Source organism: Pongo abelii, chromosome 13 (assembly GCF_028885655.2).
Source record: "Pongo abelii isolate AG06213 chromosome 13, NHGRI_mPonAbe1-v2.0_pri, whole genome shotgun sequence".
In the NCBI taxonomy this organism is placed as follows: domain Eukaryota; kingdom Metazoa; phylum Chordata; class Mammalia; order Primates; family Hominidae; genus Pongo; species Pongo abelii.
This window is the reverse complement of record NC_071998.2, coordinates 50,220,801-50,292,889: the sequence shown is the minus strand read 5'-3', so window position 1 is coordinate 50,292,889 and position 72,089 is coordinate 50,220,801.

Below are 72,089 nucleotides of genomic sequence, written 5' to 3'. Positions count from 1 at the left end.
AAGTGTTAATGCTTCAGAAAATCAGCCATCTGTCCTTGGAATGAGAATGCCAGGGAGATTCAGAAGGGAAATCAAGAAAGAAGAGAAGAAAGGCCCTGCTGGGGCTCTGGGGAGAAGGGCACAGGCTGAGGGAGAAGGGATTCTAATGTAATTCCAGATCTGAGATGAAGGGGAGGCAAGCACTGCTGAGTAGAAAGGCTGGGGGTGGGAGGAGCACTCTCAGAGCCGGCTTTATGGCTAAGCTGCTTATGGAGGATGTTAGTGAGGATTTGGACTCTGGGAAGGAACCTCTGCAGGGCAGCTTGAGCTTCACAAGTGCCTTCCCTTGCTACCTGAGAACTGGAGGGATTAAAATAAAAGTCTAAATGAAATGTTTATATTTTTCAACTTAATTGTGAAATGAATGCTTGTTAGAGAAAATGCGAGAAATGCAGAAAATTAGAAAGACGCAAACACTAGTCTCACCATGTAACCCTCCTTCATCCTACCTCCTAAACATGGCCACTACCAACGATAAGGTGCATGTCTTCTATTGCTTTTCTATGCCAGGGTTTGCATTACAAAATGGTGATGATGCTCTTTGTATATTGCAATTCTATAGCTTTAACCTAATGTTATTTTGTAAGATTTTCCTCCATTATTTCATGTTGTGATTTGTATTACTAAAATTATGAATATTACATCAAATATATACAATTCCTAACACATCTATTTACCTATAGTTTTGCTGTTTCCAGTGTTTCACTATTATAAATAATGGTACTGTGAACATCTAAATGTAAAGCTTATTGGGTGTTTCAGATTAGGACGGATTCATACTAGTAGATTGATGGAGTAAATACACATGCATACTTTAGTCTATTGACACATTAAATAGATATTTAATCCTGAAAAACTTCTACATGCCATTAGAAATAAAATACTTTGTTCATTTTCATTAAAGAATACATCACCCCTCTTCCACCCTTTTCTTCCTGGCATAGTGTAGAATAACATCACTTAGGTTTACAAAGTTCTAGGTATCTTTGGCCCTGAAAAGCGAAATAGGGATATAGCTTGTAGTCTGTATCACTTGATTATGTTCCTAAAACCAGTAGGTTTGCATAGTGAAAAATGACATTTCTGCCCCCAGCAGCAACAAATTATTCAATAGAAATGCAGTTCATTGTTGGGGGACTGAAGGGTTGATGTCAAATGCACAACAAGAAAGCATGTAATAGGTCAACAATAACACCAGTGCTACACCTGCAGTTAGCAGTCACTAGGTGAACAGAACGCTTTGCAGGTACCTGTGAAAAAGCATCATATAGATAACAGAGAAGCAGAATAAATAGACCATATCAGTGCATTATAACTTTCAAAACTTTCTTAACCACCTGAAGATTTCTTTTTGCTTCTAAGTATAACAGTAATTTCACAAGTCAAACCACAATAAGCAACATTTTTTAAAACAAATGTAAACAGACTTCTTCTACCTTTTACTAAATCTCAATTCCTTCACATCACTTCCCACTAGTAAGTAGTTTAATCATATCCTTCAACATCAATAGCCTGTAATGATTTGGCTTGTATGTTATTAAAAAACATGAAAATTTCCTCTTTTCTCTCTCCCATTTTTGTAATTTTTAAATTCTGAGGTTCTGGCTCCTTTGAATTGTGTTATAGAGCTGCTGAGTTTTCATATCAACAAGGCTTAATCTCTCCTTTTACATACAGGGAGATATGGCCTAGCTAAAGGAAGGAACTTAATGAATCCGGGATTAGAAATTAAAAATTTGCCTTTGATTTCCCAACCCACTCTCTTCTGCTTCCCTATCCATAAAGAAACGTATTACTGATATCAACTACATTTCTTGCTCCTTACTCCATTTTTTGCCTGTTGAATGCTGATATGGTTTGGCTGTGTCCTCACCCAAATCTCATCTCAAATTGTAGCTCCCATAATTCCCATGTGTTGTGGAAGGGACCTGGTGGAAGATAATAGAATCATGAGGGTGACTTCCCCCATACTATTCTTGTGACAGTGAATAAGTTTCACAAGATCTGATGGTTTTATAAGGGAAGACACCTTTCGCTTGGCTCTCATTCTCTCTCATGCCTGCTGCCATGTCAGATGTGCCTTTCGCCTTCCGCCACGTTCATGAGGTCTCCCTAGCCACGTGGAACTGTAAGTCCGTTAAACCTCTTCTTCTTTGTAATTTACCCAGTCTCAGGTATGTCTTTATCAGCAGTGTGAAAATGGACTAATATAAACACTTATGAAAAAAACATCATATTTTTCATAAGGAAGTTATGAAAGTTAATAAGTTTGACTTTTTTCATGTCAAACATGAAAAAAATCATATTTTTTTCATAAGGAAATTACTAATCCCAGAAAGACTACCCCAAATAACTCATGTTCCTGACATTTATAATGAAATAGTTCTAATTTATTGCCACTGATAAAATATATAGGCAGAAAAGGATCACCATAAGTCTATTAATCTTAAATTGAATGTAGCTCTAAATTGTTGGTCGTGAGTCTTACTGAGACCAGCATTATACATATATAAGAAACCAAAATTTGCTTGACATAAAACAATCATTTTAATCAATAAATACATTAATGATGAGATATTTTCAATCACCACAAAAATTGTAGAATAGGCCAACTCTTTCTTTAACAATAAAATAATTTTAGTTTCTGCACTGCATTTCTCTGAACAATTTCATGTGAGGAGGAGAATATCTTTGCAAAGTCTCTTATTAACCCAGTTTTAACAAGAAGTACAAAATGGAAGGCAATCAGCCTTTGTACATAGCATTATGATGATGGTAATCGAAACCATGCAATCACATGGATATTTTGCTCTCTATAACTAGCTCTGAATAATCAGTGATTTTCAATGGAAGAAAAGGGGCTATTCCAAATTGCAACACTAGCAAAGCATTGTGATGTTTACATTTAACCCAGATGTATTCTCTCTTGATGGTATTTATAAAGAACAAAATTCAATGGGAGAGAAGAGAACTAACAGTTGTTTTTAATATTTCAGATTAGTCGAGTACATGATTCAGAATTGTAAAAACACAGCACTACTTGCATGGTTTTGCCAAATTACTTTTTAAAGTGCTACCTTAAGAATAAGCTAAACCTCAGACATTGACTTAATTCTTTCATGTTCTCCAATATGGCTGGAAATGTTGATTGCCACACACAGAATGGAAGTAGCACAAGATTTTCAATCCTTTTCAATGTAAGGTGATATAGTCTGGCCTCAGTGCAGCATTTCAGGAGTACAACATACTGATGGTATTCACATTTCTTTATAACACAATTTACATGATACTTCCCTCCCTTATTAACCATTGTTCACTTAAGCGACCAGAGAACAAACCTCGAGGGTCTAAGAGAACCAACATTTGACATGGATGGAGAGAACAGTAGTTTTATGGAGAAAGGTTTGATAATATTCACCAAATTCTCAAAGTCATATAAAAATTTGAACTGTCCAACTTTGCTAGACTTTGCTAAGGTTTTTCTTCAGGCAAATTTCTTCTAGCTCTCTGAGTTCCACATCCAAGACTTTGGAAGTTGTGTCTCCTACCTGGGCTATTTCAAAGTCCCGTGATATATCAAAACAGGTAATAATGTTATTCCTAAAGACTATCAACTTTCTAAAGATTAAAGAAACCTTTAGTCTTTTTTACTAGAAAATTACTGAATGATCCCAGATTGCATAAAGTCCATTTCTAAAATTCCCACTACCACCATCAAATTTTTTGAACTCCATTAGCTTTTGAAAAGAGGGAAAACATAGTCCATTAATATGAGAAGACGTGCTTTAGAGGGTTTCAAATAGAATATGGAGAAGAAAGTGATAACAACTTGGAAACTCTGAGTGATCTCAATTAAATAAGCCACAAAAAGAACAGCAATAAGAAAAGCTTCTGAAAATATATGAAGAAAAATAATTGAAAAGAAGATCAGGAAATGTTCTCACTTTTTGTGCATTAGATATCTGTCTATACACCAGTGCAATAAAAAAGGGACCTAGAAATTGTGAAGCAGAAGACTGTTCTGGAGAATTCTCAACCCAAACTGGAGATACAGATATCCAAGGAGCCAGCAAAACAGATCATACGGGGACGTTGAAGTTCGAATCAACAACAGAGGGATGGAGAATATTACTACTTGTAGGGCCAGAAACAGGGATGTAGAGGTGGAACAAGAAACCTGGGGCCAGAAAGATGACAATGAGATCAAGTTCAAGCAGAGATTCTAAAGGATCAAGCAGATCCTAAAGACATCTAGAAGTTCTGAGATTTTTTTTTAAATCTGTTTTATTTTATTTAACTTGGTGTTTCATAAACATATTTAAGAAGAAGATTTAAATGCATTTTTAAAGTAACACTAGTTAATATTCCATAAAACTAGCATTTTGTAGAATACACTTGGAGGAATTAGCATCTTTGACCTATGATCTAGCTGAAGCAATTTAATGATTAAGAAAGCAAGCTGTAGAATCAGAATGCCTGAATACGAGCCTGTTTTCACACTTAATTTTGATATGATCTTGATCTTCTATACTTCAGTTTTCTCTTTTATAAAACAAGGCTTATGACAGCATTTATCTCATAATGACACTTTAAGTATTAAATGACATAAAACCTATAAAGTACATAGCAGGTAAATGTGGTAAACTCTTGATAAATGTTAGTTATTGTTATCATCATCATCATCACTATTAGTGAACCCACTCAGCTTAAAGAACTAGGAGAAGAGTAGAATATTTGTCAGGATAGGCCACAATTTTCCTATGGTAAAAACTTCCCAATTTGTGGTTTAGGCATGCATGCTGCAGCAGAGAAAGTCTTCTCACCCTAGTTGCTCAGGGGCGCAGGCTGATGGAGCCCCATTTTTTTCATGTGCTTCCATAATTGCTGAGCCAGAAAAAGAGGACACAGAGAATTACACTTGATACTTAAAGTTTCTAACCAAAAGTGACATAAATTCCTTCTGTTCACATTTCATTGGTCAAAGCAAATCACATTTTTATATTGAACTTCAATCGTATCCAGACACATTACCCCTCTTTGCCTTCTTTGTACTTGTTGACAAGTTAGTGCCTTAATGGCTCTTCCCTTGGCTGCCCACCATGTTTATATCGTACACCACTTTTGACCAGCTTTTCTGAAATGGTAAGCTTTGATGAATACTGTCCCTCTGACTCTAAAATTAAGACCATATAATCTTTAAAGGCTTTCCAGCCCTAAAATAGTGCAATTCTAAATCTTTTCCATTGTATGTTTTAGGCCATTAGGTAGCCCCTTGTTTATCTACAGAATGACCACTGGGGTCCACTCTTATTTTTTAATAGTGACGAGTAAGGAAGAAAGAATATTGAAAAAACAATCCTGGAGTATAAAGGTAAAGAGTTTTAAAAATCAAAACATAAAATGTTTTCTTATTGGAACAAACAACTAGGCCAGAACAACATGAATAATGCAAAAAACAAACAAGTTTCTCGTCCCTCATCAAATAGATAAAATCATGGATTTAGAGTATTTTTTATCTTTCCACAGTATATAGCAATCTTTCTAGAAGGGTGATCCACACGGGGATGCTTGCTGAAAATGCAGATTTCTAGTCTCTACATCAGATCTGTTGAACTGGTTCCTACGCAGAGTTAGTAAAGTGTCTGGAACATATTAGGTGCTCAATAAATAGCAGTTATTTCTATTATTAACAAGTAGAATGATCAAACTATTTTGTATTTTTTTATTAAAAAAAGAAGAATGCAAAGGAAACAAAGGCAAGATTTTCCTTAGTTGCCAAAGGCAATATCAAGGCCACTTTAGCAGAAACCCAGGTGTAAAGGCTCAGATGAGAATGATGATGATAGTAATGAAGAACAAAAGGGCTGGGCGTGGTGGCTCACCCCTGTAATCCCAGCACTTTGGGAGGCTGAGGTGGGTAGATCACTTGAGGTCAGGAATTCAAGACCAGCCTGGCCAACATGGTGAAACCTCGACTCTACTAAAAAGGCAAAAATTAGCCAGACCTGGTGGTGGGTGCCTGTAATCCCAGCTACTTGGGAGGTCTGAGGTGGGAGAATTGCTTGAACTTGGGAGGTGGAGGCTCCAGTGAGCAGAGACTGTGCCACTGCATTCCAGCCTGGGCAACAGGGCGAGACTCTATCTAAAACAAAACAAAACAAAACAAAAACACAAAAAGGTAGGTTGAGGCAGGAGAATGGCATGAACTCACGAGGTGGAGCTTGCGGTGAGCTGAGATCATGCCACTGCACTCCATCCCGGGCGACAGAGCGAGACTCCATCTCAAAAAAAAGAAAAAAAAAAAAAAGAACAACAACAACAAAAAGAAGGGCTTTGGTAATTTAAGTCAAAAGAAAGAAGAGCAAAGGAGTAATCCAAAGACAACCCCAAGTTCCCAGCCTGTATCAACAATAAGCAGGAGGTAACTAAATTTTCAAAAGAATAGTGAAGGCAACAAATGTGAAAAGAATATATCAAAGAATTAGCAGAGCCATGTGGCTGACCTAGAGCATTTGGGCCGGCCTTAGGAAAGGGACATATGGGACCCGTGTTTCATAGAAAAAACGGATGGTAATTTGTGACAGACATGATATGGGAAGGGGTGACTGAGAGTGAGGGTAAGCTAAAGGTAACTTTGAGATTTCAAGGCAGCGTGTGTGACAAAGATGAATGGTGTTTAATGTGCAGGCAAAAAAAAAAAAAAAAAAGCAAGAGTTGGCTAAGCTTTGTTTTTCTAGTGGTAGAACTCCACTTTAAACTCTGGTATCTCTGGTTTATTCTGTTCTAAAGGGGCAATACAGTTTATTAGTCAAAGCCAAAGGTTTGGTATTGCACAGAAGTCTGGACACACCGCCTAGCTCAAAGTTCCGTGACGCTTCTTTTTCATCCTTCTCTGCCTCTTTGACTTAATATGCACCTCCACTCCATGATTCACTTGGGTTTTGCAACAAATCCTTCCTGACAAGCCCACAAATCCTCCCAGACTTAGTGCAAAGTCATGGAGCTGAACTAACTTCCCCAATTCTTGTTTTGACGTTTGGGTTGTTATTTCAGGTGTGCAGAAAGAAGGCATCCTAACAACAGGATTAAAAATCTTAGAGAAAGACTCCTGGAAGGCTGGAAGGGTAGTTGGCCCTGCCACAGGACCCAGAGAGCTGTTCACACCCACGTGAATGACAACTGCAGGTTTCTGAGAGTTCCTGGAGGGAACCGCACAGCAGAAAGCTTGCAGCTTGATCTGTAGATGCCAATTTGAGCTTGCAGCCTGGTATGTGTTTTGATTTCAGGACTCAGCAAATTGGATGAGAAAGCCATAAGTGGGTGATGAATATGAAACACAAATATCCTGTTTGTAATAAACTATCACCTATCTTTTGAGAGACACATGTTTTGAGAGGTGAAATGTGGCTGAAGTTGGAAGTTTGAAATTTGCAAAAGTTTGAAAGTAATGCTATGGGGACATAACTGTTTGGGAAAAAAAAATAGTCCTAAGGATGGAGGGATTCTACATCCATCTTATTCTGACTTTGATTCTTTTCTTGAGGAAACTGCTATGGAAACGAAAACCTCACCTCTAGACAAGATTTGGGGTCATGTCAAGCAGCCAGGTGTATCCTCAAGGAAAAAAGGAACAGACAGCTGGAGCACTCTGCTTCAGAAATTCCCAGCAGCGTTAATGAGGAGGTCAGCCTCACACCTGCTGTAAGAAGGCAGGCTTCCTCCCATCAGGTGCATTGTCCATGCCGACTAGAGAAATGTCTTTGATAGAATTCAAAAAGCCTTAAGATTTATAATAAAAAAAGCCGAGCCCCAGTTGAAAAATTTTCATGAGCCTAAGCCCTGCCGTGGGAGCTTATTAAAGAAACATACTCTCAGCCCCTGAGATTTTTATTCAGCTGATTTGGGAATCTGAATTTTCAATGAGCACCCAGGTGATTCTGAAAGCATGTGCTCCAAGAATTATACTTAGAGAACCAGTGAATTAGCAAAAGATATAAAAAACGGGGGGAAGAACTGACCTACCTTCCTTCCTCCCACAGATATTTTCTTTTAATTTTTATTTCAATCAAAAACAGGTGGTTTTTGGTTACATGGAAAAGTCACTTCCACAGCTATTTATTGAACTGTTGCTATGCCCAAATACTTTGCTACATAACAGGGATACAATGGTATATTAGTTTCCTGGGGCTGGTGTAACAAATTATCACAAACTGAATGGCTAGAAACAACTGAAATTCATTCTTTCAGAGTTTGGGAGGCCAGAGGTCCAAAATCAAGGTGTTGGCAGGGTTGGTTCTTTGTGGAGGCTCTAACGGAGAAACTGTTTCATGCCTCCCCCCATTGCTTCTAGTGGTCGCTAGGAATCCATTGTGTTCTTTGGCTTATAGATGTACACTACCAGGTTCTGCCTCCATCTTTACTTCACCTTCTCTGTGTCTCTGTATGTCCTTTTCTGTATCTTAAAAAGATACTCACATTGGATTTAGTGCCAACTCTTACCCAGTATGATCTCATATTAATTCTTACTTTAAATACATCTGCAAAGACTCTATTTCCAAATAAGATCACATTCTGAGGTTCCAGGTGGAGATGAATTTGGATGGTGGCAGGGAGATGACACTATTCAACCCACAACAAATAATGAACCTAAACTGAGCTGGTCCCTGCCCTCATGGAGCTTATAGTCCAGTTGGGGAGATAGATATTAACCAAGTAATCACACAAGAAATATAAAAGTTCAACTGGGAAAGTGCTATAAAGCAAAGGTGCATCATGCTGAGAGCAACCATGTGTAATCCATCAATCAAGTGCTATTTAATTTGCCCTTACTCCTCATTTTTCTATTATTTGTTACTAAGGGTGCCAAAGAAAAAAGAAGTATAAGGTCTAATCTCCTGACTTCAGGAGGCTGACAATACATTTAGGGTGACGGGGCAACTGTAATACATATTAACCAAATATAAAATAATAGCCTATATTACCCAATGAAGCACCAGACTGCATGGTAATATAAGTGCAGTAAGTGTTCAAGAAGGAGCAGGTACAGGAAGAGGGGTAGATCGTTTTTATTTGGGCAGAACAGAGAAGATTTCGGTAAAGGTAAACATTTCACCTTCTCCCTGTTGTAATTCATTATCAGCCTCATGGTTTCTATGAGAGTCATCAAGACACAACAAATGCAGTAAACCACACAAGGGTTAGGTGCTAGAGCAGTCATTCTAAAAGCTTGGATGGCTGGCTTTTCTGCCACCAAATTCATGGCTTTCTAGGGCAATAATTTCCATGCCCTGCAGCTGTGCTCTTAGTAATATTCCACTTAAGTCAATTAGGGGACTTTAAATATTTGATCTAATTCAATACTAGCCCTCCTTGGTCTGTGGGTAGGTCTAAGATCATGCCTCACACATAGAGTGTAATAATAAATGCTTGCTGTATTATTTAAGTAAAACAAGTCTACTTCAGCAAAACTTCTGTGTGTGTGTCTCTCTCAATAAAAAAGATAAGAAAGGGCAGGAAAAATTTGGAGAACAGGAAAAGTTCTGCTTTCAATATTCTCTAAGTATATTTATGTTTTATATTCTTTTGTTCACTAATTTAAATCTACCTATCATTTATAGATGATTTAACATGCCCTAAACACTTTGCTAGAGCTTTACATCCACTATCATACAAACATCCTGCTAAGAGATGTTATTATCCCCATTTTACAGAGAGATCATTCTGAAATTGTAAGCCAAGGCCTCCTGATCCTAAAATTTATGCTAAGCTCTCTAGGTGTCTGTATCTGGGGAGGGGGACAACTTTCAACATATTTAATGTTAGTAACTATGTCAAATTTGGGCGCAGTAGTTGTGCCCGAAGATGTCTTACAAACCTACCCACTATTACAGCTCCACTGTGAGAACCCTATTGTTATAATGAAACAGATTCCTTTTACATTTCTTAACTTTGACTTCTGGCTTATTTTTCCTTCCTTTTAGGCCTGTCTTCTAAGATTTTTAACTATACACTTTCCTCATTTAGAAGCCTCTTTCAGTTCAGGTTTGTCAGTCTTAGGATAACCCTGGCTCAATTCCCTTCTATCTTGAAACGGGAATTTGTAATCCCCATATTCCTATATCCCTTGGAGATGAATAGTGGGCGGGTCTGAATCCCAAGCACTGAGAACCTTTAAGGAATTGTTTCTTAAGGAGATTTAGGGGCACAAGAACAGACCACATATGTTGAGAGCACTAAATAACCCGAAGACAACAAAGGTCCCATTTTGAGCACTGCTTTTAGAAATAACAGCGTCTTGGTTACCCATGAATTGCTTTTCAGTGAGCCAGACTGACCAATGTTTTGCCTGAATGTCCCTCAGTAAGTCTGCCTATGGAGAGTTTCTACAGAGAAATCTGCCTCTGAAACTAAACTGACAGTTTCTTTCCTGGGCAGTTTAATGCAGCCTGTTATTGCTATGCTAATGTAGCCTCTGTTACTACTGAGGGAACTTTGTAGAATACTAAGATGTGTGGGAGCTGCATTCTATAAACCAATTAATAATATTTGCTGGAGTGCAAAAACCATCAATCTACTTGGCAACTAACCCAACCTTAAGCGCACAGTGGACTAAGAAAAGATGAATAGTGTGGGAGGTAGACTTCGGGGAAAGGGGGATGGCAGCATTTGAGCATCAAGAGTTACCCACCAATCTTGTAAGGAAATAAACTCCTCTTCAAGAAAATTATACAATCAGCGTGTCTCCTTAACTATCCAAAGAAGAGGGATTCTTAACCAGCTGATTCCAGAATTCTTTTTCACTCAGCAGCAGGAATATTCCAATATGGAGGATGGGTGCAAGGGCATTTTTAGACTTCATAGATCATACACCGTCATCATTTCAAACATATCCACATTCTCATTAAATATGTACTCTGAAGGTAAATATTTTTTAAAATAAATTTATTTATAATTTTGCTTTCAAAAATATGTGGCCACAGGTCACTCATTTAATTTATCATTGATTATAATGTCTCAGAAATCATCCTACATTCTCTGGAAGACTTGAAAATTATTTCCAACCATAACAAAATATAATAATGAGTAAGGTTGTCATAATGTTTCATTTTGTAAACATGTAAATGTACATGTAAGAATTTTGATTTTGCAATTTTGTTTTTGTATTTGGAAACATTTTCTTTTTAGGATTTAATCATCTTTGTAAGACCTTGAGAAGGTTCTAGCCCCAGGCATTCTATATGCTGGATGCAATAGACAGAATAGCCCTGGATGGGTGCCCTCCTTTCTCTTCGGTTGATGACTGTAGCCATTATGATTTTCTACTAAATGATCTTGCTCCTATTTAATGTTTTCCAAACAACCCCCTGGTTGTAACTTGACCATTCAAAATCTTTCCTACATGAATGGAATGTGCTGAGCAATTAAATGTGGTACTGTGTATAATAAATGTGTGTGCATATAAGCATTACTATCTATAAAGTTTATTGAATGGTAACTATGTCAGGCACGACTTTATTATCTCCCTCTATATGTCATTGTGCTTTATAAAAACAACTGACTAAAGGGAAAAAAAAAAAAAGAAAGAGCAGAGGTAAAGATTAGAGAATGAGAAAAATAGAGATGGTGGAGTATAATGGCTTAGCATTACATTTCTAGAGAAAGATTCCAAGGTTCCACTACCAGATCCTTCTCTATTAAATTGCAGTACAACCTGGGGCAACTTATTAAACACCACTGAACTTTGGTTTCATTATTTATAAAATAGAACTAAAAATAGAATCTAGTTCAGATAATTTTTATGAGAAATAAAGGATCCAGTATACTAAAAACAGGGCCTGACAATAATGAATACTTAATAAATATTAATCACTATTATGAAATCAGCTTGAAAAATTAACCTGAAATTGGATCTCCTTGAGCCTTAATACTAAGCAACATTTTTGGGGCCAGATCTGAATAACGCAAAAACTTTGTCTAGGATGTTATCATACAGTATACACAATGAAGAGGAAAATGTTGACAAGTTTAGCATTTGGGCAGTCTTTGAATTTTCCATGACTCCAATACTTCATTTTGTTTCTGTTGCTTTGAAGTTAAAACATTTTAAGGCATTTTTCTTCCCTTACTCTTTTGAAAATGCAAAACATTAAACAAAGGAAGAAAAATACCCTCCAAGGCTTAGACATTCTAGAGGTCACAGAATATTCAAAGTTTCTCAATTGTGGGCCAGCTGCTCTTCCATCTCCCAATACAGAACAGATTTTCAGCCCAGAATTCACAATGTTCCTTTCATGTCCTTCATTAAAGGATTTTTGCATGATAGCAACTCCAGCTTCATTTCTCTTTTTTCTCTTTTGGCCAGTATCTTATCTGGCAGCTTTATCAGTTAAATATTCATTGGTCAAATTAGAATTCAGCCAAATGCCTTCCTATTTAAAATGGCTGGGTGAATATAGTGATCATTTGTCAATGTCCCCTTCTGAATTGTTAGTGAGATAGACCTGAACACATTATTTGAGACAGAAAATGAATAGTTTTTGCTGCTATGGTTACAGCTAGGGTATTGGTAGTTGTTTACAAGTTATCTTTGTTTTCAGACCCTATACTTGCACACACATGCTTGTGTATTGAAGTCCTAGATATTCTAGTAAAGTATCCATTTCAAAGCTTCTATCCCAATGTCTCTATTAATCCTCGTATCATTGTTAGATTATTTAACATAATTTTCTCTTTAGCAGTTATAATTTCATATAACTCTCAAATGAGATATCATAGATATCATATGGCCACCATCCTCAAGTGGTCTGAGAATTAACAGATTTTTGCTTATGTTGAAAACTCATTTCTCAATATCATAGTTTATTTCCTTTTTCTTAAATAGTATCTGCTTAAACAAAAATAATGTAAGGAGAATAGTTCAGCAGTTTATCAGTTTCCTAGATGAGCTAGACTCAGTTTCAGTTACTGTTGCTTGCAAGTAAGAACTCCAGAGCTACAGAAACCAAGTCTGGCAGATTAAGTGAAAAAAAAGCTGATATTAAAATATGTACAGCTCTTCTCCCCGACCCCCAGAGTCATTGGGAGGGCCAGAAAATTTACCTTAGTCCTGTTTCCAGGAATAACCTCCTAAATCACTCTACAAAAGCAGTCTGATAAAAACAAAACAAAACAAAAAACCTGCCTCCATCAAGCTCTAGATGCTACAATTTGTGTCTCTGCTTCTTGAACACCAGGAACTCAACTTTACTGCAACCACATTGTCTGCCACTCCAATGCCAAAGTTCTATACAGGGCATCAGTCTGATAAGCAAGGAAGTCACAGGTGATGCTATCTTTGCCAGGAAATGAGTTCTACCCAATATGCTAGTCACTTCTAATTTTTATTATTTATTTATTTTTTTTTTTTTGAGACAGAATCTTGCTCTGTTGGCCAGGGTGAAGTGCAGTGGCATGATCTCGGTTCACTGCAATGTCTGCCTCCCGGGCTCAAGCAATTCTCCTGCCTCAGCTTCTCGACTAGCTGGGATTACAGGTGTGTGTCACCACACCCGGCTAATTTTTGTATTTTTAGTAGAGACGTCACTTCTAATTTTAAGTCTCATGGATGTGTGTCTGATTGGAGGAACCAAGTTACCTAACCACACCCCAGCTGGGAGAGGAGGCTGGGAAATGAGTTGTCTGGCTTTTACAAGGAGGCAACACTCAAAAAAAAAAAAAAAAAAACCACTTCCAAAAAAACATAGTAAATAACCATTATAAATGCAATCTGACGTGTATATAATCGTCTTTTAAAACAGTCTTTTAGTTAAAATAATTAGTTAAATCAACCAGTTAATCAATTCAAGCAAGGAACAAGTTTTCTTGCTTCTATCTAAGGCCAATTCTTCTTGTTGTCTACGATATCCAGCTTCTCTCAGTTTCTTAAAAGTTTTGCTCCAAAAGCACATCAGAAACTTTACTCATTTTACCAGATTATTTTCAACAGCATACAGATATGCTGCTATTTCTCTCATCTTAAAAATACACAGTCCAATACTTTCACATCTTGCCGCCACTTCTCCCTCCAGGTAGTGCCCTCTCGCTACTGCCCCACTCTGTTACTCTTTGCAGCAAACTCCCAGATAGAAGTGTCCATATTTGCTGTTGTCCATTCATTTCTTTCATTCTATCTGTAATATACTTTTATTGCACGTTGGCCTCCACTACTCTATGGAAATTGTTCTTGTCAAGTTCATGACTGACTTTCCATAGCTAACTCCAATTGATGGTCAATTTCTAATTTTTATTATAGTTGGACTATCAGAAACGTTCACCCTCCTCCTTGAATAACATATTAATTTGGCTTTCATCTCATCATATTTTTCCATTTTGTTTTGTTTGGTTTGGTTTTGTTTTCCATCATATGGGCCACTTTTTCTGTTTCCTTTGCCTTTTCTTTTCAAAACCCTAATGTCTAACCATTAGAGTTCATAGGGCTTTCTCTCTTCTCTGTCTACACATTTTCTTATCCAGGTCTGTAAGATGTATTTATGTAAATACCATCTACACACTGAAGACTCTAAATTTATAGCTCCAGAATTTTCCCCTCTGAATGCTAGGCTTATATATACGATTCCATGATATCTCTCTTAGAAGTGTAATAGGTATTCAGCCGGGCGCGGTGGCTCACCCCTGTAATCCCAGCACTTTGGGAGGCTGAGGTGGGTGGATCATGAGGTCAGGAGTTCGAGACCAGCTTGGCCAACATAGTGAAGCCCATCTCTACTAAAAGTACAAAAAATTAGCTGGGCATGGTGGCATGCGCCTGTAATCCCAGCTACTCAGGAGGCTGAGGCAGGAGAATTGCTTGAACCCGGGAGGCAGAGGTTTCAGTGAGCCGAGATGGCGCCACTGCACTTCAGCCTGGGTGACGGAGCAAGACTCCATCTCAAAAAAAAAAAAAAAAAAAAAAAAAAAAAGAAGTGTAATAGGTATTCAAATGTACATGACCAAAACAGAACTCTTGGTTCTTACCTTCTAGACTCCCTCTTTCTACATCTTAAAAAATGTAACCAACTGCTGAGGCCAAAAATTTGGAGTCATTTCTGACTCCTCTTTTTTCAAACCCTATATCCAATCCATTAATATCTGTTGGCTCTAACAGCAACAGATATCTAGAATCCAACCTTTTCTTATCAACTCCACTGCTACCATCAAATTTAAAACACCGTCACTCTTTGCATTGATCAGTATAGAAGCTTCTTAACTTGCTTTTCTGCTCCCATTCCTGTATCTCTATAGTGTATTTTCCATGCAACAGTGAAAGCAATCTTTTGAAAATATAATCATTTTATTACTACTCAAAATCCTCATCACATTTAGAAAAATCACCAAAGTCCTTACTCTCATGAGTAAGCCTGAGGTGCTGTGTAGTTTTTAGTCCTCTCAAACCTCATCTCCTAACATTTCTTCTCCCACACTCACTTTCCTTCAGTCATATTACCTTAAATTATATTTAATGAGGGAAACATACAAAAATAAACAACAATTCTGTCTAAGAGTAATGACTCAAGCTTAGGATTTAATGAAAATCAAGGTGAGGGGATTCAAGAAAGTGGTCACGGAGAAGTGACATTTGAGCTATGTTTTAGGAATGGGTATAATGTTGAAAAGCAGAGCTTGGAAGATGGAAGACATGGTTGGATGTGTTATATCAACCTAAATAAACTGAGCACCTACTATGTCCCAGAGACTATGGAGTATAAAAAACTGAGTGCAGGTAGGAGAGCCTGTGTATACCTGGGGTATATATGTTCCTGGTTTTCTGGGGAATGCTGAGTACCCTTAATGCAAATAGACAGTTGTCTACAACAGTTAAGGGAGAAGAAAAAACATGATATCCAGCGAGTGCACTAGCCAATGGCAATGCATAGCTTCTCTTCTTCCACCTTCCTCCACTCTCCCATCATGTTTAGTGCTCAGTAAATCAATTCTTGAATGATTGTATTAATGCATGCACACTTAACGTGTGCCAAATAAAATCTAAGCACTGGGTACAAATAATTTTAGGATTATTAAGAAGTAGAAATTGGCCAGGCACGGTGGCTCACCTCTGAAATCCCAGAACTTTGGGAGGCCAAGGTGGGCAGATTACGAGTTCAAGAGACGGAGACCATCCTGGCCAACATGGTGAAACCCTGTCTCTACTGAAAATACAAAAATTAGCTGGGCATGGTGGTGCACACCTGTAGTCCCAGCTACTCAGGAGGCTGAGGCAGGAGAATCGCTTGAACCCAGGAAGCGGAGGTTGCAGTGAGCTGAGATGGTACCACTGCACTCCAGTCTGGCAACAGAGCAAGAGGCCATCTCAAACAAAACAAAAAAAAAAAAGTAGAAATTTCTCCAGTATCCTCAGTGGGCTTGCTTACTCAGGGTAATAGGTTTAAAATAATTACAGAAATATAGAATGCAGAAGAGAGGGCTTGTTTTGGGTAAAAGAAAGATCCTGTAGCACTGCTCACCCTATGCAAGCACTGCTCACCCATGCTACCATCCAAATGCCTATAAAGCATGATTCTTTTGAGCTTTAATTACCTCTCTGTCTCCTCACTGTGCCACCATTGCAAGTGTTTCCTTCATGGGATCAATTAAAATACTCACCTCAAAAATGTGTTTTGGCAAAGAGGGTATTTGAAACAATGAAAATAAATTACATGGGTATGGATTGTTGGATGTCAATTATAAAACCAGGAGGTATAGAACATATCATACCTTAAACACACACACACACACACACACACAGACTTTGATATGCTTTGATGTTTTCCAAAATTTCAAAAGTGTATGCTCAGTTTATAAGGGGCCAGTAAATATTATTTGCCTGTCTATTGTAAGAGTGAAAGCCATACTTAGATATATCTTAGAAAAATATTCTAAAACACATCATATAGAAGAGGGAAATAACTGCTTCTTTTTATTCAGTGCTTACTTTCTGCCAGACGTGGCTGAACATTTTATATGTGCAAGCCCAATTAATTTCTCAATGACACAGATTACAAAAAAAAAAAGATGTTTAAGTTATGATTTGCCACGAAGTAGTCCAAGTAGAGAGTAGCCGACAAAGCAGCCCAGCATGGAGGCCAATGTAGAAAATGTGATTCTTTTGTCCTTCTAGCCCCTCAGCTATTCTCCCATGTCAGGCCTTCACTAGACAAGCTCAGAGAGATTCACTAGACAACAGTGGTCAGGAGGCCTTTACACCTATGTGCAGAGTGGGGAGTGGATTAGAAACTGGGAGATGACCTGGGGAGAACTGTGGGAAGTCCTGCTGTCCAGACCATCTGGGAGAGAAGGTGGAGAGCCTCCCCAAAGCCAGTCCCATCCCCCAACATCTTCTGTGGCAGCCTGGGTGAGAGGCATGGGGAGAGTGTGGAGAGGCTGGAGCCCAGCTGAGAACATAATACCCTCTTTCCTTTTTATGGATCTGTAGGAAGATATATTAAGGGGTCAAAAAGATCCATCCTACACTATTTAAGGGAAAAAACTCCTTGCTAGAGATGATCCTCACCAAATAAATTCTTAGAAATTATTTCAGAATTTCATATTCCTTTTCTGATTGGTGAGGAGCAGGGACAGGAATAATCTTCAGTTTATTCTGTCACATTCTAAAATGTCTGTTACTCAGTGCTTCATGTAGAAGGGATGTGGTTGCCTATTTGCCCTGACTGGGAAATAACAAATTAACATGAGATTGACAGTTTAACTCTCTTAGACTTCAAAAAAGCTTTTCTATGCAAAGATATGGGAAATAAGAAAAAGTATCACCTCCAGTCTTACCAGCAAATATATTATTGTAAATATAGGAGTAGAATTAGAATAATCCCTCTTTAAATTAAAATCCTGGTTCTCTCTTCTTGCCATCCCTATTATATATTTGTAGCCTCATTTGTTTCTGGGCTAGGGAATTGTAGCAAATATCAGGTGGGAGAGAAGTACCCTTTTCTGCTGTGCCCATAGTGAGCATAATGATGGCCGTACTCTTTGTCCCCAGTGGAAGTCCCCTGATAAATATCAATGAAGTGATTTTTTCCTTCCCATGGAGGAAGTGATATTGTGAACTTGCCACTGTGATCATTAATACTTAACAAGACCTTCTCTTCCTTTACCAAAGACAGCCCTGGGGACCATTCACAATGCTTTGTAGTTAAGAATGAAATTAACCTTTTGTAGAGAAGCTCACAGGTCTATTAGAGAATTCATTATGCAGGAACTGGCTAGAGAAGGGGTCTGTACATAATCTCTTAGGCAAACAAAGTGACTTAATTCAATATTTGAGGTGTTAACAGATCTCACAATTGTGAGACAAGTGACACGTGGACAGGAATAACAGAGGGTCTACAAACTGGTCCATATTGGCCAGTCTCAACTGACAAGCCACATTCAGGGACACCGACTGAGTACTTCAGTAAAGCATTAGGTGCTTTGGGGAATGCACTGATGAACAATGGCTGGCAGGAGTACCCTTGATCTCCTATGACAGGCCTCATGATAAATACCAATACTGTGAAAGAACTGTTCCTTCTCGGACACTAAAATATATAGACCATGCATTCCCATGGAAATATCTAATAATGCGGAAAGAAGTGTACATTTCCCTCAAATACTATAGATTTGCGTAAGCTTAAGTCCTGTCACTTGTGTAGCAAATAAATTCCTTTCTAATTCACGAGTTCAACTGTGACTCCAATCAGTTCTAGGGAAGAAGGAAGGGAGGAATAAAAGTTAGCAGACATCGAATATCTACCTTATCCTGGGATCACACAGAGATATCTAATTTAATAAATGCTGGAATCCAGTGTGGTTCATATTCTTATCTCCATTTCACAAATAAAGAAATTGAAAGCGTTCAGGGAGGTTAAAGTGGCTTGTTAAAGCTCACACCTTAGAAAACTAGAGGTGTTAAGTCAGAGATTCACAGCCTTGTGTTTCCATTGTTCTTCAACTTGATTTTCGAAGGTATGGAAAAAAACTTCAAAGATATCTAATGTAAACAGATGTTCTTATTTCTTTAGAAAAGAAGGGTTCACAAGAAGTTGGGTGTTAACAGCAGGACTGGAAATTTGGCTTGGTGTACCTAGAAATTAATCCTACCCTAACAAGCAAACCTAACATCTCTTCTTAGGCTTTTCACTTTTAAAACAACAATGATATGTGTAAGAAATGAAAGCATGGCCAGGCACAGTGGCTCACGCCTGTAATCCCAGCACTACGGGAGGCCGAGGAGGGCGGATCATGAGGTCAGGAGTCTGTCCAATATGGCAAAACGCCATCTCTACTAAAAATACAAAACTTAGCTGGGCATGGTGGCATGTGCCTGTAGTCCCAACTAGTCAGGAGGCTGGGGCAGGAGAATCACTTGAACCCGGGAGGCAGAGGTTGCAGTGAGCTGAGATTGCGCCACTGCACTCCAGCGTGGGTGACACAGCAAGAGTCTATCCTAAAAAAAAAAAAAAAAAAAAAAAAAAAGGAAGAAAAGCATTAGGTCATCCCTAGTTTTGTTTGTTTGTTTGTTTGTTTGTTTAATTTGTGTTTTTTATCAAAGGAATGCATGTGCCAAGTTTAATGTCAAGTAATGCTTTAAAAAAAAAGCTTCCCCTCTTCCAAACTTCACTTCTGCTCTCCATAGGAAGCACTTCTACCTCTTTTAGATTTTCTGCTACTCACTGTAATATTGCTACATAGCATGGTTTACTGCTCTGTTTTTGATTTATTTTATTTTAGAACATTATTTATTGAGAAGATTGTGAATAAAAATTTAGGTTGCCAACACCACACATACATGTACACGCTTTATCTACCCCTATATGTAAATATTAATTCATTAAGATAAATGTTTGAGATATATCATATACTCAGCACTACCATAGGCAATTTGGGAATACGGTGGTGGCCGTAATAGACCAAGTTCTTATCCTCATAAAGCTTATATTTTAATGAGAGAGACAGACAAAAACAAACAAACGTATACTATCAGACAGATAACAGCTAGGGTGAAAAAGACAGGGTAAGGGGATACAGAATGGCAGACAAGCAGTGATGGTTTCGGTAGGATAATTTTTGTTTAAATCAAATTTCAATGTTTAAATTATTTTGACTGTAGATTTATTTTACACTGAGCCATATGCATGATGACTATATTTCTTGTACAATTTTTGTTTTCTTTGGAATTAATCCTTGCCTTGGCAAGAGAGTTGGGTGAGGTGTTGGTTTGCCTCTCTTTCTATTGCTAAATCATCAGCAGAGTCTCTTCTAGGGTATAAAATGCTTCTCACAAGGACCCAGCAAGCAAGAAACCTACCAGTTCCACGTGTTGCCTCCTGCTCGCCCACATTGTCATTTTGCCGCTTTCCTCCTTCATCATCTTGAGAAATCCTTTTGCCTCTCTCATGTGCCAGATCCCCTCTTTCTTTATCTCATCCTCCTCTCTTAGTTTAGTCCCTCCCTTTGATGGGACACATCTCCTCCAGCAGTTTCCTAAGAAAAGGTGCATGGGTGGCAATTTTATTCTGCATATTTTGCTTGAAAACATCTTTATTCTACCTTCACACTTGAGTGTTAATTTCTGTGGGTGAAGTATCTTAAATTGAAAAATATTCTTGTTTAGAATTTTGGAGACATTGCTCTGTTATCTTCTACCTTCTAATGTTGCGCTTGAGAAGTCAAACGCCATTTTGAATTTTTAATCTTTTCTGTGCAGACTTTTTTTTTTTTTCTTCACTAAGACTTTTAAGATGGTTTCTTTATCACTGGTTCTGCAATGTTGGAACAGGGTGCCTGGATGTAAATACATCATCACCAGGTCCTAGGTACTCAAAATATGAAATTCAGGTCCAATTCTGCAACATTTCCCTTGTATGATTTTTCCCCTTTTCTGCTTTGTTTTGTTTTGTCTCTCTTTCTAGAATGCTTATTTGTCAGTCATTGTATCATATTCCCCGCCTTCTTTTTGTCTCTCTTTCTAGAATGCTTGTCAGCCATTGGTTCTCCTGAGTTGATTCCTCAAATTCATTGTCTCTCTCTTTCTTCCTTCTTCTTTGTTCTCTTTTTGGGAAATTTTCTCAACTTTATATTTCACCTTTTATATTGAATTTTTCCCATATTTTTAATTTTTTAGGAAAGTTGTAAGATTTGTATAGTAAACACGCTCTTACTTTTGAATTTTAAATATTTCTTTATTAATTTTTAATTTTGAATATATTTTTATAGTTCTCTGGGTATTTCTACATATAGCATCCTGGTATTCCTTCTTGGATGAAACATTTTCTCTTATCTCTCAGGAATTTTTTTCCAGCTTTCTTCTACTCTTTGTCTCTGCTTCTTCAAGGCTGCTTATGTTTTTCTCCTTGGTTTTCAACTATTTAGTGTTAGGCACTTTCTTCAAAGGTCTGCTGATCCTTGGCTATTTGTTCACGTTAACAGTAAAGAATGGCTGCAGAGATATAGTATTTTCCCATGCTTCTGGAAATCATCCAAAAATGACAAAAAGAGCAGGAAATATTGAAAACAACAAATTTCAAAATATTGAAATTTTTTGTAAAATTAGGCAGCAGACTCCAAAATATTTTCAAAGGCAGCCAAAAATAGCTGACTTTGCACTAAAACCTCCTAAAGATAAGTAGAAACAAGCAGAGGAGAAATTTCAGTGGAAAGCAAATTCACCAAAATAGGTCCTAAGAACTGGCCAAAGAAAATATTATCTCCTGATGGTAAGCAGAACATGCTGAGGGGCCAAAACTATATTCCTTGATTTCCAGAGGGTATGGAAGTTGGAATGAGCAAGATAAGAACAGGATCCTCCCTCCTCAGCCCTTTTTTTTTTTTTTTTTTGAGACGGAGTCTGGCTCTTTTGCCCAGGCGGAGTGCAGTGGCGCTATCTCGGCTCACTGCAAGCTCTGCCTCCCAGGTTCACGCTATTCTCCTGCCTCAGCCTCCCGAGTAGCTGGGGCTACAGGCACCCACCACCGCGCCCAGCTAATTTTTTGTATTTTTATTAGAGATGGTGTTTCACCATGTTGGCCAAGATGTTCTCGATCTCCTGACCTCGTGATCTGCCCGCCTCAGCCTCCCAAAGTGCTGGGATTACAGGCGTGAGCCACCACACCCAGCCAGACCTCAGCCCATTTTTTAAAGAGAGGCAGGGGAGGCAGGACTATCTGAAGTGTCACAGAAAAATCCTATTTGAAGGAATCAAACTATCTCTCTGATAACTGAGAATGTGAGAGCCTTTTGTTAGAAAAACCTGCTGGCCTGGAAAGCTGGAAAGCTGCCTTGGTTCTTCCACACTCCTGCAAATTACTGGTCTGGGAAAGCAAACTCATTCAAAGACAAATATATATGTATATACATCTCTCCAAACTAAATATGTATGTGTGTATATATATAAAACACAGAGAGAAAATATTATATCAAAAAATTAGAAAAAGAAAAGCAAAATTTATTAACAGATTTAAAAATTCCCCCCCGAAAAATGGTGCCATGGAGAAGTTGAGAATCCTAAACATCCTAACCCAGTTTGAGACAGTAATCTTGGCTTCATCTGTTTTTTGGAATCCAACTTTCCTACAGGTGAGCTGTCCCTAGGACTTGACAGGGAGCCAAAGAATCGGGCAAGGAATAGTAAGAAGCTCTTTTGGTCACAGATTGAAAGCTGTGATCTCCAATCAGCTTATCCAAACTGAAAACTGACATTTTGATGCCCACTTATCATTTTCATATGCCTTATTTCTCAGTTAATTGGGATGCAGGAAAATAAAGGTAGCTATTTGTTGTATGTAACTAAATAAGAAAGCTTAATGTGTAATGTAATAATATTGGAGGGCTGCCCCAATGAGGAATAGTCTTTCTTGCTCCTTATGACATGAGTAAGACTGAACCCTGTTTAAGTCCTGCCACTGCTCTGGTCTGTATCCTGTTTGACAGAATGAGATGCTGAGACCCTGGCTGGCCCTTAGCTGTCCCCCTCCACCTTTGATATGCAATGTAATGGCATAGAGCAGGACACTGATGACAACCTCAGCCACCTCTGCTGAGACAGAATGGCCCAGTAGACTCTTCTGCTGTCAAAGGTACGAGGTTGAGGAGACAGGGGCACTGTGTACTATTTCTTCTTTCTTTGTCCATTGGACCCAAATACATATGTTTGTTTCATTTTTAAAAGTCTAATGCTAAGACTGGTCAATCCCATTGATTCCTGCAAGTGAGTATAGAAGGACTGAGATGAGAAGCATTTACTACTACATTCCCAGTATTGCCCAGTAGTATTCCTTAATGATCAGTCCTGGCACCAGTATTATAGGAGCAACAAGAAAAAGATTTTTGAAAAGAATTTGATATTTACAGAAAAAAGTATTAATATCTTCTTTGTAGGAAAAGTAAGACATTTGTTTTATTTTGAAAGACTTATGAGTAGAATATCATATTCATTTTAGTGAGTATGGCCTGAAAAGATCGTAATCAAAGTAGCCTATATTTCCCCTTGTCTGTAATTCCTCTAGCTAAACCAGGGAGCCAATTTTAACAGCTTGATAATTCTGCTTCTGATAACAAATGGGGGGGAAATGGCACTGTGATTTATATATTCCAGCCCTATGTAAGTGAATTAGTGTGAATTAGCCTTCCTAAGTCAAGAAGCATTTTCTGAGTGGATGTCTGAGAGGCAGACCCTACCTAGACAATTGGTGACATCACCAAAGCAAAGGTTCCTGAAGACCCTCCAATCTTGATGCCTAGTTTCCACTCAAACAGGACCTCTTACTGTATTGTACAATGGTAGGGAGAACCATTTCATGATTCTCTGTGTAAAAGGGGCTTTGAATACTTACCTTGTAACTGGTGCCCCGTGAAGTTACCACAAATGGGTGTTAACAGTTGTAATCCTTTTGTTTTTGGAAGGTGGAGGTGATAATTTAGGTCCTGAAAGATTTCGATTTTAGCTAAAAGAATACTGGGCTGTGTATAGGAGAACTGTTTTTAACAAACTGTGCAACCCTGATTAAATAACTTTGCTGGGCTGCGGTGATTGCCTTTACAAAATGAGAAAACTATTAGAGGATCATGAACTCTAGGGGTTAGCTCTAAGCTTTATATTCTTTATTATACATTTTACAGGTCACTGCTCATGATCCCACTATTTGTCATTTTATTAAGTCCAGGGAGGAGCCTTTTCCTGGTAGGATCCTCTTCCTGGTTCCTGACCAGAAGCTTCTACTTTGTCTCTCTGTGGAGCTTCTACTATTTACGTGGTTCCATGGCAAAAAAAAAAAAAAAAAAAAAAAAAAAACAGGCCTAGAGGTAGTTAGACCCTGGGGCTAAGGTAGGAACTGAGGCAAGGAGGTGTTCAGAGAACAGATGCCAGAGGACTAACGCCAAACACCTCCTTGGGAAGGAAAGGGCTAATTCGGTAATTAATCAATGGAAGGCATGTGAGAGCATTGCAGAAAAACAGTGATCAGTGTACTGGGAGAGAAATGGGAAATAGGCTAGGAGAGAGTAGAGAAAGGAGCAGGAGAACACAGTTGGTACCAATGGAGAGGCTTGCAGCAGGCATTAGGCCTTCCCAGCACGCAGCCTGCTAACAGCTGGGTTCACTTAAAGGAGCAAGGACGGAGATGCTACATTGCATGGCTCTGTTTCCTTAGGACAGTCCCAGAGGGATAGGATATAAATAAAGTGTCCCAGAGGCTGGGAACAGACAGAACACCCAGACAAGCAGGCATGGGGGAAGCGCTGGCCCACATTCCTCCCAGCTCAGCTGGGTGCTCTGCCTTTTCACTGCCCTATGATCAGTGTGAGGAATGCTGACTGTCCTGTGACACTGTGCGGGAGAGAGGTCTCTACCTCCATGGGTCCCACCCTGATGCAGGCCTTTAAAACAAGGTCTGGCAGAATGCATATTCCCTCCATCCTTCTTATCCTCAATACTTTGGCTCAGTGGCCCCCAACCAAGATTCTGTCCCTGGCTCCCCTTCTTCGAGTTACACTTCACCTGAACTGCTCACCTTGCTCCCACTGGCACAATCTCTCGGGTCAGCTCCTATCGGATCGAATGGATGTGTTTATTTTTATATGTATCATCTCTCCACCAACCAGATTATAAATTCCTTGACTGCAGGAAAACTTGTCTTGTTTCCCACAGGATTTCTAGCACCCAGCACAGTGTCTTGCACACATTAGGGGGAAAGCAATGATTTGTGGCATATGGAAAGGCATCAGACTTCATGCTTTGTGACTCCCCTCTTCTTCCTTGCTCACCAGAATCCAAGACCCCCCAGTATCACTCCAGCACCTGAGTTCCCTTTGCCTGGAAAAATGACCAGCATCTTTCCCATTTTTCTAGAGGAAACTTAGTTAAATAAAATTATTCCAGTATATTAAGGAACTTGCACACTGGAAGGGCATCTCATCATTTGGTTAACCTTCCACAGATAAAGGTATCGGCTTTGTCAGACCATTGACCTTGGGGGTCAGGTTACAAATCCTCTGGAAAAACCCCAAAGGGTAAGTAAGAGAGTTTTTACAACTTTACAGCTGGCTGGGCTCCATTTCCAGAGATCTTTAATTACTTGATTTGAGGAAAGGCCATAGTGTTTCCATGAGTTCCCTGGATTCTAATTAGAGCCGTGGTTAAGACCCTCAAGACATAGCAGACCTCAGTCTCTGCTGCAGTGTCTGAGCCACGGGGCAATGGAAGAAGCACAACGGGTCTCAGGTGAGTCTCCTCAGCCTTCACCATAGCTCAGACCCCATGAGCACATGCCGGAGTAACCTCGGCGCAGCCAAGAAAAGGCACGGACTCTCTGAGATCCAAGATCTGTAACCTGAGGTGTGGCTTCAACTCCACCAAAACATATTCTGATCCAACAATCTCTACAACTTCATCACAACCCTGAGGGGTGAAAATGGAGGCTTTGTCATTTTATTTGTCCAAATTTATTCTACTAAGTGATACAACTGGAACCACCAACCAGGTATGTCTGACCCTAAAGGCTGTGCTTAGTCTTTAATTAAAGACTGAGCTATATACAAGCTAAACCTTCCTAATATCTTTTTAGAAAACACACTGGTAACCAACAGGATCTTCTGAGTCACAGCTGGGCCTTCAAGCGTGCATACCAGGGCCACTGCCTCTGAAACTCAAAGTCAAGTCAGATCTCTCACAAAAAAATCCACATCCCTGGAATTTTCCTTGTGGGCCAGCTCTCCCTGTCTTCAAGCATGGCCCAGAAGGACCTACCTTGTGATTAAGCTTGGAAGTGCTAGGCTTGAAGGGACTTGGCAACCATTTGTTTCCTTAATGCCCAGCTATAAGCAACAGAGTTAATAGTTGCAGATGAATTTTTTCCCTTATTGCAAATGGCTTTGATTTAATAATAACATTTTCCAAGCCATTGGCCCATAATGAGGATTATTGCCTGTGGGTTTTTAATACGGGGAAAAGGAAATGGGCTCACTTCACTGTGCAAATGGCTGCCACAAACCCTGCAGCAGGAGGGCTCACGTAACCTTTTTACTACAACACTGTCTGGGGCTGTGGAAAGATGCAGGCAGTTAAAGTCTCTTTTCATTGAGCCAAAGCTCAACCAAGTCTCGATGCATAACTTTACTGGGAACTGGCTTTCAAAAGCCAAAGTCCACTTTATTTTGGTGCCCTATGCAGGGTCTGAAAAGAGTTCGTGAGTTTGCAAGCTAACTCAGAAGAGATGGAGCCAAGGCAAGGATGGGTGGTGAAGGAGGCTAGGATGGGCAGGGAGGTGGAGGGGGCTGTGCCGAATTTTGAAGATTGAGGAAATGATAAAACAATGCCAGATGCAGAACTAGGGCTTTCTCTAATGTGATCTCACTTAATCCTTCTATCAGCTGTGTGTGGTAGATATGCCTATTTGATGAGGAAACTAATGCCTTTGAGATGCAGAGGAACTTTTTTCAGTGCAAAAATAAAAAGCAGAGCGTGAATTCCAACGCAGGTTTGTCTGGCGTGGACATCTATGATCTTACTGCTGTGCAGTGTGGCCTGTGTGCATCTGGCTGTCTGCTTATGGCAAGGCAGCCTCAGGCACTCATGGGAAGCTTTCTGCTGTTCTACATAAGCACCTCCTCTTTCTGAACCCTGAAGTTCTCAGCAATCAGGGCCAGTTGCTCAGCTGTCCTGTCTCATGCTCCTACTTGGAATGCGCTTCCTAGCAGGCCTATGTTCCCTAACAGGAGTTTGCTGGGGGTTTCTGTCGCCTGAAGGTACTGACCGGTTAGGTGTTGTCTAATTCTATGTGAGCAGAGGCAGCTCCCCACTGTACTGGACAGAATGGCAGAGAGGAGTTTGAGGAAACAAGACACATTTCTAAGTTTCTAAGGGAGAGCTGCCAGCTGGTTAAACCTGCCTCCGGTAACTAGCTTTCTCTGTGGAGGGAGTGCGGTGGTAGTAGTAATTAGGAGTGGAGAGCAGGGGGTTAGGAAGCAAGAAAGAGGAAATTGAAGGCTTGAGGCCTGGGGACACTTCCTCTTTATCTAGCCATCACTGAAGGGTCTCTGCCTCGGCCTCCAACTTCTACCCCTTGTGTATTTCCCAGTTCACATTTACTTTGTGGGCCAAGAAATGTGTCAAGCATGTTATGTACATTAACTCACCTGCTCCTATGTTAATCCTGGGAGGCTGCCCTTATTATTATCCCCAGTTTGCAGATGAGGACATTGAGATAGAGGTTGAATCACTTGCCCCAGGTCATGCAGCTGATCAGTGGCAGAGTCAGGACCCTAGACAGGTGGCCTGACTCTCAGTCAAGCTATCCCCAGGCTCGCAGCACTGCCTCTTGTGATGGCTGAGTTTTCTGAGGCCGAGAAATCCTGCCAATATCCCCTCAGTGTTCTACTCAGACCACGTCTGCCTCCCTTCTCTGTCAGCATCACGCACAGCATCTTTGTCTCAGTTGCTTTTGTCACTGGATCTCAGCATTCTGTAGAGTTCTAACCTATTTTGTGGTTCCTGAAGTGGTTTTGAAGTGATACTTAAAATGTGAAAAGAGAAATTCAAAAGCCCCCAAGTGTTGTCTTAAAAAAGATTACAAAAACATCTTCTGAGCTTGGTCGCAAGAAACTGATGGTAGAGTCTGTGTAATCTGTTGACAACATGGTAGAGCTTTTATTTTTTAAAATTCTTCCCCTATGTTGTGATTCAATTTTATGAATGTTTTCAGATAGTGTCCTTTTTATTTATAGTGGTAATACTACCCTTCCAAGTGCAAAGTTTTTCCATCTGTCCAGTTACCTAATACCCTCCGGGGCCCTAACTGACTTTGAGCCCTAGCAGGAGTGCTGGCGAGGTGGTCCATGCTGAGGTTTGGAAAGGATATTTGTCCAGTGGCCAGAAGTGTGAGGAGCCAGAGGGAAAAGGTCAAATATGTCCTGTGAGTGTTGAGGACTCATAGCCTAGTAGCCAAAGCAGCCATTAAGTCCAAGAGAGCAAAGGAAAGTGGTAGAAGAAGGTATCTAGAACAGGAGATGAAGGCAAAGAAACTGCTAGATATTGGAACAGAACAGTATATGCAGAATGCAGGCAAGGAGACCCCACAGCCATTGCCTTGTGTGGAGCATAGAACGCTCTCTCATTTGTGCAAGTCACATGGTGTATGCATGTGGGCTTATGTGTGACTTAAGTCCAGCTTCAAACAACAAAAAATGTGACAAAGTCAAGCTGTTCAGAACTGTGTCAGCAACTGGATAGGGAATGCTGTCTGCTGCTCACAGCTGAACCAGGAAGAGGGCAGGCTGTGGGCCAGAAGCGGCACCTCTTCCACAGCCATGCTGAGGAATTTTCCAGTTATCCCTCCCCAGGGTGTTTACTGCCCAGGAAGAATGGAGGCCTAACAAGTTATAGTTGCTGCAAAGCCCTTCCTAGGCAAGTCTGATTGGAAGAGCCAGGAAGTGTTCCTTTCACTTTGGAGGAAGGTTGAATAAAACAGCCCGGGAGGTTTCAGTATCTAAGGCTCACAGGAACAAAGAGAGGGAGCCCGACTTTGCAATCAAATTGGGAAGGGGTTTGGCACACAATTACTCAATGTCCCAAAGGCCAGAGAGGTCTGGAGAAACAAGGGATACATGTCAAAATCTTACTTCTGACCTTCAAATCCCTTCCCAAATTTTATTATCTTCTATTTCTGAAACTCCTCTTTATCTATCACATAGTAGTATTACATTAAATTGTCTGTATTGCTGGCCAATGACTGCAATTTGCCCTATTTTCTCTTATTCTACCTCAATGGCCTCTTCTTCATGCCCCTTAATCTTTTTTTATGTAACCTACATGTCAGCTGGGGCCCTTTCCCCCTAGATTTCTAGACCTCCTTGATTCCATCCCATGATATAACAGAATCCAAAGTCCTCCCATGGGTGTCTGGTGAGTCCTGAGGGCAAGTGCCCCCATTGAAGAGCATTCATGGTAAAAAAAAATAATAATAATAATAAAATAAATCAATCCTCTCTTCTTGCCAGGCCATAAAATAATTAGTCGGCTCTTAAAGGTGTGAGCAAATGTTTCAGATCTCTAACATATAGACTCGATCAAAGGAGTTTTTCCAACAGTGTTTCTCTTATTTTTTACTCAAGAGAATATCAAGTAATAAGACATTTCCCATCCTGATTTGTCAAGCCTCTGCTAGGGAGGCTTCTGTCTTTGCTTCAGAAATTCAAACAGTGGAGGCTTATCTCTCCTGTATCAGGAGGGTGCAGTATTAATAGGGGCATGCAGAAGAGGCCATTGAGGTAGAATAAGAGAAAATAGAGCAAATTGCAATCATTGGCCAGCAATACAGACAAAAAGGAGTTAGTTGACATCAAAGCCGAGAGTGCAATATCCGATCAATGCTTTAGAGAAAATGGTCTGCTTCCAAGATGAACAGACTCCATTTTTTAAGAGTCAAGATGATTAACAGGAGTGACATCCAATTATAATCCTTCCTTGCTATCTGTGTCTCTGAAATGTTAACTTCATATTTTTAACAGAAATATTACAAAATAATCAACACAAATAATACTCCAGTACAAAGGAAAAGATTTTTTAAAATAAACTCATGGAATATCTTGTGTTTTCCTTCTTTTCCTTTGCTGTAAGGTACATAAGTTACTATACTGTTCTAAGCTTCAAAAACACTAGCAATGATTTATGAAGTCCACCATATTTTTTCAGATTAAGGAAGGGTTTTTATATGGCTGAGGTTCAAGGCTTTGGACTTTGAGGCAAGGTTTCTTCAGGCCCTTGGCTTCTCTGTCTTTGGTTTTGGTATCTGTCCATGTTATCTCTAATTCTTTCATTTTCAACCTGGGGTAAGAAATGTAGATCATCCATAAATTTCCATAAGAAATTTTTTCACGTAACAGGAAATATAATCTTCCACCACCTGCTAACTCCCTTCATCTCTTTTTCTCTATATGAATTGCTGTCTTGGAATTCTTAATTTGTTCCTCTCTATTTAGTTATTGGAGGTTTGCCTTGTTCCTGCACCAAGCTTTAGTACCCACTCCCTCAAGACCCACAGAAGCAGCAAGAGTCCTGTCCTTAATGTAACCCTTCTCCTAGAGGGCAATCAAGATTATAACAGCAACGTTTGTGTATTGCAGTAGTTTGCTCCTGCATCTTTCAACTTCTTGCTCTTTCATTTCTGCTTTAAATGCAAGTCCTCTTATTGATCTTCAAGACCTAGAACCTGCCAGGATGGAGAACTGCACACTATCTTGTGTCTTTAATTGAAAAGTCATAGCAAGGGTGAGATTACCTGGAGTAGGAATCTGCCAGAGGGATTTGGTTGCTGCAGAAGTTGCTCTAGCTTGGGCTCAGGGTCTTGATAGAATTACGTGAATACTTGCTATGCCGGCAAGGTATAGCAACTGTGTCATTTTTGTCATGCTGTTACTGCATCCTGCGTAGACCGAAAAGCCTCTCAGTTGTCTTTGGAGCTAAACTTTTCTTAATTGAAGGGAAAAAAAGTTTTCTCAATGCTTATCTGACACAGCTGGATGCAAGAGGGTGCTAATGGACCAGCAACTGCCTCAAATACATTTTAATAAAGTGATTTCCAAGAAGCCATGTGCAACTGAGATAAGACTATGAAAGAAGTCCAGAAGCTGGAAGGAGGTTAGAGAGACAACAAAAAAGGGTCAATGTGTAGGTCTCATGGGGAGTAATGAAGTCAGGCCTTGAAGGGCCAGTGTCTTTCAAAAAATTCTACCCAGGGCTTGCTTTTTCTTTTCTATCCCACAGGCTTGGTAGAAGTGAAAATTGCTACTCAATTATGCAAGCAGTAGAGAGTAGCTGCGTACTATGAACCAGGATAATTCATTTATTACAAACCAACATATATTGAGCTATTCTATGGACAAGTCCTATGTTGGACACTTACTTGTGCAAGGATGAGTAAGCCCACCCCTAACCTGTAGGAGCTTCCAGTCCAGCAGATAGACAGATAACCAACTAACTATAGTACAAGACATAAATTGAAGTAGATAGGAAAATAGATACAGTAATACAGAGCAGGGAATAACCAAATAATTCATTATTACCAAGAAAATCAGGGAAACTTCAGTGATTTTTTTTTTCAATTCAACTTTAAAGAGTAAATACATTTCAAAATGCTCAGAGGGATGAGAAGGTAATTTAAGAGAGAACTGTAAAAGTATGAAAGAAAATAGCTTTTGGGGGAGGGCTAAGGCATTAAATATACAGAAACACAGGTTGTGCAGAAGGACCTTAGGAGATAAATTTGAAAAGATATTTTGGAACTTGATGAAGGTCTAAGGAGTTTAGACTTTTTCCTTTGAGCAATGGAAGAGCCATCCAAGGTGTTAAGGCTGAACTTGATAAGAACTGTATTACAATGAATCACACTGGTAGCAGCATGGATGGAATGGGATTGTATCAGAGGCGGAGAGGCTAGCATAGTGTAGAGGCTCTCATTCTGCAAGTAAAAAATAAATCATCTAAGAATTAATGAGGATCTGAGCTGAAATTGTGATTGTGGGGATGAAGAGGAAGAGAGCGATTGAAAGTATATTTTTGGAATAAATTGGCAGGGCTCAGGAATGTGGTAGAATGAAGAAGATAAGAGAATTCTTGCACTCTCTGGAAAGCTTTCAGCACAAGGAGAATGGAGATTAGCTTTCCCTATACTGGATGACCCTCAGTAATAATTAAGGTATTTGAATGTTCTGTCCTTAACACCTGAGCTTGATAAAGAACCTACTTTCAGTTCTTTGATCTGTGTGTAACCCAGCAATGCCTCTCATCCCTAGTGTTCACCCAAGTTTATAGTCTTTGCCAGAGAAAAGAAAGCATCATTAGAGAAACAGGCCACCAGTCTCTTCTCCTGACACTTGGGTACTTCACAATGTGAGTTAAATGATTACTTACATGCAGTGATTTTACGTGGTACAAAATTAATTTTATATAGCTCACATAAAAATGGGTGGTGGGCATACAGAGTAGGGAAAGCAGAGATGGGAAGGCAGAGGGGAACAGGCTCTCTTGTTTAAAGGATAGTTCTGGTAGGCAGAGGAAGTATCCAATTTGGACCATCAGCCAAGCCTAAAATATCCTCCTGCCCAGCACCTGGCCTCTTTGGCTGTTTTCAACTGTTTTTGGAAATTTGGAAACATAATTTGGCTGGTATGTTTGTTGTAGAGCTCTGCCTAAGGTCAGGTCCCAGCCATCATCACTGGCTGAAACAGAATGTGAAAGGATAATACTCACAGAGAAAAATATCAGCAGGGACTTTCATGACAGGTTTTAGCTTTTTTTTTTCTTTGAGAATAAGTAAAAGCAAGAAATAATAACTTTATGGACTCAGCCCACACAGCACATAATCAGCTAGAGAAAGGCCATCCTTGGAAATGCATAGATGTTATTTAATTTTTGTGTTTAATTTAGAGGGATCTCAAGGAAAACGAAGGTATGTCAGGATGGAGAACTGCACACCATCTTGGGTCTTTGATTGAAAAGTCATGGCAAGGGTGAGATTACCTGGAGTAGGAATCTGCTAAGGAGGATATTCTATCAAAGGATCAGTTTACCTGAAAAATCTCCTTATTGAGTAAAATTCTTATTCCCTACTTTCTATGTCCTTCTCTAGGCATCACATCTTCAGATGAGTGCCATTTTTCAAATTCAGTGTGCGTAAGTGTCATCTGCAGAACTCAATATAAACCTCAAAGATTCTGACTCAGTTGATGTAGAGTTGGGTCCAGGAACTTGAATTTTTAACAAACACATTAAGTGAATCTGCACCTTCTTTGCAGTTCCTTGCCCCGTATTTGGAAGCTCATGGTGTTTACCTTATGAATTCCTCTTTTCTGGCACCTGACTTTCCCTGAGATGGAGAATGGGGAGTCTGAATAGGAAAGCACAGCCCGCCATGAGTACGTTTTCAGGCTCCTTAAGTCTCATATTCATTTGCCGCAAGGAATGAGAAAAGAAGAGAAAGCAACTAAAGACTGCATGTTTCAAACATGGGTGATCATCATTTCTCCTGGGGTAACAGGCTCCCCTTGGAGAAAGAAATTACAAATTACTAATAGTTCATATGGCAGAAAATTGCAAATTCCAAGCAAAATAAATATGTTCTTCCATTTCTAGAATTTAAAATTGGCTATAAGGTAGGAGGGTGCAGTATTAATAGGCAGCTATCAAATAGAACAGTGATGTTAAATTACATAATCAATTTAATGTTCTGGGTCAGTTGACAAAGAAATCTGTTCTCTCACTGCCACTAATTTAGAACTTTCAATATCCCATTCACAAGTCTTTTTTAAAAACTTTTGGGAAAGATTTTGGTATATCAAATTCTTCCATAAACATCTGTAACAGCTGTGTCAGGGATCCCAGACTAGCTGACCTTTCTCCTTTTACAGTCTGAGGGTGGAAATGAGAACATAATCGCCCATGATGAGCTGGCTGAGCAAAGTTGGGCCAAGCCATCAAATGCAGCTGTTGACTTCCCACAGGATTGATCTCTCTTGCCTCACAGTTCACTTCAGGAGGAAGGTGTTAGAATATATGGCCACATGTCCTGTGTGTGTGTACATGTGTGTGTGAATACAAGCACACATGTTCATATCCACATGCGTCCAGGGTGAGGGGGATGACAGGGATACAGAAAGTTAAAGTGCACATTATTTAACTTTGGAGCTGAAGTTTTTTTATTGGAAAGCCTTCTGGCTCTTTTGCTCTAGACAGTGGTGAAAATGTGAAGTTCCTTCTCAAGTAACTCTAGCAAGTAAGCTTTATCTCACGTGCCAACTGATTGGTAAGTGGTTCTCTGAAGCCGTGTTTTGAGAAGGATTCTGAGAAGGAATCAGGCTTAGCCAGAAGGATTGATTGTTGGCGCATCCTATTATGCCAGAGTGGAACATGGAGGTGTACATTGCAACCTTGGGGAAGGTTGTACCTATATGCTTCAAGCAAATGCCATCATTTAAAGAGTAGGACTGGATAAGCACTAGTCTTTAGGACATAGTGTTCATTCTGGTGCCCATGCTCAAAATAGCTAGATGTTACTCAGTACATCCATTATTCAACTATTTATTTAGTGTATACTACCAGGCACTGTGCTATCCCCTGGAACTACAGAGGAAAACAGGAGAGCCAAAACCGAGAGCTGAGCCACAACCAAAAGGTGAGTAAGCCAACAACCAGTGAGGTCACATCAGGTCTCTGATGGGTTTAATGTAGTAAAATCCACCCCCTGAGTAAGCATATAGACAGAAAAATCATTGATAGATTGTTAAATACATCTTTGCTTAATGAAAGTCTGCATGTATGTTTGTTAATATACACAAATGAATGAATTAAAATACCTGCAATGGAATCAAAAGTGGGCATGGCTGTGATGTCCTCAGATATCCTGTCCAGTTTGGGCTCAGGTCCAATAATGTGAACTAAAAAGATCTTAACCATTGCTATTCATCATTCTGAAAGGCTTAGGGGCAGAAAATTCCATTTGCTGCTTTGATCATATTTTCAATTCCAAAAGTTTCCCAAGTGAAACAAGGCATAGTTGGTTCAACAAGGAGAATGGTATAATGATATTGCAGTTAGGTTTAGGAGAAAAAAAAAATCCAACGTTTTTGTAAGGGTAAAGACTTTTGGGGAAAAATTCACTCCTACAATATGCTTGTTTGTTCAGTACCTAATTCTTCACAGTCCTATTGGCAGGGCATCAAAGGAGTGGCCCCATGGTCTTCTCAGGCATTCTGATGGTACAGGCAATATTGATTACTTTTCTATTTGAAAAATAGGGAAAATGTGAAAACCAAGACCACTTCCTTCTGCTCTTCACCATAAATTGGTATATACACAGAGAGCAGTCATTAATTGGCTGAATCTGACAGATTTAATAATTTAATTCTGCTGCAAAAACAATTATTCAACTTTTTCTGATTTGTTTTTTCTTTTAGTTTCCTCCTGCTTTATATTATATATACTTCAGCTCTTCTCTGCTAACGCATATTTAAAATATTATTTTATTTTGGAGGCTTAAGTGCATAACAATGGTCCCCAGTCACATGCTTAGTTGCCATAGAAATTGCTTCTGTGTGTTGACTATCTCCATACATCAGGTACTGTGGTAGGCAGGTTAGAAGAAAAGTCGTTGGCAATTTCATCAGAAACTTTTTGCATAATTTAATTCACAGTATTCTCTGGGAGGAAAATTTTATTCCCAATAAAATGTTTAAGGAATTTTCTCATGAGCTTTAAGGGTAATCAGTTGTCTACCCAGTTGACTGTCAGCTGCCCATCAGTTAAGACTCTAGTGACTTTTTTTGAAAGATGTTATTTTTCAGAACAGTTTTAGGTTCACAGCAAAATTGAGGGAAAGATACAGAGATTTCTCATATACTCCCTGACCCTACACATGCACGGCCTCCCCCATTATCAATATCTCTGACAAGAGTGGTATGTTTGTCATAATTGATAAAGCTACATTGACACATTATTACCCAAAGTCCATGTTTACATTAGTGTCCACTCCTGGTGTTGTATATTCTGTGGGTTGGACAAATGCATAATGACATGTACCTTTGTAGTATCATACAGAATTGTTTCAGTGCCCTAAAAATCTTCTGTGCCTGCCAAGCCATCTTTCCCTCTCCCTTAGCCAAACCATTACTTTCTAACTGTCTTCATATTTTTGCCTTTTCCAGAATTTCGTGTAGTTGGAATCATACAGCATGTAGCCTTTTTAGATTGGCTTCTTTAACTTAGTAATATGCGTTTATAGGTTCTCTACGTCTTCTCATGGCTTGATAGCTCATTTCTTTTTAGCACTAAATAATATTCTATTGTCTGGATGTACCACCGTCTAGTCACCTACTGGGAGACATCTTAGTTGCTTCCATGTTTTGGCAATTATGATTAAAGCTGCTATAAATATCTGTGTACAGGTTTTCGTGTAGACATATGTTTTCAACTCCTTGGAGTAAACACCAGGAAATGTGATTACTTGATCTTATGGTAAGAGTATATTTAGTTTTGTAAGAAACCATTAAACTGTCCTCTAAAGTGTCAGTATCATTTTGGATTCCTACCAGCAATGAATGAGAGTTCCTGTTGTTCTCCATGCTCACCATCATTTGGTGGTGTCAGTGTTCTGCACTTTGGTCATTCTAATAGGCGTGTAGCAGCATCTCATTGTTTTTATTTGCCCTGGTGACATATAATGAAAAGCGTCTTTTCATATACTTATTTGCCATCTTTTATATTCTTTGGTGAGCTGTATGTTAAGGTCTTTGGCTAATTTTTATTATCCGTTGTTTGTTTTATTCTGTTCTACTGTTGATTTCTGAAGGTTCTTTGCACATTTTGGTTAAGGGTCTTTTATAGAATGTTTTTTGAAAATATTTTCCCCTAGTCTGTGCCTTTTAAAAAAGAAATTATCTTGACAATGTCTTTCACAGAGTAGAAAATTTTAATTTTAATGAAGTCCAGTTTATCAATTCTTTCTTTCACAGTCCATACCTTTGGAGTCTTATCTAAAAAGTCATTGCCAAACCTAAGGTCATCTAGATTTTCTCCTAGGTTTTCTTCTCGGAATTTTACAGTTTTTTGTCATTTACACTCTGGTCTATGATTCATTTTTAGTTAATTTTTGTGAAGGGTGTAAGATCTGTATCTAAATGGAGTTTTTTATGTTGTTTTTATTTGCACGTAAATGCCCAGTTGTTCCAGCACCATTTGGTGAAGAGACTGTATTTTCTTCACTGTATTACCTTTATTCCTTTGCCAAAGATCAGTTGACTACATTTATATGGGTCTATTTCTGAGCTCTCTATTCTATTCCATCAATCTATTTGTCAATTCTTATACCAATACCATACCATCTTGATTATTGTGGCTTTATAGTAAGCTTTGAAGTCTACTTGTGTCAGTTTTCCAACTTTGTTCTTCTACTTTAGTATTGTGTTGGCTATTCTTGAACTTTTGCTTCTACAAATAAACTTTGGAATCAGTTTGTCAACATTCACAAAATAACTTTCTGGGATTTTAATTGGGATTGCATTGAGTCTACAGATCAAGTTGGGAAGAACCGACATCTTAAAAATATTGAGTCTTCTGGCCGGGCAAGGTGGCTCACGTCTGTAATCCTAGCACTTTAGGAGGCCGAGGTGGGTGGATCACGAGGTCAAGAGATCGAGATCATCCTGGCCAACATGGTGAAACCCTGTCTCTACTAAAAATACAAAAATTAGCCGGGCGTGGTGGTGTGTGCCTGTAGTCCCAGCTACTCAGGAGGCTGAGGCAGGAGAATTGCTTGAACCCAGGAGGCAGAGGTTGCAGTGAGCTGAGATCATGCCACTGCACTCCAGCCTGGCGACAGAGTGAGACTCCATCTCAAAAAACAAAAAACAAAACAAAACAACAAAAAAAAATTGAGTCTTCTTATCCATCAGCATGGGATATATCTCCATTTATTCTTAAATTTCTTTCATCAGAGTTTTGTAGTTTTCCTCATATAGAGCTTGTGCATATTTTATTAGCCTTAGAGGATTTCAAATTTTTGGTTGCTAATGTAAATAGTATAGTGCTTTAAATTTCAAATTCCTCTTGTTCATTGCTGGTATATTGGAAAGCAATTGACTTTTGTATATTAACCTTGAATATTCTGCAAGATTGTTATAACCGCTTATTAGTTCTAGGAGTTTTCTTGTTAATTTTTTTTAGATTTTCTACATATACAGTTATGTCATCTGTAAATAAATAGTCTTAATTTTTTTCTTCCCAGTTGGTATCTCATTTATTTCATTTCTTATTGCATTAGCTTAGATTACTAGTACTATATTGAAAAGCAGTGAGAAGAGATATTCTTGCCTTTTTCCTGATCTTATTGGGAAAGTTTCAAGTTTTTCACTATTTAGTATGATGTTAGCTGTGGGTTTTTTGTAGATATTCTTTATCAGGTTGAGGAAGTTGGCCTTTATTCCTATTTACTGAGAGTTTTTACTATGAAGAGGTGTTCGATTTTGTTGAATGCTTTTTCTACATCTGTTGATACAATCATGTGGTATTTCCTCTTTAACCTGTTGATGTAAGTTACATTCATTTATTTTCAAATGCTGAGCCAGGTTTGCATACTGGGATAAATTCCACTTGGCTGTGACATATAATTCTCCTTATACATTGTTTGACTTGGTTTGCTAATATTTCGTTGAGGGTGTTTGCACCTGTCTCATGAGAGATATTGGTCTATAGTTTTCTTTCCTTGTGATGGCATTGTCTGCCATTGCAAGAATTTTTTTTTAAAGGCACAGACTAGGGGAAAATATTTTCAAAAAACTTATTCTATAAAATACCATTAACCAAAATATACAAAGAACCTTCAAAACCCACTTCTGGGCCTGGTGGTTTCTGTTTTGGAAGGTTATTGATTATCGATTCAGTTTTTAAAATATAGGCCTATTTCTTCCTGTGTGAGTTTTGACAGATTGAGTCTTTAAAGAAATCAGTCTATTTCCTGTAGTTTCAAATGTGTGGGTGTAGAGTTATTCATAGTGTTCTTTTATTATACTTTTAATATTTATGGGGTCTCTAGTGAAGTCCCCTCTTTAATTTCTGATATTAGTATTTTGTGTCTTCTCTCATTTTTTTCTTAGCCTGGCTACAGGCTTATCAGTATTATTAATCTTTTCAAAGAACCAGCTTTTGCTTTCATTCATTTTCCCTATTGACTTCCTGTCTTCAATTTCATTGATTTCCACTCTAATTTTTATTATTTCTCTTCTACTTGCTTTAGGTTTAATTTACTTTTCTTTTCCTAGTTTTCTAACATGGAAGCTTAGATGATTGGTTTTAGATCTTTTTTCTTTTATGATATATGCATTCAATGCTGTAAATTTCTAAGCACTGATTTTGCTGCTTTCCACAAATTTTGACAAGTTTTTAAATTTCATTTAGACCAAAATATTTTTTAATTTTTCTTGAGATTTTGTATTTTGCTCATGTGTTATTTAGAAGTGTGTTGTTTAATCTCTAAGCATTTTGAGATTTTCCAGCTGTCTTTCTGTTACTGATTTCTAGTTTAATCTTATTGTAGTCTAAGAGTAGATGCTGTATAATTTCTAATATTTCAAATTTGTTAAGGTGTTTTTATGGCCCAAAATGGGCTCTATCTTGGTGAATATTTTGTGTGAGCTTGAGAAGAATGTGTATTTTGCTGTTGTTGGATAAAGTAGTGTATAGATGTTCATTTTATCCAGTTGATTGATGTTGTTAAGTTCAACTATATTCTTACCGATTTTCTGCCCACTGGATTTGTCCATTCCTGATAAAAGGGTACTGAAGTCTCTAACTATAATAGTGGTTTCACCTATTTTTCTTTGCAGCTATATCAATTTTGCCTCACATATTTTGACACTCTGTTGTTAAAGCCTAATGACTGTTAACAAAATATTTTTGTCTCTTTACATATTGCTTAACAGTGATTGTGTAACTATTCCCTTGTCGTATAAAATGTTACAACTACAAGACAATATTCAAATTGTCCCAAGAGGAATCTTTTTCTCCTTGTCTGCAAATATGTAGTAGAAATGTGCTCTTAATTGACTGAATACTTTAGCTAGAGAGACTTTATACACATTGTCTCTTGTCTTCTTAATGTCCTATTGATTATGTTATCTCATTTACTTATGGGAAAAGTAAGGTCTGGGAAGTTTGCTCAGAAAAACATAGCTGGTAAGTAGATGAATTTGGTTGAATTCAAAACCCTATTTATGTGATTCTAAAATATTTTCCAAAATGCAGCTCCATCTCTTTTGGTGGGTTGATGGGTTGTGTATTAGTCTGGTCTCACGCTGATGATAAAGACATACCTAAGACTAGGCAATTTACAAAATAAAGAGGTTTATTGGATTTACAGTTCCATGTGGCTTTGGAGGCCTCACAATCATGGCGGAAGGTGAAAGGCACGTCTCATGTGGTGATGGACAGGAGAGCTTGTGCAGGGAAATTCCCTTATTTAAAACCATAAATCTCATTAGACTAATCCACTGTCAAGAGAACAGCACAGGAAAGACTTGCCCCCATGATTCAATTACCTCCCATTGGGTCCCTCCCACAACACATGAAAATTCAAGATGAGATTTGGGTGGAGACACAGCCAAACCATATCATTTGGCCCCTGACTCCTCCCAAATCTCATGTTCTCACATTTCAAAACCAATCATGCCTTCCCAACAGTACCCCAAAGTCTTAACTCATTTCAGCGTTAACTCAAAAGTCCACAGTCCAAAGTCTAATCTGAGAAAAGCAAGTTCCTTCCACCTATGAGCCTGTAAAATCAAAAGCAAGTTAGTTATTTTCTAGATACAATGGGATTACAGGCATTGGGTAAATACAGCCCTTCCAAATGGGAGAAATTGGCTGAAACAAAGGGGATATAGGCCTCATGCAAGTCTGAAATCCAGCGGGGCAGTCAAATTTTAAAGCTCCAAAATGAACCCCTTTGACTCCATGTCTCACATTCAGGTAATGCTGATGCAAGAGGTGGGTCTCCATGGTCTTGGGCAGCTCCGCCCCTGAGGCTTTGCAGGGTACAGCCTCCCTCCCAGCTGCTTTCACAGGCTGGTATTGAGAGTCTGTAGCTTTCCAGGCAGACGGTGCAAGCTATTGGTGGATCTACATTCTGGTGTCTGGAGGATGGTGGCCCTCTTCTCATGGCTCTACTAGATGGTGCCCCAGTAGGGACACTGTGTGAGGGCTCCAACCCCACATTTCCCTTCCACACCACCCTACCAGAGGTTCTCCATGAGGACCCTGCCCCTGTAGCAAACTTCTTCCTGGGCTTTCAGGTGTTTCCATACAGCCTCTGAAATCTAGGCAGAGGTTTTCAAACTCCAATTCTTGACTGCTGTGCAGTCATAGGCTCAATGCCACATGGAAGATGCCAAGGCATGGGGCTTCCACCCTCTGAAGCAAAAGCCTGAACTCTACATTGGCTCCTTTCAGTCTGGCTGGAGCGGCTAGAATGCAGGGCACTAAGTCCCTAGGCTGTGCACAGCATGGGGGATCCTGGGCCTGGCCCACAAAACCATTTTTTCCTCCTAGACCTCTGGGCCCTGTGATGTGAGGGGCTGCCATGAAGACTTCTGAGATGCCCTGGAGACATTTTCCCCATTGTCTTGGGGATGAACTTTCAGCTCCTTGTTACTTATGCAAATTTCTGCAGCCAGCTTGAATTTCTTCTCAGAAAATGGGATTTTCTTTTCTAATGCATTGTTAGGCTGCAGTTTCCAAACTTTTATGCTCTGCTTCCCTTATAAAACTGAATGCCTTTAACAGCACCCAAGTCACCTCTTGAATGCTTTGCTGCTTAGAAATTTCTTTGGCCAGATACCCTAAATCATCTCTCTCAAGTTCAAAGTTCCACAAATCTCTAGGGCAGAGGCAAAATGCCGACAGTCTCTTTGCTAAAACATAACAAGAGTCACCTTTGCTCCAGTTCCCAACAAGTTCTTCATTTCCATCTGTGACCACCTCAGCCTGGACCTTATTGTTCATATTATTATCAGCATTTTTGTCAAAGTCATTCAACAAGTCTCTAGGAAGTTTCAAACTTTCCCACATTTTTCTGTCTTTTTCTGAGCCCTCCAAACTGTTTGAACTACTGCCTGTTACCCAGTTCCAAAGTCACTTACACATTTCCGGGTATCTTTTCAGCAGTGCCCCACTCCCAGTACTAATTTACTGTATTAGTCTGTTCTCACGCTGCTGATAAAGACATACCTGAGACTGGACAATTTACAAAAGAAAGAGGTTTATTGGACTTACAGTTCCACATGGCTGGGGAGGCCTCACAATCATGGCAGAAAGTGAAAGGCACATCTCACATGGCAGCAGACAAGAGAAGAGAGTTTGTGCAGGGAAAGTTCACTTTTTAAAACAATGAGATCTCATGAGGCTTATTCACTAACACAAGAACAGCATGGGAAAGACCTATTCAATTACCTCCTACCGGGTCCCTCCCACAACACGTGAGAATTCAAGATGAGATTTGGGTGGGGACACAGCCAAACCATATCAGGTTGTTTATTCTAATTTCCTTGGGCATTTTGTGCTTTTCAGATGTGCAAAGGCCTGCTTCAGGTTCTATAGTCAGTAGGCCTAAATGGTACCATCCATTTCACATGGCAACATGCATCAGTATTGGTGATGTCTGTGTTCTGGGAGGCCACACACAGGTGCTTACCCTAAAACATAGAGTCTCTTCCTCTCTTTGTATGAGGAACACTTATAGCTACAGTCTATTGAGTAAGGTACTCTATCTAATGTCCTTGAACCCTATTACAGAAGATAATAATGTCTACTATATTGTAAAGTAGATATTATTTCCCCTTTTATACAGTGGAGGAAATTGAATTTCAGAGAATTAATGTGCCCATGCATACAAAGCTGCTAAAAGCTGAGCCATATGCTTTTCTTCAGTGTATGAATGAAGAGAAGAAATTTTAGTGTTTTTCCCTTTTTTCCCATTCAACAGCATCTTTACCATTCTGCCTTCTGAAGTTACCACAATGATGCCATTTCTTCAGCAGGTGAAAGCCTTCTTTGTTTTTGTTTTGTATTGTTTTAATTGTTTTGGATTCATTCAGGTTTGTTGCATGAGTATATTTTGCAATCTTGGTGTTTGGGCTTCCGTGGAACCCATCACCCAAATAGAAAACATAGTACCCAATAAGTAGTTTTTCAACCCCTTCTCCTCTCCTACCCCATCCCCTTCTAGAGTCCCCAGTATCTATGGTTTCCATCTTTATGTCCATGTGTACCTGGATTAATTCATGTTTATAATTTTCCAAGAGAGAATGTGGCTGTCCTTTGAACCACACCTCTTTCATTCCATCTGTTTTCTGTCTCTTGGAATACAGCATAACCATTTTGAAAAGTTCTCCCTCACTTTCCAGGGGAAAGGGGACATATTTCAAGAGTTTCAATACCTATGAGAGGAATAACAGGGATTATTAATCAGATGGCTGCAAAGCTCTGTACAAGATCATTTTTGATCCATCAAGTTGTCTCTCATGGCTTCTTATGAACATGGTACAGGTGATAGGCTTTGGGGGTGGATTCATGATGGAAAGGGGAACCACTGGCTCAAGGCTGAAAAATGGACAGGCAGCCTGATGGGAAGGCTGACTGATCAAACAGTTCCACTGAGCCATGTTAGCCCCAGGCTGGGGAGTCTCCTAGTTACGATGCATACTCTGTGCTGTACTTCTGCTTGAATTTGAATGACAGCCTTGGGCAAGCTTCCAAATCTGTTTCCTCCCCAATAAAATGAGGGTCATAATAGCACTTCCCTTATAGGATTGTTAGAAGACGTAAAGGAGATAAAGCCTCTAAAGCCCTTAACCCAGTGTCAAACACAAAATAAATGCTCCGCAGCAAACAGAGTGATCCTATGCCCTGTGTATGTCCAGTGCTATTGTGGTTTATGCCTATTGTGGCATACTTTTTCACTGTCAGAGCATCATGGATTAGACAATAAATTATATGGTCATCCAACTGTCCAATGCTATTTATTATGACTGTAAAATATCATCCATTTTCAATGTAAGAAACCCAGAGATTGGTGAGAGGAGGAAGCTAGAACAACTGTGGTTAGCTGGATGCTGGCCAGGTCAGAGAAAGTTTCTGTGAATAGTCATTTCAAACGGCAAAGATGGTCAGTAAATATTATGAGTTCTAAAGTGTTCTCTCTCTTCCTTGCTTCTGAAGTGAATCTGAAGGACTCCAATCAGTGGACATAAGAAACAGTGACAGAGGCTAAAGGCAGAAGAGGATAAGAGTAATACATGTCTACCTGTTCTCTTGCCTCCTCGCCAACAAAGAACGAAGTCTGATTAAGGGGAAAGCTAGGGGAGTTTCCTCAACTTCCTAAATGATGCTCACTCCCTGTCTGCCCCTGTTATTTCCCTCTCTTTTTTATTAAATTTCATGTCCACAGTAAATAATAGTAAATTTTATAATCCTGGTTCTCATTTCGTTATCTAACCAGTTAACGTATTGACTTTTTGACTTTTAATTCATTCTAACCTTATTCACTCTTGTTTTATCTGTCTGCCTAGGACAAAGCTGATCATTTTCCATGAAGTGTAACTACTTTTAAGAATTAGACCACCTTGTTCTTCAAATATTTGGAGGACCTCTTACTAAGACCCTACCAAAGGGAACTCTCTGCTCCTGAGGGCTCTGCTGTATTGCTGAATAATCCACTGGGCCATCCTAGAATATACTCTATTCTAGGAGATGATTCCAAAGTGAAGCTGTGGTACTGCCCCTCTCATAACCCCTATGCCCTCAGCACTGCTGCCCCCGCCCACACTGCTCTTCCCTGCCTAGGAATGGGATTCAAGATGTATCCTCACACTCCCTCGGCAGTAGCCTAAATCCAGCATAGGATACTTCATTGAGAAAGCTGGGCAACTCCTTGTCCCAGAACTGATCGAGTGGTGCCATTCTGCTCAAAAAATGAAGGGGATGCCAGGCCACAAGGGGCAGAGGCTCAAGAAGTCTTTTTTTTTCAGCCTACACAGTGGTTCAGAATTCAGACCACATGAGCTCAAAGCCTGACTCTACTACTTGCTATTTGTAAGACATTGGGAAGAGTGTTTAAATTCTCTATGCCTTCACTTTCTCATCTATAAATTAATACAGAAATTATCATTCCTTTTTTTTAATCAGTGGCAGAAGGACGTTTAGGGGAGCTAAGTAACTTGTCCAAGGTTACATAGCCAATACATAGCAAGATTTCAACTGAGGTAGTCTCTCTCCAGAGATTGTACTATTAATAAGACCATCAGATTCTTCAGAAGAGGTTTCAACTATATACTAATATGGATAAAACAATAGTAATTTCTTACATCCTTACAATCAGCTTTCCTTTTTTTCGCTTCTTTCTTTCTTAAATTTAAAATACTTTGATTATGAATGTCAGGACTGACATTGTTGGGTTTATTTTAGACATCTGAAATGTAAGACAGCAAGAGTCAATGACTTGCTCAGGTCCTGGAATATGGGCCTTCCCTACAATCATAGACCACAGTGATGGACTCTTATTTGGAGCTCAATACATATTTGTGGAATACATGAATGAATTATAACTCTTTTTGCATGTTTTTTATCTTTTGATCTTCACAGCAGACATTACCATATCCGTTTGAGAAGTGAGGAAATTTAGTCTTAAAGAAGGCCAGGGTCTTGCTCACAGTCATAAAACTAATTAATAAAAGAAACAGGATTAGACTCCAATCCCACTTACTTCCAATCCTGCACTGATACCATCTCATCTTCTTGGTCCTGCTACATACAAACCAGAGCGCAGACAAACCCGGGAAGGAAATAGTTCTCAGAACTGCAATTCCATCCAGATTTCTCCTCTCTTTGGAGTCTGCTTCCCTCCTCCTTTATATTTTTTTCTTTTCTAGATGACTGTCCACACTCCATAGCAGGCAAGCCGATGATCCCCAATAATGTCAGCTGAGGTCTGGTGCCTCCATTATGTTTGATTAGGCAAGTTTCTTGTTCTGTGACAATCTGCAGAGAACACACATAATAAATCAGAAGTCTATGGAAAGGTTAGGAATGAAAGAAATCTCTTGCAGACCTGAGGAGCTGAGAGCTCATTTTTGAGACCTTGCAGGAAACAAAACAAAACAAAACAAAACAAAGCTGCGGCCTTAAAAAACACATTTCTTTTGCTTTCCGAGGAACTTGTCTGTACCATTTGTTTGCCACTTAATATAGTCTCCTTTTTACTGGCTGAGTTCCAAAAGGGTGGACCTCCATTCATGCTCCAGGCTGAGGAAATAGAAAAAAAAAATACAAGAAGCTGGGATACAAGGAAGCTAACTAAGCTGGACAGTCAGTGTAGGATATCAACTGTGTGAATTTCAGCATCACTTGTCTAGGTTCAAATCCCGATTTCTCCACCAGCCAGTATATGGAAAGCTTCACTGTAGAAGTTTAGTTTCATGTATCTTATTACCAACTGGTAAAATCCTAGGTCTTGAGGTCCTGTGGTGGTTGAAAAGGCAGGATGAAGAGATGGGTACATGGTATCACAAAACTAACATTCATGCTGTACTTTTCTTATTCTGAGCACTTGCTCAGCACCTATGAAGCATTAGATTACAGTACTTTATTCTTTCCATTTACCAGATTCTTAGGAGTCCTCCAAAGGGCCCAAGGTTCCTAAACTCAGAGTTCTTCTTTACTCTTTGCCATGATACTTATTTTGCAATAATCCTGTCCTAACTGCCTAAGTTGAATCTCCTGGACTTAAGGTTTAGCAACAAAAGGAAAGTTGATTTCTGATGGAACACAAGAACATTTTAGAAAGGAGAAATGTTTTCTCCTGAAGGAAACCATGGATGAAACTGAAAGAAACTTCGCCTTTACTAATTATAATCTCGATATGCCCAGGCTTTACTAGCATGTGATGAGAGATGTTATCACATAAATATTACACCTGGATTCTGCTAGCTTGAAGCCCGAACATAATGATCGCTTACAAATTGCCCCAGGATATTTAAGTCCTCACAGTCTCTACACCTGCTACAGAAGGGTCTATGTGGACAAGTAAAATTGTGCTACAGCCAGCACTGAGTTTGTCTTTGGCAGGTTCAGGTGGTATCCCTGAGTATAGATTCTCACTAATTACTCTAGTCACTGGCCTTAATTTTTCATAATGCAGAGGCAGTCGGGGGTTACTTAAAAAGAGGGAGGTTGCAACCTCTAGGGTATGCTCGGTCGTGCATAGTTGCTTAGTATTTTAGAGTTTACGGAAATCTTTCTTCTAAATTACACACACTTAGCCAATTTTTTGCCTGAGCACACAAACACCATCCAGGTGATGGTATTGGGCTGGATTCAAGTTCTGTACTACCTGGAACACTACTGGCCTCAAGCCATTGCTAGATTATTGAGTCTGCCTCAATATATCACAGTTTTTTTCTTCATGATGGCTTTTGGGGGGTTTTTAGAAGACTCTGGCATAAATTGGCTTCTAGTACATCCTCTCATTCCAGTAGATTTTCAGTGCACAGATGGGATCTGAGAGGGAAACAGTTGTGAAGCAGCCCCAAGGGATGGTGCTCCCAATGGCTGCAGCATTATATAACTGGAATGACACAAGGCACAACTTACACATACTTAGTGCCCCTTTCCCTAATTATTTCTGTCAGACAATGTTATGGACTGAATTGAAGCCCCTCAGAATGCATATGTTGATGCCCCAACTCTCAGTATCTCAAAGTGTTATTGTCTTTAGAGACAGGATCTTTAAATATGTGATTGAGTTAAAATGAGGCCGTTAAGATGGAGTCCTAATTCAATGTGACTGGTGTCCTTGTAAGAAGAGAGTGAAACAGCAGGGGCACATGTGCACAGAAATGCCTTTGTGAGAACAATGCAGTGAGAAGCCTGCAATTTACAAACCAAGGACACAGGCCTGAAACAGATCCTGCCATTACGGCTCTCAGAAAAAAACAATTCTACTAGCATGTTGATTTTGGATCTCCAACCTCCAGAAGTGTAAGGAAATAAATTTCTTTTTGTTTACACCATTCAGTTTTTGCTAATGTCAGGCTTGGAGAATGATTACAGGCCACTTTAAGCCACCTCCAATAAATAAACCAAGCATGAACAGATTTTGCAAATGTAGCTTCCAAACTAATACATTACATCTCAGGTCTAATCAGATTGCTGCCTAACCCCAGACCCACCTGCCATAATACTCTCCTATGAGAGACTTTCACTGTCTTTTTAATTACCTCCAGAAATAGCTACCCAGATCATGCCTAGTTACTAGAGGCATATTGCATGGCTCTGAACAAAAGCTATCTTCCTCCTCCAACTTGGGACACTCTATCTCTTCCCCGTGGGGTCATTCTTGTATCCTAAGCTAGTGCCTTTTATTAGGCATCCAAGGGCTATGCAGTTCCTCTACTGCAGTGGTACTACACATACCACTAGTTGTGATATGTGTTCAGGCTCCCAAACCAGACAAATGTAACCCTGATATTTACTAGTTGCATAATCTTAGGGTTGTCATTTATCTTTTCAAAACTTAAGTTTTCTCATCTGCAAAGGGCATGATAGTTGTCTTAGTCAGTTTGAGCTAAGTACCATAGATTGAGTGGCTTAATAACAACATAAGTTTATTTCTCACAGTTCTGAAGGCTGCGAAGTCTGAGCAGAGCGTCAGCATGGTCTGTTCTAGTGAGAGTCCTCTTCCAGGTTGCAGACACAGTCTTATTGCTGTGTCCTCCTTGGTGGAAGACAGGTAGCTAGTTCTCAACCTCTTCTTATAAGGACACTAATCCCATTTATGAGAGTTCCACCCTCATGACCTAATTACCCCTTGAAAGCCCCACCTCCTAATATTATCACATTGGGATTAGGGTTTCAACATATGAATTTGGGAGACACAAACATTCATTCCATTGCAATAGTAGACACTTTGTTGGGCTCTTATAAAATAATCCATGTAAAATTCTTGGTTTAGTGCATGGCTCATGGTAATCACTCAACAATTGCTCAGGTGGGAGGTTGATCATATTATTGTTAGCGTTGGAAGCTGCTGTTGTCATCTTCTAACATTGTCTGATTCACTTTCATTGACTGCCTCAGCATTCTTTCAGAATATAAAATAATTTCTCTGTTCTGGGGTATTTTCTCACCAGTCTTCATTTTGCTATTAGTCTCTAGAGAGGTAAAATTGATGTTTTCCACAACACTCTAAATTTACAGGGCTTGGAGAGCCACTTTCCATTCCCCTCAGAAGACACAGGATGAAGCAGAGTAGGCATGGGACAAACCTATTTTTCTCTTGGCAATTGCCCCAGGACACATTCTTTATTTAAGAATAAGAACCTTTAACAATAACCCTGAGTCACAATTATCACACATGGCAGACACTACATTTACAAAAACACCTCAGTGAAGGCTGTATAAAAACCTAAAGTTTGTGCATCTCATATGATCTTTTTTATCAGTTTCATGGCTGACACACATGAGTTTTCTCTGAGGAGGTGTACGCTTTTCACAGTCACTCGGTATTTTTAAAAAAGGAAATTAAAGCATTTAAAGAACATGAACTATATGCTGTGCTATGTGCCATTGATTTCTCACAGCAGACTTTTAAGTTAATTATTTTGTTTCCACGCTACATATGAGAAAAATTGAGACTCTGAGGAGCTGAACGACCTAACCAAGGTCATAGAGTGGTTTATTTAATTTTAAATAATCTATTCTGGAATTTTTATGAACACCATGAAATTTACCCTAAATTAAACAGTGATTAGGTAGAGGGAAAGAGGGAGTTTTCTTGGTCTACAAAGAGAATATTATCATTTAAAAAAATATATCAACACCATTGAAAAATAAAAATTATCTCTAATCCTACTACCTAGAGATCATCACTTCCCACATTTTCATCAATTAAACAATAATTGTGATTTGTATAGGAAACCTTCAATCGTTCATATCAATGCAGGGGAGAGAAAAGGGTGGAGAATCTAAAAGTCATTTCTGTCTGCGTTGCGTGCTTTTAGGAGTAGAAAATTAACCTTTTTGATCATGTTCTGCATGGGCTAATTACTAAAATTGCTTTTCCTTTCCCAACTGATCCCAATTCAGGGCAGAGTCCCAGAAGCATTTTGGTGACAAGGGATTAAAACATGTGCTGTGGCTAATTCAAGAAGTGGAAACTCCTCACATGGATAATTAAGATCTGACTGCAGAACAAAAGCTTGAACATTGTTGTAGATTGGGGGCTCTCCAGCGTTTCAAACACTTTATCCTCAGAGCCATCTTGAAAGGTAGATTCGATTCAATTTGCCAGGCATTCATTGTGAGACTGACTTACTCTGCAGTGTGTTAAATGTCCAGGAAACAGTGTCTGATTGTAAGGGACAGGCAATCTAGTGAAGGAGGCTGGTATGCATACCACTAACTTTAATAATAGTAACAGTGATCATTTTAGCTAACATTTATTAAGCAATTACTTGCCCTAGGTCCAGCTCTATTCTAAGCTCCTTAAATGTATTAACTCATTTAATCCTCATATAAAGGATAGTGGAACCAGTGGAAAACACTATTCATTTAGAGAAGAAATGGTTTATCCTGAAGTGGGAACTTAGAAGGGCTTCAAGGACTATTGTCATAGCTAGAAGCTCATATCCTGACTGGACCATATTTCCAAATCTGATATTAGCGATCTCTTGATAGCTGAGGCATGTACACAGGTGGTGTGGGCAGGAGTCCTTCTGCTACATCTGTTTATTCCTTTTCCTCTCATTAACAGTGACCGCCTGGTTCACAATAAGTCCCTCTCCTCTAGGAACATTCTCCCCAACACATACAGTGGACTCCACTTGCCATGCCTCTGTGACCACATATGGCACTGCCTCTATGGACATAGCTGATTAGACCAGGCATGGGCACCAAATGAAGCTGGGCCATTTAGATACTAATACTGGATTATTTCCACTAAAAGTAAGGGAAAAACATCAGTCTTTCTCTGGTAGTAGGAACTGAGGAATGTCGATGTTTGAGAGCTGTTGGTAACTGTGGTGGCCATGAGAATAGGCCACTCAGATCTCTGCTTAGGGGAGTGTAATGAACCTGACCTAGAGCCCCAGTGCTGGCTACGTGTCCACTGTCTGTTCACATGGAGGCCACACTGCTCTCAGCCTGTGACTGGGCGCAGCATGAGAGAGAAGACAGATTGTCTGTGAGACAGGCAACTTTGGCTTCAGGACTCCCCACAAGCACAGCCGAAACTTTCTTAGAATAGCATGCAGCCCAAACTCTACCCATCCAACACTCCTTCCTTCCTCCTCCCCTTCACAGGGGTCAGGTGTGCTCACAGTGTGGTACCTCTCACTGTCTCTTCTGGTTCCCTCCCCTTATTCCCTCCTTCCCCAACAAAAGCCATGCACATCTGATCCCATCTTGGCATCTGCTTCTTTGAAGAAGTGAATTAATGTCAGGACTTTCTCTTTGTGTGATCTTTGATCCTTGGATACTAGACAATTTCTTCACAAGGTAATGGTAATGTTCCAAGTATCACATTTGCAGATGTCAAATTAGCCACCCAGCCAAGCCCAGAGTCTATGGTGGAGGGGTTTACACAAGGTTGTGGATACTCAAAAGTGACTCATTGGCCATCATCAGTATAAACATCTACTGCAGCTACTACCAAGAAAGTTACCTGCATTTCCCATAAACTGTAATTTATAGAGAGGTAATTTTATGTCCTGTCTTCTGGAGAAAAACCACATGCAAATAGATACATGGAAATGACAAAGATTGTTCTGGAAATTATTATAAGTAGAAGTAATTTTTAGAAAAGAAACTGTATTTGTATCTAAGTGGCTCATTGAAATATCTCTCTGGAGGTAGGGCTGGTATTTCTAAGTCTTTTTTAATCTTTGAGAACAAAATAGAGAAAGGAGGACAAACTGAAGCTTTGGTAATGCTGAGTTAATTGGTGCTTTTTCAATATGAACCATACTCTGTGGGCAATCCTTAATTCAGCAAATCACCTGGGAGGCTATCCCACAAAAAGACAGTGGACAGAAGTGTAGCTAAGTTCTACTGTTAGTGGAAGTAAAGATGGGAGGAATAGGGAGGGCCTTGTGTTGCTGTTTGGTAGGAAATTGAGCACATTTAAAAAACTGTTCCTTTTTTGGGACCTTTCCTATGAATTACATAGTCTTGGTCTCACAGTACTTCTCTTAAAACTGGTCTTAGCATTCATTATGTTGCTTGAGGAATTGAGAGTAAGCCACTATTTACAGAAATTGCAATAGGTCCCTTTTTCTAAAACCACTATCCTAATCGGGGGATGTTACATAAAAATAGGTGGACTGTGCAGTCAGAAAATTTAGTGATGAGTCTGGATTTTCTCACCTGTCCTCTTGAACTCCATTTTAACGATGTGGGATCTCCAGTTGAATTATGTACCATGGCCATCAGTAACATTGAGGGGATCATACAGAGTGTTCTGTAGATTGTGAAGTACGCATTTGTATATTTTAATTTTTTTTATTGAGGCCCAAAGCAAGTGAAAAGAGAGAGATTGGTTGATCCTGTGCTGGGTAAGAGAAAAATGACAATTCCTCCACTCTGAGGTCTTTTGAAGAAAGTTGAGAAACAGTGGTGTATCTTGAAGCATTTCAATGACTCAGACTCTTCCATCCAAAGTTCAGAAGTTTGTGGACAAGGCACTGAGTCCATATTCTAGATTATCAGAACAAAGGGAGCAGGTTAGACAAGTAATTACTTCTTTCCTCATTTACACTGCTTCACATGTACTTAGCCCCCAGGGTCCATTTCCTGAAGTTCACACTATCAGAAATGTTCTGTGTTAACACCTTAAGTAGGCACAATACAACCTCATTTGGCATTAGTATTGATTCTAGCCTCCAGGTACTTTATCTTGGGGGAAAAAAAGTGTTTCAATATTTGCATGTGTTATGTAACCACATATATCTGAGAAAGTTATAATTAATTTCTGTCTGTGCTGCATCAGCACAGAAAGTAAATTAAATAAAGACTTTTTTATTGAAAAGAAAGAGTCAGTTTCCTTTCTACAAACTGAGTTGATTACCTCAAGGTTTCATCGGGGTGGGCAAGTTGGGGGCAACTCAAAAACTCAAGCTCGTCTCCTGGGCAGTCACAAAGGTTACACCAGCCATAAAAATCCCAAGGCATTTGTGTTTAATGTTAATGAGGAAGTGGATCAGGTGAATCTACAAATCTCAACAGGTGACAAATTACAAATTAGGCTGAGCTGCTTTCGGTGCCCTGGTGAAGGAGAACAGGGTTGCTGGGAGAAGGTGCTTGCTGATCCTCATGTTTGCTTACAACAATATGATAATGAAGGTCAACCCAAGAAAATCAGATGGAGTAGCCCTCTGGGAAGGCTGTCTCCTTCTTCTTTGCTTCATTGTCTTTCTAAGACAGTCACCTACAACTTCTCACACACCATATTTCAGAGGCCTTCACAATCTGTTCCTAACTTGCATGAAGCCTTTTGCCTTTTTATTGCTTATAGGGTAATGTGACCTCCAGTAGTTATGGTATCTAAAGCCCTTCTCAGATGGTTCCCAACCCTCTTTTCCCACCTTCTCTCTGACCACTTTACTTGCTCCTCCTCTTCAGATAGGCAAGCGACTGGACTCCGTAGTATTCCACCCATGCCATTATTCTTGCACTTTCCTCTACCCAGAATATTATCTTGCTGTTTCTCTACCTCATCCACCAATGAGTTCATCACTGTACAGTGAAGTCCTCACTTAACATAGGTTCTTAGAAACTTGGACTTTAAGCAAAACAACATACCATAAGTTCTTGAATAATGTCATTTCATTCAAGGTTGTTTCATTATAAGGTTGATTTTTTAAAATGGGTTTTCTTATATTTTGTTTAGCTTAAAGTCACAATTTCCAAGAACGTATTGATGATGTTGAGAACTTATTGTATTCTTCAAGATACAGCATAATTTCGACTCATAAATTTTCTTTCTTTCACCTTCCAACAGATGGAATTAATACCTCCTCCTCCTACTAATGCCATTCTAGCATTTTACATAGACCTACCCATTATAAAGACTTAGACTTATAATCAAATAAATTTATTCAACGTGATGTTTCTTTACCTAAATCAGAAGTTCCTTCAGGACTGGGTCCAAATCCCTTTCAGATACACAATGCTAATTTCAGATTGTCTCCCCACTCCCAAACATGACATTAGGGTGATAGCTTAAAGATGTGGAACCAGTGTGCAGGACCTTAAAGTCGTATCCTAAATTATCACCAAGGTAAAATAGGATGAAATTTATTTCATCTTGATGTTAAATTTTATATGTAAATTTGGCTAGGCTATGGTACCCAATTGTTTGGTCAAACATTAGCCTAGATATTGCTATAGAGGTATTTTATGGTGATGATGAACATCTACAATCAATGGACTTTGAGTAAAAGAGATTACCTTCGATAATGTGGGTGCAACTCATCCAAAAGTGAAAGCTTGAAGAGCAAAAATTGAGATTTCCTGGAGAAGAAAAAATTCTACTTTCAGACAGTAACATAGAATTCTCAGTTTCCAGCTTGCTGGGCTGCTCTACAAATTTCACACTCAAGACTTCAAAATCAGTTCCTGCTTGAGTTTCCAGCCTCCCTCTTTGCTCTACAGATTTCAGAATTTTCAGCCCCTATAATCACATGAGCCAATTCCTTAAAGTAAATCTCTTTATGTAAACACACACACACACACACACACACACACACACACACACACCTTCTTGGCTCTATTTCTCTGAAACCCTGACTGAACATACAAACCAACTAGTTAGAGTAGAAGCTGAGGTATGCAACCAAAGTGGGCATGAGAAACTGGAAAGCTAAGGAATAAAGAATAGCAGAGAAAGTGATAGGCAGAAACACGTAATGTCCAGAGGTAAAGTGCAAATGCTCGTCAAGGCTTTTTATGGCTCTAAGGCTTGTGCAAGTGAATTTGGCAATTCTTATGACATAGTAGATATCCATGAAATGTTGCTGAATAAACCAAAGAATGCATTTATGAATGACTTCATCAATACTTGCCTTCTCTTCTCTTCACAAAAACTTGATAGTTGGAAATAACAAGAGTCAGAATGTCTAGGACAATTTTGACTCCTGGACAAAGTAATCACCAACCAGGCTAACTGCTCTTTATCCCTTTCACAGCCACAAGTTGAACAGTGAAATAAGCCTACACCAAGGTAAAGTAATAATGTTTTCCTATTTAAAGTTTTACCATGTTAAGTAAGATAGCTTTCTCAGCACAAGGGTGATGCAGACAAGCAGACAATGGCTGCCCACTAGTGCCAGCTTCTTTAGCTTGGCTGTTGAAACCACCATAGAAGCTACCAAGGGCTGGGGGCTCTCCTTTGCTACACACATCATCTTTCCAGTAACATCTGCTCACTGGGCTAAAGATCAATTGTCTCTATAGAGGAGATACACTGCTGCCAGTCCTCAAGGCAAAACCTTGCATGTGAGGCGAGTCTTGGACAACATCCCAGAAGCTTGATTTTACCCTCTGGACATCATTTAATCTCAGTCAAAGGGTTTTGCTCTTTGTCCCCAGGTATATGCAGAATGCACACCTCAGAGGCAGTGACAGAACAGATTATGGCTTTTAAAAGAGTTTGGGCACTGCCATGAATGGCAAGGTTCTGTTGACTACTATGTACCTGTCATCAGGGTAGGTATAGCAGTCCAGTCTCTCTTCTATTGAGGACTGTATTTGGTTGCCAACTAGTAGCTCCCACTTTATCTTCTATTCTTTCATTCAGCAACCATTTATTGAGCACCTACTGTGTGCAAGATGTTATTGAGGGAAAGGAGGCTACAGGGAGGAATTATATGTAAAACTTCTACAGCTAGCAGAAACACCAAGTTATTACATTGCACAGATAATGTGGCAAGATAAAAAGATATCAATTAATCCATAAGAATTTAGGGGGACAAAAAAGGCCAAATAACTTCAAATAGGGCAGTTTAACCCAAACCTGTATAAGCATAGAATCATTTTACAGAGGAATAGTATGCACAGGTAAGATTTCAAGAGGCATTCTTTGGGAAATGCTGCAATCAAGCTTTTGGATGTATTCTTTCCCTTGAGAGTTTTATATTTATCAATTATTTCCCAAGCTATATGCCTTGGAGCACTAGACTTCTTCCAGATATTAATCAGATTTCTATATGGATTCTCAGGTCAAATAAATTTGGGATTAAGAAAAGCTGCATATTTACTCCCTCCTGTGCCCTCTCCAATAGATTTTTAATCAGCGTTTGGGGTGTCAGCATTTTTAAGGATGTTGAGAGATAACCTATTAACATGTTAAAAATTTTAAGATATCCAGCAGAAAAGAATTCTGATTAGGAAATATTTAAATGGAGACTCAGCATGGCTCTATGGTGTCATCTAAGATGAGTCTTAAGGGGACAGAAAGGATTGTTGTTGAGAACAGGCCTTTTTACTTGGGCAGAGTATGTTGTCCTTGCTGTCATATTCTATGGCCACAGGCTTCTTTTCAAAACTAACATTGTCTCTGTATCTTTCCTTGTCATTTCTTCGGGTGAAGAGCCCGAGGAGAGGGACCTCATTTCCGCCTCCACCTCAGCACTGCTGTGCAGTTCCATTACCGAGATTTCTCTAAAATGACTCCCAGATTCTGGGAGTTAATGCCTGAGAGTTTGAATTGCTTCCTTTGTCACTGCCAGTGATATCTCCAAGCAGTAACTTCTCAGGATTGCTTAGTAAGAGTTCCACCTGAGCTGAGGAATGGTGTGTTTTCTATTGATAGAGTTTTTAAAAGGGGAAATTCATTCAAGCGGAGCTTTTTATGGCTTTGCTAGGTTAATTGGGAAATTGATGACATTGCTACTAGTGTTCTTGAGGATGAAACGACAAAGAGGTAGATTGCAAGCAATCTCAGAGGTCGAAGTCAGCTACATGAGAAAGCAAGAACGAGATGAGGTCATGTAGTTCAACTATTGGAGTGCAGGTCTTAAGACGTCTATCCTATTGGAAAACATAGATACAGGGAGAAAGGAAGGTAATCGAGAAGGAGAGAAAGGGAAGGAGATTAAAATTTGACTTTCTCATGTGCTTACCCACTCCAGGAATGGGCAATCTTTACTGCCTGAGTCTGAGAGGTCTCTCTTCTCTCTAGCCTGTCCTTTTGCAGATCTTTATTCTCTCATCCCCACATACACACAGCCCTCATTTATATTCTAGCTTTTACCCAAGCTTCTAGAAAATTCCCTGTTTATTTTTTTTTTAAGTCACCCTTTTGTTATCTAACTCAGTTCTCTAACTTTAAACAGAAGGTCTGACCCTTGCATTGTAAGGCCAGGATACAAACAAACAAAAACAGCATTTGACCAATCCCTATTTCTTTAATAGTAAAACATATTAATTTATTTTAGGGTTTCTTTAAGACTATTCAATAATAACTCGGTTATTTCGAGCTTATGATTTAGTTCGAATCAGTCTCTCCAAACCCAATTCCTCCTCAGAGTGTCCTCATCCAGATTCTCATCCAGATTCCTAGAAGGCTTTGGCAGCAACCCAGAAATGATGGCAGAGAGGGATTGGTCCACTTCCCGGAGGTCACGATGCAACACGGTTTTTGCCCCCTTGGAATGCCCAGTGCTTGCTCCAGAAGGTAGTGACTGGTTGTCGTTGTTCCTTCGGTACTCCCTCAACTCCTTGATATTGGTAATCTTTGGTAAACTGCAGATATGTCCTCCTTCAGTCCCCAGATTGGCATTCTACTCATATGTTCTGATGTAGAGTCCTTCCTGGCCCAGCAAGATAATCCCCAAGAAGGCCCTCAGGCTCTCTCTCAACAAAAGCCTTTTCTCGTGGTGGTCTTAGCCTCCTCTGATGCCAAGATATGTCTGTCACCATCTCTATTGATCTCTGTCATCACCAAGGCATATTTGCCAACTTCAACTCTTTAAAAAACACACACACACAAAAGTTCCAACATTTCATAAGGGAAGCAGGGCACCAATCTGTTTACTCTAGAGGCACCCACATTTCTTGGTTATTCTCTACCATTCTTCTCAATTTATTCTACTTGTATGAAAAATGAGCAAGACTCATTCCTGTACAGCTTCTTCCTCTATGAGCTCCTCTGGGTCACAAATAAAGTGATATTTTCTTGTTAGCATCACTGGAAAAAGTCACTTTTGATCCATACTATGTTGGTTCTTTTTGAATTTATATGCTTAGAATGTGGCCTTTCTGTGGGGGTTGTCTAAACTGCACATGCCCCTTTGTTTATATACTATGTGACCAGGGGTCTGCAGCAATGGTGAGTCAGGCCAAATTACCCTGGCAATGCATACTTTGAAATATTATTTTGCCTCATGTGTATAACTATATACTGATACAGTTATATAGTGTCCCTGCCCAAATCTCATGTCAAATTGTAATCCCCATTGTTGGAGGTGGAGCCTAGTGGGATCATGGGAGCAGATTCCCCCACTTGATGCTGTTCTCATGGTAGAGTTCTTCCAAGATCTGGTTGTTAAAAGCGTGTGGCACCTTCTCACCCTCCCCCTCTTCCTCCTACCCTGGCCATGTAAGACATGCCTACTTCCCCTTCACCTTCCACCATGTTTGAAAGTTTTCTGAGGCCTCCCCAGAAGCCATCATGCTTCTTGTACAGCCTTCAGAACCATGAATGAATTAAACCTCTTTTCTTTATAAATTACCCAGTCTCAAGTATTTCTTTGTAGCAGTATGAAAACAGACTAATACAGAAAAATGGCACTAGGAGTCGATCATTGCTATAAAGAGACCTGAAAATGTGAAAGTAACTTTGGAACTTAGTAATGGGCAGAAGTTGGAACAGTTTGGAGGGCTCAGACTTTCATGGGGCCTGTAGCCCCTTGCTTTTGGCCAATTTCCCCCTTCTGGAAAGGAGCATTTACCCAATGCCTGTACTCCCATTGCATCTTGGAAGTAACTAACTTGTTTTTGATTTTACAGGCTCAAAGGCAGAAGGGACTAACCTGATCTCAGATGAGACTTGGGACTTGGGACTTTTGAGTTAATGCTGGAATGAGTTATGATTTGGGGAACCTGTTGGGAAGGTGTGATTGCATTTTGAAATGTGAGAAGGACATGAGATTTGGGAGGGGCCGGGGCAGACTGATACGGCTTGGAATTGTGTCCTTGCCCAAATCTCATGTGTAATTTGCAATCTCAGTGTTGGAGGTGGGGCCTGGTGGGAGGTGATGGGATCATGGGAGCAGATTACCCCATTTGGTGCTGTTCTCATGATAGAGTTCGTACGAGATCCAGTTGTTTAAAAGTGTGTGGCTCCTCCCCACTCTCTCCTTCCTACTGCTCTAGCCATGTAAGACATGCCTGCTTCCCCTTCACCTTCCACCATGATTGAAAGTTTTCTGAGGCCTCCGCAGAAGCCATTATGCTTCCTGTACAGCCTGTGGAACCAAGAGCCAATTAAACCTTTTTTATTTATAAATTACCCAATCTTAAGTATTTCTTTATAGCAGCCAGAGAACAAACTAATACAATAGTCTGAGAACAGACTAATACAATAACTCAGAGATCCCAATTTTGCCAACCTTCAGGAGCTACTCTCCTTTAAATTAAATAATTGAGGACCAAGTCAGGTAGCTACAGATTTTCTCATGTGATTATGCCTATGCATTTATGAGAACTTCCCAGGGAATATTTTCATTTGTCACAAATATTTTTTATTTCCATAGACAGCATCTTACTCTGGACTGCTACTGTTTTTTGAAATTTCCTTCTGTTGTCTACCCCAATTGTTGAAATAAAGTTGAAACAGTTCCCTTGCCATTTCCCCAAAATATATCTAAGACCAGCTTATAATATTAACAATACAGAAGGTAATTACAAAGCAGAAAAGAACATTTTAAACTGAACACTATAGATAATTGCACCCCAAATCCTCCAGCCATGCTCCTCCACACCATCATTCTATAGACCATGTGTCTCCCCAGTCTCTACCATACAATATACATCAAAAGCTACTCTGTTCTGCAAGCTGAGCTAGAAATGTATAATGGCTCCAATGTGATGGACTTTTATTTACCACTCACATAAAGTTCAAGGTAGATTTTTATACTTGGAAAGTAGATCTTCATGCAGCAATTCAGGGATCCAGACTCTGCCATCTTCAAAATATTGTTTCCAAGGAGACTGTGCTCATCTGTATCAAGCCATGGGATAATGAAGGAGCACAGAGGGTCATATTTGGGAGATCTTTATGAATTGGGCCTGGAACATTACTCTTTTTCATCTTCCATTGGCTAGAAATCAGTCACATGATCATACCTAGCTGCAAGGGAATTTGGGAAATGTAGCTTAAGCGCATGCCCAGGAACAAGAGAAAATAGACTTGGTGGACCTAGCTTAACCAGTTTCAAAGGGAAAAATCAGTTGATCTCTTTTCCATTAAGCTGTCGCTATCACGTAACACAATAAATCAAAGATAATAAATCTCCTAACAAAGAAGACAATCCTTTTATATGATTATATTTATCATCCATTATGGAATAGGAACTTTATATTTGGTGACCTGAGAGCCAGACAGAATACCTCTTTAAAAAACATCTGCCCTAAAGGTGCATTTTGCTTTTGTCTCTAGAATAATAAAAATATGTCAGTTTTTAAAAATAGTGATATCCAATTTTAGGTAACTCCGTCATAAGTATATCTATATGTATAAATAAGCCTAACTTTTTACTACTTATAATTAGAAGGAAGTAACTTCTGTTTTCTTCTGTGGATGAAAGAAGCTTTTCATTCCCCTTATAAATAAGTCTTTTAGAACTACAAGCTTAGTCTTCTGAAACTGGGATGCAGGAATAAAGCAGAGACAAGGGTCATAATGCTCTTTGACTAGGGAGTAACTTCAAGGCATTTATGTGTGCATAGAACATAAAGTTATCACAATCATTTGTAACAAGAAAATCATCACAGAACTGATGTGTACGTTACAACTTCGATGACTAAATTCAATTTGCTACAACAAACATATTCTAACAAATACAATTTCTTATAAAAACATACAGAGAGTAAATACAATATCCAATAACAAATATATAAAGCGTTTTTGCAGTAATTGTAGCCTCAAGGTTAAGGATTCTATTCTATAGGAAATAACAATAAAACATTATACTTAGGAGAATGTTAAGAAGAAGTCTGGTCGTTTTTGGCAAATAAACTGCCTATAAACTCAATGTCACATTGTCCAGATATAGATTATGTTTAGATGTACATTTATCAGGATATTCACTTAGCTAGTGCTTTGCATTCTCAAAGGTACTTGTGTCATCCATCTTCTTATTCTCTAAAGATTTCTCACTAACTGCAATTACGATTTCTGGTCAATGATTTCAATACCAATGGTTTTTTATAATTGCTGAATACAAAATTAGGGGCTTATAATTTTCTATTTTCATACTTTCTTTTTAGAAAATATCCCAAAGGTGTAGCCACTTCAATTATTGAGCAACATGCTAGAAACTTGTCAAAAAGCCAAAGTTAGGCTATTTATTTCCTTCACCTATCCTTATGTGTACTCTGCAAGTGTGTTAACCTTGCTCAGAGTGTATGCGCAGGGTTCATGTATGTGTGAGTGCACATGTGTGCATGTCTTGGCTAGTAAACTAGTTAGGATTCTTCATTGCAAGCTATAGAAATTAACTTTGGGGGTGGGGGGAAGGGGGAGGGATAGCTTTAGGAGATATAACTAATGTTAAATGAAAGCATGGCACATGTATACATATGTAACTAACCTGCACATTGTGCACATGTACCCTAAAACTTAAAGTATAATAATAATAAACTAATAATAAAAAAAAAGAAATTAACTTTGGGTAACTTAAGCAGAAAAATAATTTGTGGGAACATGTCATTTGGCTCTCAGACAGATGAAAAGCCTGGGGAACCAAACTTACCAAAGAGGCCGAGATTAAGAGAGGCAGGTTCCCAGGCCTATAACCAAGATCATAAAGTAAGAAAAGTGTGGTTAGGGCACCAAAGCCACTACTGCTGTTTGCCACTACTTCTATTTTTGCTCCTGTGACACTGGGCATTGATCATGTTGGATGTACACAGCAGAAATTCTGTATCCCGCTTGACTTAGTTAAGGTTATCTATCCACAGGCAAGCTTCCAGGGTCCAGTAAGAGCCAGTGTCTAGGCTTTTTGGCTCCTGGCCTTTGGAAGGCAAGTACCTATCTGCCAAACCTAAGAGGCTCAATTGTGGGTTAACTAAAAGCAAAGACAGCAAATGGTCACTATAATGCATTGTAATGTGGAGTCTGACTCAATTTTTGATGCCTGACTACTGACAGCTTTGAAGCTTCATCCCTCCATTGTCCCTTTGTGCCCCACATTTGGACAAGCAGATAAGAAAGCCTGGGTGCTCCTGCATCAAACCATGGTTTGATTCAAACCATGAAGCCCCTGCCATGAAAAACTCTCACCTCAGCGCTACCTTCTAACTGTAATAAAAACCCAGGCAGTCACTTTTCCTTGCTCACTTAAGCCATCTCGGACCTGCTTGAGAGTAATACCGTGTTCTCCCACAGACCTCAATTATGTAAGTAATAAACCTTTTAATACTCTCTTGGGGTGTGTGTGGTATCATCCGTCACAACATCTGAACAAAACCTGGGTGAAGGTCCTTCTGCCTCTACAGATGACCATAACATGGATTCAAAATATGGTATATTAAAGCGACTTCCTAAAATTCTGATGAATTTTTCACAGGATTCCTTTAAATAATAAGCATCCTTAATGCATTCAAAACATGATCTACAATTCTAACAGACTTCCCAGAACTTAATTCTCTGCATGATGGAAGTAAAAGCAACTCCAAGGTCAACAAGCCACATCCCCTCCTCAGCCTTTTCTGTCTTTCGTCTCCTATTTCCTCCTTCTCCTACCCCTGCTAGATACTGGGATTACAAAGAAAAGCTCCTTGATCCTGTTCAATGCCCCAGTCACTCACTTTAGTTTACCCTTCATGATCCCTTCCTACTCCTTCCATCCTACTCTATAACTCCCTCTTCTCCCCACCCCTGGCACCACCCACTATACCCAACCACCTTCCTTACCAGGGAGAAGACAAGAAGGGTTTAATGCCAGAATCAAACTATGTACAATGAACCTCTGAGGAGGAAGACAGGGGTGATTGCTCGGCTGAGCCTGCTGTCTCCTTGCCATTCTTTCTCCAGGTCCTCAGATGCCATATCGTGGTGGGTGTGCTGCCGGGTGGGCATCCCACCTCCAGCCCACAGTGCTCAGTTTTACTTTTTAGTGAGCTGTAATATCTATTTTTCTTGCTTTCTTTTCCTTTTTATTTTGTAAATATGTACTGAGTTTTATTAAAATATACACCCATAAGAAAGAGATAAGAAAAACAGAAACAGAGAGAAATACAGAAAAGAAAGAAAATATTCCAAGTTTTTGAGTGTGAGAGGAGCTGAAGTGCCCAGCTTTGCCTGATGGATAGATGAGAGAGTTTTGAAGCTATCTGAGGCTTATTTTCCTGAATGAATAGGAATGAGCTCTTCATGTGAATTGTAATTTAACTTATACTCTGAAGGAAATGATTTAGAGCATGTGAAGATGGAAGGGGCCTTAAGTGAACATCTAGTCCACCCATTCTTACCCCAACTCCCCTTGTAACAGCCTTGGCCAATCTAGCATTCTTGATGAAGTAACCAACCAACTTCTACTGGTACATCTCCAGTGAAGGTTAGTTCTTCTTTGGATGCATCTGGCTTATAGGAAATCCTTCCATTTTTGCTTCACTTGAGCTCCCAATTCTATTTGGGTCACCCAGAACAGCCCAATATATCTTTTTATATTCAGAAGCCCTGCTTTGAATTATCCAGTATCTTGTCTGCTCACCTACGCCCTCCCCTTTGCCCAGAAATATCAACTGAAGACTGTAAAGACACGTCTGCATCCATCCTGCCCACTGACCAAAAGCATCAAACAATACATAGATGACCAAATATTTTTTCCCCGTGATGAGCTGTCCATGTGTGCTCTTTAGCTGTAATGATTGTGATAAGGGAAAGCCCTTTCTGTGCCATTAAGAACTGACCATGTGATTTATGCTGCAGCTCCAATAAGCATGTTGAGTATATTATGTGTTGCCTTTACTGGCAAGGAAAGCCTGTTTACTTGCTTCTTCTATAATAATAAAGCCTCCTTTCTTACTCTCTGCTGACAAAAGCAGTCTGAATGTGCTTCGGGTTCTAAAGCACCCTATTTATAGCCCCATTGTCAGATGATCTCTATTCATTACAATGCTGGATTTGCAGGTTATCATTCTGTGTCTGTGAAGGCAGGCACAGATGTTTGCATGGGGCATTCCTGGCCGACGCAGGAAAGGGAAGCCTTAAGGCTGTCTAGTTTCTGGGTATCTTCTGAGGACAGGTAAAAGTAAGTAAAAGTCCTTCTTAGTACATAAAGAATGGAGCTGACATTGAATCGACACACAGAAACCAGGTAGGCTGTGGGTCCACCCAGAGGAGTTTTTACAGGTCAGAGCCTCCTTGTTTTATTACAGACTCTCATCTTAACATTAGAACTTGATATTTATCACAGGTGCACTTCTAAATAAAATGTTTTAAGAACAATCCATGATTTGTTATTTCCTTGATTTTATTTGATTTCTCTAAGGAGACATTATTCTGGAAGCTTGTAGAAAATACATTTTGCAGGAATCTTTCATTTTGTACACCTTCCAGTGATCTAAGAGAAAGGAAGAACTTGAGAGGAAAGGCCTAACAAATATTTATTTGGTGTTGGAACCCATTCTTGAAAACCAGGAGAGGTAAAAAGCAAAGAAGACAATTTATAACGTATCATCTAGATGCAAACTGGAAAATGCATGGTGATACGCTGGCCTGTTGGAGATAGGAGAATTAGATATTGAGAACCTTATGAAGAAGTGAGGGTGTATCCTCTTTTATTTCATTGAGCAGTGGTTTGTAGTTCTCCTTGAAGAGGTCCTTCATGTCCCTTGTAATTGGATTCCTAGTTATTTTATTCTCTTTGAAGCAATTGTGAATGGGAGTTCACTCATGATTTGGCTCTCTGTTTGTCTGTTGTTGGTGTATAAGAATGCTTGTGTTTTTTGTACATTGATTTTGTATCCTGAGACTTTGCTAAAGTTGCTTATCAGCTTAAGGAGATTTTGGGCTGAGACAATGGGGTTTTCTAGATATACAATCATGTCATCTGCAAACAGGGACAATTTGACTTCTTCTTTTCCTAATTGAATACCCTTTATTTCCTTCTCCTGCCTAATTGCCCTGGCCAGAACTTCCAACACTATGTTGAATAGGAGTGGTGAGAGAGGGCATCCCTGTCTTGTGCCAGTTTTCAAAGGGAATGCTTCCAGTTTTTGCCCATTCAGTATGATACTGGCTGTGGGTTTGTCATAGATAGCTCTTATTATTTTGAGATACGTCCCATCAATACCTAATTTATTGAGACATTCATGCAGCCAAAAAACACATGAAAAAATGCTCACCATCACTGGCCATCAGAGAAATGCAAATCAAAACCACAATGAGATACCATCTCACACCAGTTAGAATGGCGATCATTAAAAAGTCAGGAAACAACAGGTGCTGGAGAGTATGTGGAGAAACAGGAACACTTTTACACTGTTGGTGGGACTGTAAACTAGTTCAACCCTTGTGGAAGTCAGTGTGGCGATTCCTCAGGGGTCTAGAACTAGAAATACCATTTGACCCAGCCATCCCATTATTGGGTATATACCCAAAGGACTATAAATCATGCTGCTATAAAGACACACACACATGTATGTTTATTGCGGCACTATTCACAACAGCAAAGACTTGGAACCAACCCAAATGTCCAACAATGATAGACTGGATTAAGAGAATGTGGCACATATACACCACGGAATATTATGCAGCCATAAAAAATGATGAGTTCATGTCCTTTGTAGGGACATGGATGAAATTGGAAATCGTCATTCTCAGTAAACTATCGCAAGAACAAAAAACCAAACACTGCATTCTCTCACTCATAGGTGGGAATCGAACAATGAGAACACATGGACACAGGAAAGGGAACATCACACTCTGGGAACTGTTGTGGGGTGGGGGGAGGGGGGAGGGATAACTTTAGGAGATATACCTAATACTAAATGACGAGTTAATGTGTGCAGCACACCAGCATGTCACATGTATATATATGTAACCTGCACATTGTGCACATGTACCCTAAAACTTAAAGTATAATAATAATAAAATAAAATAAAAAGTGAGGGTGTACTGAGAGGAGACACAGATGTGACATCTATACTGGGGCTTGATGCTTCTGGCTACGAGGATTGATGACTTGTTCCTGCCTTCAAACCTTTGTCCTCACTTCCTCCACTAGAATTCCCTCTCCCTAGATTTTTGTCTGTTGAAATGCTCTTCTTTCTTTGTGGTTCATAGTAATCTGGAATAGAGGTCATTTGTGCACAAGAGAAACATTTTCCTTGAGAGATTCAAATCCTGAAGTTGGATATTTAGTATGCCAAAAGAACCCTTCTCACCTCACTCTATGTATTCCCAATACCATATCATATTCTGATTGCATCTCTCTTAAGGTTCTTGTCATATTCAGCTGCGTATTAGTTATTTCTCTCTTATTATGAAGTTATTTTAAGGCAAGTACTGTATCTAACTCATCTTTTCATTCTCAGCCAAGCAAAAATGTCTGGTATATGGGACCCACCCAATTGGTATCAATTGTCAGACTTACTGGGCTTTTTGAGACACATCTCTGGGTGCTTTTTACAGAAGATAATCTGAGTATTTGAATGTGGCAATATTTGCCCTTTTGACAGTCTTTGAAAGGTTAAGTCAATTGCTCAAGTATGTAGCTATTAAGTTGAGGAGCTGAGATATACATCCTGATTGCTCTACTCTAAATCCCATGTCCCCTGGACAGAACTATCTTTTGAAGGTTAAACAGTTTCATAGAGTTCCACCTGGCCTTGTTTAACTTAACCTTGAATTTTGTTCCTGTTTGGTGAACTGAGCCCAATGTGTTTCAGATGGGTGTTGTCTCAACTTATTAACGACAAAGGTATATGTTTTAATGATAAAATTTTTTTATGTTCCCATTTGAAACTTTGAGCTATCATAGTCCTAGAATCTAGATATCAGTGATCTCTTTGAGTCCTTCTGATCTTTTTCACATGAGGAAATGAGGCTGAGAAACTATGTGACCTTCCCAGATTACAAAGTGAGTGGCAGAGCTGAGATTAGATCCTAGACCTCTGGGTTTACATTTTGTAGTTCTTGCCATTTCAGCAAACTAAGTCCCCCATTACTGTGCAGTCTTCACTGCCACCTTTAGTGAATGTCCTTCAGCAAGTTATATGATCTTTTTGTGCCGGAGTTCTAATTAGTGCACCAAGAAGGTTGCAGTGGTCCACTTCTCAGGGATATTGTGAAGACAATAATTAATAGCTATAAAACATTCTGCAATATGCAGCGGTATACGAACACCAACATGGCACAACCAAATCTATTTCACAGTAATTAACTTTATATCCAATAAGGAAGAAATCAGTAGAGCAATTCCTACATGACTTGGCAGAAATGCCTATTGTCTCTGTATCTTAAGAAAGTGGCCAACAGGCAGAAAAGAGAATCAAACAATGCTTGTGAATTTATCACAAGATGTTTTGTAGATGAATATTGTTTTTCTTCTCAAATATTGTTTTTTAAAGCGTATGCCTTTTCAATGGGAAGGAAGTGCTGATATTTATCAACCATGAGCATAAATCCTCCACGAATAGTAACTATTATGTATGCATATTGCATAAATTTCAGTTATTCCTTGATATGCACAGGGAATTGGTTTTAGGACCCTGCAGATATCAAAATGTGTGAGTTCTCAAGTCCCTTATATAAAATGGTATAGTATTTGCATATAAGCTATGCAAATACCTCCTATATCCTTTAAATAATCCCTGTATTACTTATAATACCTAATACTATATCAATGTTATATAAATTTTTGTTGTACTGTATTATTTTTCTATTTGCTTTATTTTTTAATGTTATTTTTATTTTTTGAAAAAATACTTTTGATCTGCAGTTTGTTGAATTCTCAAACGTGGAAGCTGTGGATATGAAGGGCCAACTGCATTTTTGTTATAAAATAAACACACAGCAAAGGTTATTTTATCCCCATTTTATAGATGAAAGAATCGCGGCTCAGATTAAGTAACTTTATTAACATCAGTTCAGCTAATAAATGCTGAAGGCAGGATTTGAACCTGTATCTACTATATTCCAAGGATTTTTTCTCCAATTTTTTAACTGTGGTAAATACATATAACATACAATTTACCATCTTAACCATTTTTAAGTGTACACTTCAGTGATATTAAGTACACTCATAAGGTTATGCCACCATTACCAATATCCATATCCAGAACTCTCTTCATCTTGTAAAACTGAAATGCTGTGCTATTAAACAAAAACTTCCCTTTCCCCTGTCTTCCATACCATCAATCCCTATTCTACTTTCTGTTTCTATGGTATTGACTAATCTAAGGACCTAATATAGGTGGAATCACAGTATTTGCCTTTTTGTTACTGGATTAGCTCAATTAGAAAAATATCTTCAAGAATCATCCATATTGTAGCATACGTCAGAATTTCATTTCTTTTTTAGGCTGATTGATATCCTCTTGTATCTATATATCACACTTTGCTTACCTATTCGTTCACTGGATGAATGGGTAGACATTTGGGTTGTACTGTAGTTTGGGTATTTGTCCTCCCAAACTTCAGGTTGAAATCTGATCCCCTGTGTTGGAGATGGGGCCCACTGGGACGTGTTCTGTTCATTGGGGCAGATCCCCTATAAATAGATTAATGCTCTCCACTGTAAGCAGGTGAGTGAGTTCTCTGTTGGTTCCTGGGATAACTGGTTGTTGAAAAGAGCCTGGCACCTCTTCCATCTCCCTCTGGCTTCCTCTCTTGCCATGGCATCTCTGCACTTACTGGCTACCCTTCACCTTCTGCCATGAGTAGAAGCAGCCTGAGGCCCTTACCAGATACAGATGCTGGCACCATGCTTTTGGCACAGCCAGCTAAATCGTGAGCCAAATAAACCTATTTTCTTTGTAAATTACTCAGCCTCAGGTATTCCTTTATTGCACCACAAAACAGACTAAGACAGGTTGCTTCTACGTTTCAGCTGTTGTGAGTAATGCTTGTATGAAATTGGGTATACATATACTTTTCAAGGTCCTGCTTTTAGTTCTTCTGGGTATACACCCAGAAATGAAACTGCTAGATAGTATAGTAATTCTATTTTTTAATTTTTTGAGGAACTTTTATCCTCTTTTCCAAAGCAGGAGTACCACTTTATTTTCCAACTAATAGTGCAAAAGATTTTAAGTTATCTACATCCTTGCTAACACTTATTTTCTGTTATTTTGATAGTTGCCATCTTAATGGGTGTGAGATGGTATCTTGTTGTAGTTTTGACTTCCACCTAATAATTATTAATGTTGAACAACTTTTCAAGGGCTTATTGGCCATTTTTCTACATGTTATTTGGAGAAATGTTTAAGTCCTTTGTACCTTTTTGAATCAGTTTTTTTGGTAGTTAAGTTTTAAAAATTCTTTATATATTCTAGATATTAATTACTTATCAGTATATAATTTGTAAATTTGTTCTTCTACTCTATGGGTTGCCTTTTTAACTATGTTGATATTGTCCTTTGATGGACACTTTTTTTATGTTAATGAAGTCCAAATTGTCCATCTTTGTTGTTTTCGCCAGTGCCTTTACTGTCATATCCAAGAAATTATTGCCAAATCTGTTGTAGACATTTTGCCTTGTTTTTCTAAGAGTTTTATAATTTTACGTCTTACGTTTAGGTCTTTGATTAATTTTGAGTTAATTTTTGTTCACTGTGTTACATAAGAGTCCAATTTTTTTCTTTTGTATGTAGATATCCAGTTTTCCCAGCACCATTTGTTGAAGACTGTTCTTTCCCCACTGAATGGCCTTGGCACCTTTGTAAAAAATCATTAGACCATATATGTGAGGATTTATTTCTGGGCTCTTTGTTCTGTTCTATTGTCATATATGTTTTTTATGCCAGTACCATATTGTTTTGATGATTGTAGCTTTGTAGTATATTTTCAAATGAGGAAGGATGAGTTCTCTAGCTATGCTCTTTTTCTCTTTTGTCTTCAAGTTTGCTATTTTTTCCAAGATTGTTTTTGTCATTCAGAATCCCTTGAGATTCCATATAAACGTTAAGATGAGTTTTTCTATTTCTGCAAAAACATTATTGGAAATTTAATAAAGATTGGATTAAATCTGTAGATTGCTTCGAGTAGTTTTGATATCTTAACAATACAGCCTTCCAATCTGTGAACATGGAATGTGTTTATTTATGTCTTGAATTTCTTTCAGTAATGTTTTCTTTTGGTTTTTTGTTTGTTTGTTTGTTTTGAGATGGAGTCTCACTCTGGCACCAGGCTGGAGTGCAGTGGTGTGATCTCAGCTCACTGCAATCTTCACGCCCTGGGTTCAAGTGATTCTCCTGCCTCAGCCTCCCAAGAAGCTGGGATTACAGGCATGTGCCACCACGCCCAGCTAATTTTTGTATTTTTAGTAGAGATGGGATTTCACCATGTTGGCCAGGAAGATCTCAATCTCTTGACCTTGTGATCCACCTGCCTCAGCCTCCCAAAGTGCCAAGATTACAGGCATGAGCCACCATGCCCGGCCTCAGCAATATTTTATAGTTTTCATTGTACCAGTCTTTCACAACCTTAGTTAATTCCTAAATATTTTATCCTTTTTGATGCTATTGTAAATGGCTTTGTTTCTATAATTTCCTTTTCATGTTCTTTATTATTAACATATAGAAATGCAACTGATTTTTGTGTGTTTGTTTTGTATCCTGCTACTTTGCTGAATTCATTTATTAGTTCAAATATTTTGCGTTTGTGTGGAATCTTCAGGGTTTTTCTGCATATAAGAGCATATCATCTGCAAATAAAGATAATATTAGTTTTTCCTTTTGAAGTTGGATGCCTTTTATTTATTTTTCTTACCTGTTTGCTCTGGCTAGAATTTCCAGTGCTTTGTCAAACAGAAGTACCAAGAACAGGCATTCTTTCTTAAGCTTTAGGTCTTTCACCATTGAAAATAATGTTAATTATGGGGTTTTCATATATGGCTTTTATTATGTTGAAGTGGTTTCTTCTATTCCTAGTTTGTTGAGTATTTTTTATTTGAAAGAATGTCGAATTTTGTTAAAAGCTGTTTCTGCATCAATTGAACAGATCATGTGGCTTTTTCCTTTCATTTTGTTAATGTGAGGTATTACATTCATAAACTTTCATATGTCGAAGTATTCTTGCATTCAAAGAATGAATGCCACTTTGTCATGGTATATAATTCTTTTAATACACTTCTGAATTCAGTTTGCTAGCATTTGGTTGAGAATTTTTGGATTAATATTCATAGGGAATATTGGTCTATAGTTTTCTCGTAGTGTCTTTGTCTGGGTTTGGTATCAGGGTAATGTTAATGTCATAGAATCAGAAAGTGTCCCCTCATCAATTTTTTTGGAAAAATTTGAGAGGGATTAATGTTCTTCATTCACTCATGAAGACAATAGGTCTAGAGATTTTCTTTGTTGGGATTTTTTTTTTCTTTCCTACTGATTCAATCTGCTTACAAGTTACATAGGTCTACAATGTAGTCTGGTTAGGTTTTGTGTTTCCAGAAATTTGTTCATTTCATCCCGGGTTATTCCATTTATTGGCATAAAATTGCTGATAGTTCCAGCAGCATGATCTTAGCTCACTGCAACCTCCATCTCCCAGGTT